The sequence below is a fragment of the Cavia porcellus genome, unplaced genomic scaffold (genome assembly GCF_034190915.1).
Source record: "Cavia porcellus strain 051 isolate PalLab524CR breed Dunkin Hartley unplaced genomic scaffold, mCavPor4.1 scaffold_9, whole genome shotgun sequence".
Classification (NCBI taxonomy): Eukaryota; Metazoa; Chordata; class Mammalia; order Rodentia; family Caviidae; genus Cavia; species Cavia porcellus.
This window is the reverse complement of record NW_026947492.1, coordinates 65,089,936-65,162,024: the sequence shown is the minus strand read 5'-3', so window position 1 is coordinate 65,162,024 and position 72,089 is coordinate 65,089,936. Positions and strand designations below refer to the sequence as shown.

The window sequence follows — 72,089 nt, the reverse complement described above, 5'->3', positions numbered from 1 at the left end:
TTATAGTTGCAGTGTCTATTTACTGAGAAAGGCCTTGTCTAAGAAATCAGATTTCCTCAGGTGAGGTTCAAATTTTCAGTCTTTTTTCCTCGGCCTCCTTGAGTGGTGCTTACAGCCACACCTGGGTGGAACTCTTAGATACAGACATGTTTGTGTACAAATTATGCTAAATCTTAAAAAAATTCTTCTGATACCTTCTTTCATAGAAACAAGATTTATTCATTTCTTATAAGGAAAGATCTGTCTTCGTACTTATTGCTTTATCACATATTTACCTGTTTGTGTTCAGAAGGTTCTTTCTTCCGAGGTTCATTTTACTTAGGCACTTTTTGCAAATTCTGTAATGTCTCCAGCATGATCCATCTTAATATACATCTCTAACTCCTGCCACATACAAGTATAGTCAAGTTGTGGCATAATTCAATGAATTTTTACTCACGCTTCACCTGCTACTTTGCCTCCATCTTCTTTCAAAAAATCAATTGTGATATGCCATGTATGTGTGGCCGCATCTTCACATATAGTTTCAATAACAAAACACAAACATTTATATGTCACTATCTTTCATTCCCAGTGCTGAGTCAGGATGTCATTCACCATGAAAGCACAGAGAAACATGCATAGGTGAACACACATCTGTACGCTTCACATCTGCACCAGTTTTCTGCATTGTTTCTGCAATGCAAGGAAATGGCTGAGAGGTACTTGAGGAAACGTCAAAGCATTGCCTTGGAAGACCGGAAATGGTAGAGAGCACTCTCAGTGGATTCCACGGAAAATACAAGGAAAAGATGAACATGAAAGAAATCTGGTATGCTCCCCTAGGTTTCCACTGTTAAACGAAGTGAGGGCAGTATAAACTGATGCCGATGGACTTGAATCAAAAAGCCTATCAGAAGCTAGGATAATCCTCAGTCAATTCTTGATCAAATAATTTCTGCTAGTTTGGTTCCAATCTCTTCTTCTGTTTTGCTGACCTGAACTAAAGGTATCAGTTCTCTGAGATTCCATCTTAGGTCCTTTTCATTCTTCTGCTCTGCACATTGCCTTGTAATTCCTTCCACTTGAATAATGTAGCATCCACTTTCATTATGCCAGATCTGATAACAGTATTTCTAGTTTTATCTCTTGATTCTAGGCACAGAGAGGTGATGTCACTCATTCAAATTCCCCTTCATGTCTCATATTCTTAATAATCTGTCACTGATGGCTTTATTTAACTCTAGCATGGGTAAAATATATCATGCCAATATATCATGCCTAGCTTTTTGTAAAGTTTCAATACATCTTCAAACATAGATAAGTGTTCATCAATCTTTGGTAGTCACTTGCTTATTTTGAAAGAGGCATTATTCTAATTTGTGTACCCCAAATACACAGACATGACTGCATTTTGAATTAGTCACCAATGTGACATATGAAGACATCAACTGCGCAAAATCGATTAGACCTGTTTATTTTATTGTATGTTATTTTATTTTACTTTACTTTCTCTCTCCTAAGAATTGAACCCAGGACTTTCACACTGATTTGCTTCCCCAGATCTGTATAGCCTTTTTTAAAAATATTATTTTCTAGAAGGGTCTCTCTAAGTCACTAACTTTTAAAGACCCTGACTCAGCCTCCTATGGAACTAGCCATTGTTCCAAACTTATCTCTTATTTTGAAAAAGGAGAAAATTTTATTTGAAAAGATTGCATAAAAGTTGAGTATATTGAATGTCCATGATGTCTTCTTTTAAATTATATGTTAGAATCATCATTTTTATCAAAATGCTTTGTAAACCATAGTAGTATGAGTTAGTGTCCCATCTTCAGGGAATTGATAGATTACAATGAGATTACAATGAATTCTACTCCAGCCATTAATTTTGATGACATACAGAACATTTCAAAATGACTTTCCATAAACACTAATTTAAATCTAATTTTATGATGAAAAGTTAGCTCCCTTAGATATAGAGATTTTTTATGATCTTAAGTGTTTTTTCCCTCCTGGTAACTACACAAAATATTAATATAATTTAATGTACTCATAGAAACAGATAACATATTTTGTTCATTCACTCTCCCTCCACCCCTTCCTTCTGTGTTTATTGACTCTTTTCATTTTCTCTGGTAGTCTCCCTTCTGTTTCTTTCACATAAACTCTCATTTTTGCTATGATTCCATATGTAAAGAAAACATACGCCACTTGATTTTGAGTTCCATCTACTTGTCTGCAAATGCCATGGTTTTACTCTTTTGGTCAAATGCTACAGCACTGCAATTCTATAGCCATTATTTTAAAATATTTTGACATGTTTTCCCTTTATCTGTTTGTGGAGATTCTTGTGTAGATTATGCCACAGTAAACATGACTACTATATTGCCCTTTAGTGCTTTTGTTACTATATTAAGCTTTAGTGCTTAATAACATAGACCCTATGTTATTAAGGAGACGGACCTAGAGTTTTCTCTTCTTATTTGGATCTCTGCCCAGTTTTGGGCTCAGGGATATACTAGATACCCTAAATGAATTTTGGTGTATTCCATCTCTTTCAATTAATTTGGAAACCTTGAAGACTATTGATGACACAACATCATTATCTTTTTATTCTAAAGAGAATAAGAGAAAACAAAACAGAATACAAGACTTGAAAACAACATAATAGGAAACAAACAGTGACTATCATAATGTCTCTTATTCTCTTCAAAATAGCTGTCCATACCATCAGACTTAATAAAATCAAATAACACAAAACAGCATAAAACCAGTCAAAAGAAAACAATGAAAGCATGTTTTTGAAAGAATAAAATAAAACACAATAAATTAAATAAAAACAAAACAGTGAAAGTGATACGGGATTTCAAAATTGCATAATAGGAAGTCAACAATGGTTAATGCTTCTCCTTATCTTCAAAATTTCTGCCTATATCTTCAGACATAATAAAATCTAACAAAACAGATGAAAATAAAACTAATCAAAACAAGACACTGAATAAAACAAAACAATAAAATAGAACAAAACAAAACAATGAGAACAATATTGGATTTCAAAAACAAAGCAGATAGAAACACCCCATATTTGTAAAACAACTTAATCCTTGTATTGTTTGTTTGATTTTGCAAGCCAAAAATTGGTAATCTGAGTACCTACCAAGAGGTAAACAATATGATGGAACATCCTTACACATGTAGTAAAATTTAACTGTAAGTCTCTCAGGTCCTGTGATTTTATTCAATTTATTTTTTATGTTAGTGGATTCTTTATTGTGGTGTCAATTTCTTTGTTGTTGGGTTGTTAAGTATGCAATGAATTCTTGGGTTATTTTTGGTAATTCTATGCTGTAAGAATCTGTCCATTTCTTCAAAATCTTCCAATTTGTTGGAATATAATTTTTAAAAGTAGTTCCTGTCTTCTGCATTTTGACAGTGTGCATTATGATTTCAACTTTTGAATATCTCTTTGCATTGACGTGAGCCTTTTCTCTCTTTCTCTGGATAGGTCTGCTAAGGGTTTAACTATTTGATGAATCCTTTCAGAGAACCAGCGCTTCAACTTCTTGCATTTATTGTAGTATTTTTGGTCTCAATTTCATTGCTCTCTGCTTTCATCTTTTTAACTCCCCTCTTTAATTTCATTTTGGGAATGGTTTGTTCTTGTCTCTCAAGTACCTTAAGATTTCTCTTCAAATTATTTATTTGGGCTTCCTCTGTTTTTCAAATGTGAGAAGTGTTTGTGATGAATTTTCTTCTTAGAACTGTTTGCATAGTACCTAAGGGGTTTGCTTGAATTCTACAGTCATTAAGTTCCAAAACTTTTAAAATTTCTTGAGTTGATTTCTTCTGTGATTGATTGGTTGTTTCGAAGTTTGTTGTTAATTTTCCACAGTTTTTTTTCTTTCCACCAATTTCTTATTACTGATTCTGCTTTCACTGCACAATCTGATAGTATGTGTATGGTAATTTCTATTCATTTGTAAATACTTAATCAGGGTTCCTGGACTTGTGTGTAATCTATTTTGGGAAAAGCAGCATGTCTGTTGAAAGGAATGTATATTCTGTTATAGAAGGGTGAAATACTCAATAACTCTTTACTTAGCTCATATATTCAAGGACGTTACTTATTTTCTCCTCTTGAGAAAAACGTTGATGCTGCTGCTTTTGAGTAGAGTGCTTTGTAAATGTATTAGTCCACTGATCTAAGGCCAAGTTTAATAGTTGTGACTTTGCTGAATTTCTGTGTCCATTGCTGAAGATGTGTTGGCTAAAATCTGCATTTATTATTGTTTTGAAACCTATGTCTCCCCCTAGATCTCTTAATGTTAACAATATATATTTCGCTGCTCTATAACTGGCCAGATGTATATTTTAAATTTTTAAGGCCTCTTTTTAATGAACTACTTTAACTTTATTTCTCTCTTTTATAGTTTTCAATTTAAAATCTATTGTATCTGGTAAATCAGTGACTATACTTGCTTTTTTCTCTTCTGTTTGATTCTTTTTCTTTTTTCTGATTTGGATTCCATTTGGGTGGAATATCTTCTTTTTATTCTTTCATTTCCTGTCTATAAGTCTCTTTAAAAGTGAGGTGAACCAGGCAAGGTAGTGCACACTTGTAGTCCCTGCCTTTGACAGGCTGAAGCAGGTGAATTACCAAGAGTTGGAGGCTAGCCTGAGCTACATAAAATTCGAGGATTAGCCCGGATACATAGAAATAACCTGTGTCAAGAAAGAAACATAGAAAGAAGGAAAGAAAGAAAGAGGGAAAGAAAGAAAGAAAGAAAGAGAGAGAGAGAGAGAGAGAGAGAGAGAGAGAGAGAGAGAGAAAGAAAGAAAGAAAGAAAGAAAGAAAGAAAGAGGTAAATATTTGTAATCAACATATAATTGGCTCTCTTTCCTCCCTTTCAGTTATCCTCAGTCTTTTAACTGGGAAATTTAATTCATTTTCATTTCAGTAACTATAGAAAGACTGTTTTATTTTTCCTTCTATTGTTTTTTGAAAATCTCTTTTCCCTTCCTCCCCCCAACACTTCACATTTGAGCAATTTCTTCCTAATTCTCACTGTCCAGCCTCTCCTTATTTACACATTCATTTCTTTTGATGCCTTCAGAATTACTTTTTATCTTTGATCTTGGAAGGTGTATTTCAAAATATCTTGAGATAGACTTGGTTGAGTTACACATAAATCTGACCTGTGACATTTGATCTTACTGCACCTCAAATTTTGTGACCTTCTCTGGTAATGGGAAGTTTCTGGAATTATTTCTTTGAGCCAGTTTTCATCCTTGCTAGCATTTTTGTGACCTTTTATGTTTACAGTCTATTTACTCTTACCATATTGTCCCTAAGTTCCATAAGCTCCATCCTGTCTTATTTTACTTTTTTTTCTTCTGCCACTGTGTTCTGCAAAAAGCTTGTGTTGTCATTTCACTAATTCATCCCTGTTTGACTTATTTTGTCACTGATGATTTGAATTGTGTTTTTAGTTTTGCTGAGTATGTTTCATCTCAAAGACTTATGTTTAATTTTTTTTAAAAAATACTCTCTTATATATGTTAAATTTTCAGTTAAAGAATTGAAATATTTCCTTGTTTCTTCTTTTAATTCTGAATTTACACAGAGCAGTTGTTTTAAATTCTGTATCTAAGAATTAACTTATATTAATTATTACCTATCAGTTCCTAGCACTCTGCTTTTAGTACTAGGTGAAATCATGGTACTAAAAGGCCTTGATTGCTATTAGCAATTTAATAATTTTCTAAGAATTCAAAGATTAAAAAGTATTCTATATTTTAGCATCTATTAAATATTTATCTTACTTGGATTGTGCCCGTATTTCTAAGACGTTCCATGCAGGCCATGCAGTTTCTCTGTACCAACCAGTGCTTGATTATTCAATACTTGGTAGCTCCCATTTGAGGCTTGCTGGGAGTCTGTTGTGTGTTATTATACCTCATACTAGAGAGAAATCTACACTACACTTTTGCAATGTTGCTATACTGCTCAAAATGAAGTGGCAATATGTGAAGGGAGTATAGTTCATTCTCATAAGCATCTAGTTGGAGCAACAGTTACCTCAGATTATGTGGCCACATTTCATAGACTGGAGTGAGGCATTTCATGGATTCTGCTGGGCTCTGAAATTACTCACTGTGCATGGAACATTTCCAACCTCTTATGTCACAGATTTGGCCACCAATGCAACTAAGTATTTTTATATCTAGAGCTCACATGCTGAAATCAGTACAATATTGGGTTAAGAGCAAGGACTGCATCAAATAGGTTGTCTTTTTCTGAGATAGACTTGCCCAAGATCAAGGAACCAGCCACAGAAATGTTATTTACTTTTGTTTGTCTGTTTGTTTTGGATTGAGACTTGAGTATAAGGCCTTTGCACTGAACTTCATCCCCAGGTCCCCTTTTTTATTTAGTATTTTGGCATACTGCCTCACCAAGTCATCACATGCCCCCACTGAACTCAATCTTACAATTCTGCTTCTGCCTACTCATTTATGCCAAATAGTCAGCTTTCTCTCCGGAATAAATGAGCTGTACTATAGACAAAAGTCATGTATTTTTCCCTTGGCACCAATCCTTTTCCAGAGAGTCTGTTCCCAGGAATGATTAGAGATGAAAGGAGGAAATTTAAATAACCTTTTGGAAATATGCTTACCTCCAATGAGTCTCTTTACTAGATAAATCAAAACAAAACTTCTTTGATTTTGGAGGCTATCTTTGATCTTGGTGTCACTATGATAACACCAAGAACAATAGAATACACATAACTGAATAATATTTACCAAATAGAGAGCATCTTAACTACTAAAGTAGTAAAGCCTCGTGATAAATCTAGGATATAAAAACATTAATCCAAACTAATATTTTATTCAATGATTGATTTATTTAGGTATTATACATTCAGAGATGTATGAATAGCACTTTTATAACAAGCAAAGCAACAAATTCTGACACTTGTTTCTTAATTGTTAGAAAAATAAATGTGAAAATTCACTGTATATTCTAAGAGTTCTACAAATATTAGAAGCTGTAAACATTTTATCTTTTTCTTTTCCTTCTATTTCTTTAACTGAGGCAGTGAAAATAAGTACATTCAGTTTTTTCCACTAACACTACAAAGCACAGAGTAAATCGTGAATGAGTAAATGTCATTTCAGAGGTATTAGAAAAGAGCAAAATGATAGATAATTAATAGAAAAGAGGGAGACAGATATTTTGTGAAAGGGAAGGTTACAAATAGATGTAAAGATAGGGGATAGAAGTCAGGCAGAGGACAAGGAAAGGTAAAAAGAATTAAGGTGTGTTACTTACGTGCACCCACATCTTATGAGGAACACAGTCATTTTATATTGTAAACATGTAGTATTAAAAATTTGAAAATGAGACAGAAATGTACTTTGAAAAGAGATTATACAAATTAAAAGTTCTGCATTATCTGTTTTTGGCAATTACATACTTCTAAGACATTATTATTCAGGAAGCTTTAATACTTTTACTACAATCTGGTTTTAGATGATTTAGATGATGACCTATTCAAACAATTGGTTATACTGATGACCTTTCCAATGTATTTTCTGGAACTTTTAAGAAACACAAAGTCTCAGCATTATTTGAGAATGTAATTATTTGATAAAAATGAATCAAATAAAACAAAACAAAAAATCCTACATCCACACAGAAACAAAACCCAGGGTGACAAAACTGTAGGTTTAAATGTTTAGAAATTGATTCAGATGAAACATGACAGTTTATCATATCTGTTTTTATTCAAAACATATTTTTATGACAAAGTAAAATGTTACCTTTGGTTTTTTTTTAATTTTATTTAAAGAAAGACTAAACAAAACAGAAAATAGGTAAATAATATATACATTCAGAGAAAAACATAAACAGAAATCACTAGTTGATGTTTACATATTGTCGTTTTACAAATAGTTGTTCAAGATACAAAAATGGAACTAGAGGGGCTGAGGATTTAGCTCAGTTGCATAAGCACCTGCCTTGCAAGCAGGCGGTCATGAGTTCGATCCCCTGTACTGTTAAAAATGAAAAAGCCAAAAAAAAAAAAAAAAAAAAAAAAAAAATGGAACTAGTAAAGTGGGAATTCAAAAAGCAAGACCCCAAACAGTTCTATTCAACTGTCCAACAAAATATTAGTAGCATAGTGTCAGTCCTATACATACATAGTTATCTATATATTCATTAATGTTTAGATTATACAAACTAAATCAGATTAAAATCATTCTGAACAAAAAATAATAGTATTGCTGGAATTCACTTCATGACACTCCATGATCAGTACTGGGTACTCTAATGTCTTTTTTTTTTTTTAATTTAACTTAAAGAAAGACTAAAAAAACAGAAAACAGGTAGAAATAATACAAAATTTCAAAGAAAAAATAGAAATCACTAGTTGATGATGCAGATTGTCTTCTTACGAATAGTTATGCAAGATACTAAAGTGGAGCTTATAAAGTGGGGATCCAAACAGTGAGATTGCAACCAGTTCTGTTCAACTATCCAACAAAAACTTAGAAATATGGTTATCAATCCTCTACACTTAAACATACATGCAGTTATCCATATCTTCAATTATGCTGAGATTGAATAAACCCAAGCAGGTTAATATCACTCTGAACAAAGAATAATACTATATCTGGGTTTCACATTATGACACTCCAGGATAAGCACTGGGTATTTTAGTGTCTCTTTTTCTTCAAAGTATCTGTTCATTGCATCATGTGTTATATGATCAGTTCTCATAAACTCTTTATAGATTCTACACATACACAAGTCTTAACATGTATTTATATACTTTCTATATTAGAGGGAGAAAGAAACAAAGCAAGGCAAAACAAAACATATTCCTATAAACACAGGAAACGAATTAAACATAGAAGACCATTGTACAAATCATTCTACCATGGTTCCTGTGTTGTTTCTTGTTATCTCCAATAGAATTGGCTGTAACATCAGACATAGTATAACTGAATATGTCAATACATAACAGTATTAATAAAAGCACAACTTTGTACAAATATTGTATATAGTATAAAACTTCAAAAACCTGCAGTTACCAAACCAGAATGTGTATTATAGAGTGTTATCATCTTGAGTGTAGTTGTCTATATTCTCAGACTTGATACTATCAATCATATCAGTTTTTAATAAAAAATCTTCTCTGCCTCATTTCTGTTATGCTCTTTTTTTTGCCGTCAGTTGTCTGCTTATCTTCTTCATTCTGTTTTCTGCTTCATTTATTGAGGCCTCTCTGCCACTGTTCCTGGAAGCCTAGTACTTTACTCTCTAGAATTCTCTGGGGTATTCTCTGTAAAGTTGGATTTGTGGCAGCAAGTTTCCCAAGTTCCTCTTTGTCTTGAAAGCATCTGGCTTCTCCATTAATTTCTAGAGGCAGTTTAGCATGGTATATCAATCTGGAGGTTATTTTCTTTCAGGGATTAGAATATTTTGCTCCAGGCTCTTCTTGACTTGATAGTTTGTTTTTGGAAGTCTGCTGTTATTCTGATGGGCCTTCCTCTGTAGATTATCTGTTTCTTGTCTCTAAAAGTTTTAATATTTTGCTCTTTTATTGAATTTCTGGGATCTTGATTATTATATGCCTAGGTGTAGCTCTGTTTTGGTTGTAGGTGGCTGGAGTTCTATATGACTCATATATCAGAATATCATTTCCTTTTCCTACATTTGCGAAGTTTTCCTTAATTATTTCTGTGAATAAACTTTGTAGTTCCTTTTTTGTATCCCAGCTGCTTAATTTACATTCTTTATTCTCAAGTTATAGATCCTTTTGTCATCTTCTAGACTTTGTATTGTTACTGATTGTTTCCTTGTTATTTTTTAAAAGTTTTCCCTTTCATACTCCCAAATTGCAAAATTGTCCTCTAGTTTGGATAATCTATCCTTGGTTTCTTTCAAGCTGAATTATCATCTTTCCATAGAGATTTAATTTCCTGGTGATCTATTTGAATCTGCTTTATGTGTTCTATATTTTTTTATATTCTTCACCAAATGGTTCTCTCCTTTGTTCGAGTTCCTCCCTTCTTCCATCTGTGTCTGCTTGAGGGGGTGCTTAGTATCTCTTTTATTAATCTTCTTATATCTTATTTTTTTGGCTAAATATTTCACTTTTGAACTCATCTATGAGGTCCCAAATATATCTCTTTATGTCCACTGGCGCGTGTGTCTGATGTTGCATGTTTTCTGTTCTCATTCTCCTTTGTATTTACCTGTCCTGGGTCAGTGTTCTCAGGGTTGGGGCCTGGAGACTTTTTGTTCCTGCTTTCTCTTCCCATCTTTTTTGCTTCTTGCAGGAGGCCCCAGTTTCTTTCTTTGTTGGTTACAATTCTTCTGAAGCACACTGGCTAGATGACCCTTCACACTGCAATGTGCTAGTGAGTTGCAGACAGGGACAGGGTATGCTGGCCCCTCCCCTCTAGATCAATCAAGCTGCTCTGGCGTGTATTACTTTGTGCTGCCTCCCCTCCGGACCAGCCAAACCTCCAAGGCCCAACTGGGCCAGTGTGGTTAGTGTGTGCCACCACTGTAGGGACTTGACCTCACATAACCTATTGGGTCTCAGCTGGATCATGTGGCTCAGGTCTAGCTCAGTCCACCAATCCTGTTTGGGAAGGGAGAAACTGACTGAAGTCACTGCTGCCCCTTTTACTTACCAGTCCTGCCCAGTCCCAGAATGTCATCTGCCAGAGCCCCACTATTTATGGATTGGCTCCACTCCCATCACTCACCACAGGTCGATGTAGGCACCCTGCCATCTCAGCCCTCTCTTCTGCTTGCCAACCCCCAAACTCAATGTAACTGTACCTCCAGTGAGTCGAAGTGGCGGGACCTCAGACAGTTTGGCAAGTTGTGGTGGAACCTCAGCAAGTCACAGCGGGACCCGGGGCATTCACAGCGGGACCCTGGCCATTTGTGGCAGGACCCTGGCCAGTCACGGCAGGGCCCTGTAAGTCACAGGGGGAACCCGGCAAGTTGTGGCAGGACCTCAGCAAGTCACAGCAGGACTTCGGCCTGTCACTGTGGGACCTCAGATTGTCAGTAATTCACCTTAATTTCTTCTTGGGATGAGAGAATTGATCTCCATTTTTAGGCTCCCCACTCTCTATTATGTTGAATTGTAAGTTGACTATCTCGGGGAGCTTCTTTTACCAGTTCTTATCTATCTGCCATCTTTGCTTCTCCTCCCAAAATTTTATTTGTTAAGCAAGTTAAAATACATACATTCATAGACACTATAATTATACAACCAAAAAATGCTTAAGAGTCCATGATAAATATTTCAAAATATCAAGAAGTAAATAAATATGGAAATATAGCAATATTTGAATATTCACATAAAACTTCTCAGGTCGTGAATAAATATTGAGAATAAAAGAAGTAGAAAATAGAAATGATTTGCAGCACACTACTTTACTACATACTTGTGCCTTTAGACACCTACAGAATCATTTTCAAATGTGACTGTCCTCCCCAGTGCGCACAGAACTCCATGATTCTCCTTTGGCTCTCCATTTATGTCTACATCACAACACAGTTCTGCTCATTTTGGAGTGAATAAAAAGATGAAAAACTCCCTGGCAGACCTGCTTAGTTACACAGTGTAGATGATTGGGTTAAATAATGGAGGAACCATTAAATATATATGAGACATGAAAATGTGGGGAGAGGAATGCTTGGCAAAACAATTGGCAATTGATAACCCTGTCATAGGTACACACAGAATGAGCACAGCACAGATGTGGGAGGCACAAGTGTTGAGTGCCCTTAGTTTCCCCCCCATGCACTGAAATTCTCTTTTTTAATTTTTTTTTCTTTCTGTATGTTGTGTTCATTTTTTAAAATTTTATTTAAGGAGAAACAGAAGAAAAAAAACAGAAAATGTGTACAAGTTATGCAGAATTTCAGAAAAAATAAACAATAGGAAATCACTAGTTAATAGATTACATATTGTTATCTTAGAAACAGTTGTTCTAGTTACAAAATTAAAGCATATAAAGTGGACTTTCAAACAGTGAGACTGGAAACAGTTTAGTTCCATGATCTAACAAAACTCAGTAATATTGTTATCTATCTTATACACTTAAATATATATGCAGTTATATTCTTTAGAGCACTTTCTTTTCCTTTCTTTTGTATAATGACAATTACACATTTTGGGTTTTATTACTCCCACAGTTCTTATTACTTTTTTTTTGAAGAGAGTAAAACTAAATGTGACATAACAGAGTAGAGTCAGTCAAATTAAATGGGTGGACAATAATAGATAATGTAAAAACAAAATACTAGGTGATCAACAATGGTTACCATAATGCCTCTTGTTATCTTAAAAAGAATTGCCTATATCATCAGTTATAATGAAATTGAACAAAACAGTAAAGAATAAAACCAAAACATTGGAGACATTACAGGACTTTAAAAGAAGATAATAGTCAACTGGAATGGGCGTCATAAAGAATCTTATTGTCTTTACAGTTGTTGCCTATACTTTCGAACTTGCTACTATCAAGCAAAGCAGAATAGAGGAAAATCAGTCAAAGCCAGATGGTGAGGGCTATACAGGATTTCAAATCAAGTTAATAGGAAATCAAAGTGGGTTACTATAATGTATCCTGCTATTTTTTAAATTTTTCCCTTAATTAAAAAGATAAATATAAAAAATTAAATAATTTTTAAAAAGGAGATTGAGATAAAAGAGGGCATAACAACAAAACAGTGCAGGTCAAAGCATAACCATTTAAGCAAAATAGTGTTTCACCACAAGATATCCTGACCTAAAAGTAGTTACCATAGTGTCTCTTTCCTTGAAACCTTTGAGTATAACTTCGTATACTGTAGCACCAAACATATCAAGACAATGTAAAACTATTCAAGTATTACAGGGTATTTAGAACCAACTATCAGAAAATGAACAATTGTTTCTGTATAATCTCCTTGTCTATAAAAGTTTTTGCTTATACTATCACATATAATTAAATCCAATAAGATACAACCTGTTAAGACCGATAGAGACAGAAGAATAAAAGCTTGATGGGACTTCAAAGCAAGATGATACTAAATTCTTAACACAGAATGCAGGATGGAAGAATAAGATACTAAAGTGCCCAGGGAGTCCAGGCTCTATAGCAGAATAGTGGCAACAATCTCATGTATAGCATTAAATTTAGTGTTAGAACAGGCAAAGTGAATTACATCCTGGCGTAGACAGTAGGAATGAGAAAGGAAAAGGGAATGGCAGAAAGTGAAGGAAGTTAGACTAATCAAACCTGAGAATGGGGCAATAGTGCTCCCGAGCAGGGCTGTAGGCCCAATCTTGATGATCAGCTTTTATTTCCTACCACTTTTATTCTCAAAATTTATTCACTACCTGAGAAGTTTTAAGCGACTATCCAAATGTATATTTGCTACATATTGGTAGCATATCACAGTGGTGGCAGATAACTGCTACATATCAAGTCCAAAGCTATGGCCAAGAGCACATATGATTCAGTGAAGGAGAAAGGATGAATCAAAACATTTGGACCACACAGGTATCGAACTGCATCTCCCTAGAAATAGAACAGTGCACCCTAAAAAGCATTATCACTGGGGGCAGAGGCATGCCAATGTCAGTGAGAGAGAGCATGGCCAGGAAGTACTACAGGGGCCCATGCAGCATGGAGTCATTCCGGGTGACATGCAGGATGGTACAGTTGTCTGTTACTCCAACAAGGCAGAGGAAACAGAAGGGGTTGGAAATCTGGTAGTGAAATTCTTCATAACCTAGGATACCAGTGAGATAGAATGTGGAAGACAGGGTGCTGCTGGCGTTTGAGGTTGCCATAGAGATGAGTGCTCAGCCACAGTCCAGTTACACTGTCACACTCCAGAGGAGGGATTTGATAAATCCGTTATCTGCATTATGAAAAGAGGAGACAGATAGATAACTGTCAGGAAGTATGGATAATTATTCCAAATGAGAAGGGGACAAGTAATGGAAGGAGTAGGAAGGAAAGGAGGGAACCTGGATTTGAAAACATTAGTGGGAAAAAATATGGATATAGAACTTCTGTAGATGGAGAGAGAATGAAGAATTGATGGTAACAGGGAAGAGGGATGTACAGGGATAACAATAACAAAATCTCTTATGTATGTCTACAGACTACTTGGGATAAATTCAATCATTTTATACTAAAAAAATGTTAACTACTAAAAAGAAAAATACAAAATAATTTTCAGTGCTCACCTCTAGATGCTTAATCCATCCAAAAATTATGTTTTCTTTTTTCTTCATTTCATGGCTGGTTATTGTCAAATGTCCATCTATACTGACCATAATCTGCAAGAATACTCTAACATACCAAACTGTTCAAACTCCCCGGTAAATGTGGTTGATTTTGGAAAGATTACACATACATGGTAACACACACACACACACACACACACACACACACACATATATTCTAGACTAAAAATTTTAAAATTTTATTTAAAGAGAAAAAAAGAAACAGAAAACTGGTAAAAGTAATACAGAATTTCAAAAAAATAAACAGTAAGAAATCACTAGTTAATAGATTACATATTGTTAGCTTAGAAATAATTTTAGAAATTATTATCTTAGAAATAAAGTTATAGCACACAAAGTGGACAAACAGTGAGACTGCAAACAGTTCTTTTCAATGATCCAACAAAAACTCAGTAATATGGTTACCTATCTTATGCACTTAAATATACATGCAGTTATATCCTTTAGAGCACTTGCTTTCCCTCTCTTTTTTACAGTAACTATTATACATTTTTAGTTTTATTACTCCCATAGGACTTAATACTTTTTTTTGAAGAGGGTAAAACCAAATGTGACATAACAAAACACAGTCAGTCAAATAAAAAAGATGGACTTAGTACATGATATAAAAACAGAATGCAAGGTGGTCAACAATGGTTACCATAATGCCTCTTGCTATCTTAAAAAGAATTGCCTATATCATCAGTTATAATAAAATTGAACAAAGCAGTACAGAACAAAACAAATAAAACTGAAATTTTGGAGACATTACAGGACTTCAAAAGAAGATAATAGTCAAACCAGAATGGGCATCATAGTGAATCTTATTGCCTTCAAAGTAGTTGCCTATACCCTCAAACTTGATACTATCAAGCAAAACAGAATAGAGTAAAATCAGTCAAAACAAGATGGTAAGAGCAATACAGGGCTTCAAATCAAGTTAATAGGAAATCAAAGTGCTTACTATAATATATCCTAATTTTTTATATATTTTCCCATAATTAAAAAAATAAATCATAAAAAGGAGATTGAGATAAAAGAGGACATATCAACACAACAGCACATGTCAAAACATAACAATTTAAGCAACATAGTGTTTCACCACAAGATATCCCGACGTAACAGTAGTTACCATAATGTCTCTTATGTGAATTTGTTATCTTCCTCAGATTCATATTTTCTTTCAATAAATATAGCACCATGTTAGGCACATTTACAGAATTCAGGGAAGAACTGATGGAATCACTCTTGTTCTTACTCATCTGTCCCCTGTTATGTAATTGGTGCCACAGGCCCCACTTTTTCTGATCAACTGTATTATCAGTGTTTCAATCTGTCACCCAATGCACTCATTATAGCTTAAGATAGACTGTACTGAAGTAATAAATAAAAATAGTACACAAAATTTCAAAGAATCTATAAACAAAATATGTTATTTAGACAACATTCTAGCATCTCTGGCTGTGATTTTAAAAATTATAAAATTTTGCTCTGTATTTCAAACCTGCTGACTTGTTTAGAGACTAGTTTTGCCCACCGTACCAAAAGAATAAGTAAAATAAAAAGCAAAATGCTTAACAGGATTTATAGAAAATAGAATAGAAATTTATAATTAAAAAAGCAAAATCAAAAAAATTAGATCCAACACTGGCTTATCAGTATCTGACTTTGATGTTACATGAGTCATATACAATCAAACGAGAAAAATATTTTCCCCACACAATCTATGATCAAAAGAAACATCTCTGAAGTAAAAAGTTGATCAGTCCCTTAAAATCCAGCTTGTGCATTGTTTGGCAAGCATCCATGCTTACTTACATGTTGAGGATAACATGCAATGCATGGGACAGTTATTCCAACAAGTAAATAAACTGCAGTGTTCCTGCATTGTAAAACCTCCTTAGGCCCTTTGAAATTCTCTCTAATTCTCTAAATCTCATGGAACTTAGCTCCATTTAATGGAGATACTTATTAATGCCAGTTTTCTGGGAAATAAATGACTATCAACAAGAAGCTAGATAGGTAAACTCTGCTTTTATTATACTTATATTATCATTAGATTATATCTACATGTCTTGTGACATGATGCAGGCAACTGTTTCCCTCATTCTTCCTCACAACTACATCAAAGCGCAAAACTAATCATGGCATTTCACTTCTCATCTCTTAGTAGTTTTGTAGGGCACATTTCATGGGGTTAAATTTACTCAGGTTTATTAGACACAGTATTCTTGACTGGTAGGGACTTGTTTGTTTGCATTTTGGCTCTGCAATGTGAAAATCTGATTCAAAAATATTGTCTCTCTATACAGAAATCTTTATTTTCTGTTAGTTGATTCTAAATACCCTGTAATACTGTCATTCTCTTGAACAGTTTTACATTATCTTGATATGTATTGTGCTACATTATATGAAGTTATACTCAAATTTCAAGGAAACAGACACTATGTGTCTCTTTTATGTCGGGATTATCTTGTGATGAAACACTATTTTGCTTAAATGGTTATGTTTTGCACTGTTTTGTTGTTATGCCCTCTTTTATCTCAATCTCCTTTTTATTATTTACTTTTTCATTTTTATCCCTTAATTAAGGATAATAATTAAGGATAATTAAGGAAAAATAAATTAAAAAATATCAGGATATACTATAGTAACCCACTTTGATTTCCTATTAACTTGATTTGAAACCCTGTATTGCTCTCACCATTTGTTTTGACTAATTTTCCTCTATTCTGTTTTGCTTGATAGTAGCAAGTTCGAAAGTGTAAGCAAAACTATGAAGACAGTAATGACACCCATTCTGGTTGACTATTATCTTCATTATGACACCCATTCTGGTTGACTATTATCTTCTTTTAAAGTCCTCTAATGTCTCCAATGTTTTTGGTTTAGTTGAATTTATTCTTTACTGTTTTGTTCAATTTTATTATAACTGATGATATAAGCAATTCTTTTTAAGATAGCAAGAGGCATTACGGTAACCATTGTTGATCATCTTGTATTTTGTTTTTATGTTATATATTATGTCCATCTTTTTGATTTGACTGACGCTGTTCTGCTATGTCACATTTGGTTTTACTCTCTTCAAAAAAAAAGTATTAAAAAATTTGGAGTAATAAAACCCAAAATATGTAATTTTAATTCTACAAAAGAGGGAAAGAAAGTGCTCTAAAGGATATAACTGCATGCATATTTAAGGGTATAAGATAGGTAACCATATTATTGAGTTTTATTGGATCATTCTGGAACAGAACTGTTTAGTCTCACTGTTTGAATGTCCACTCTATATGCTTTGATTTTGTAACTTGAACAACTGTTTCTAAGATGACAATATGTAATCTATTAACTAGTGATTTCCTACTATATATTTTTTCTGAAATTCTGTAGAACTTTTACCCTTTTTCTGTTTTTTTTTGTTCTCTCTCTCTCTCTCTCTCTCTGTCTGTCTGTCTCTCTCTCTCTGTTTCTCTCTCTCACTTTCTCTCTCTCATACTGTGGCTCAAACTCATGACTCCATGCTTACCAGCTGAGCTAAATCCCTAACCCATCCACAAATTTATAATTACCTATAAAGTTTGTATTTCCAGGATAATTACAAAACTTTTAGCTGTTTTGTGGCTTTTTTTCTTATGCTAATTTCAAAATCATCTCTTTATCCCTAAACATGGTGAATTTGTGGACATCTCCTGAAATAGATCAAATCCAGTTGAGTTTATTGAGCTTTGGACGTACTGTGCCTGGATGTTTTCATCTTTAAGTTTTTGAAATTTTCTGTTATTGCTTTTTTTAGATAAGTTTGCTACTTCCTTGAGATTTATAAGTCTCTCTTGAATTTTAATAACACAAATTATTTCCCATTTAATGCTTTTCTTAATGGCTTAAGAAATTCTCCCTTCTTAGTTGTTGATTTTCTTTCTCTTCCAACAGTGTGTTTTCAAATAATCTGCCTTGATCTCACTAATTCTTTCATTTATTTTGTCTAGTTTGCTAGTAGTCTCCTTTACTCACAAGCTGAATTTCTCTTGGTGCATTTTTCACATAAGAATTGGCATTTGGTCATATTACTGAGTTTTTGTTTTGATCATTGAACATAACTGTTTGCAGTCTCACTGTTTGAATGTCCACTTTGTATGCTTAATTTTGTAACTTTAACAACTATTTCTAAGATGACAATATGTAATCTATCAACTATTGATTTCTCACTTTTTTTTGAAATTTTGTATTACTTGTACCCTTATACTGTTTTATTTTGTTTTTTAAATAATTTTTTAAATTGGCATTTGATTTTTCTAATTGCTTCTAAAAGTCTGTTAAATTTTCAATCTCTGTTTTCCTGATACTTACTGAGTTTTTAAAAAAGTGATATCTGAGTGTTTGAATCGTCCACTTGAGAGTTGCTATAAGATCAGCATTTGTCACTGCATTTTGTTCTTTAAGTGAGCTCATTGTTCCCTGCAAGTTCTTGATGTTTGTTGGCATACTATAGCATTCATTAATTAACAGTACATATACTTTTATTTCAATCATCACAGACTGTGAATATTTCCACGCTTTTACCACAAGGGGGCACCCAAAGCCCAGGTTTGCATTGGATTGCATGTTCAGTTGCGCTTTCAGCACTAGAAGGTAACCCAAGCCTGGAGTTGCCTAAAATATTTAGTGTCTCGTAGCAAGTTATCAGGGCCCTTGAGGAAAAAGGGATACTGTACCTGACACCGATATAGGCCAAAACTCCATCCTCTAGTATATTGCCCTGGGTACAAGTACAATAGGGTTCTGCTCTTTAGGCCTTACTGTGCTGGCCTTTCCAGCAGAAGACTCCATGACAATGACTTGACAGCTACTTCATTTTTTGTTCTGAGTAGAAAATGCACCTTTTGTGAGCACTTTATGGGTTTAATCATACAAAAGAGTGGTCATTTCCATACATACTATGATGAGTGTTTAATTAGCTCTGAAGGTATTCACAGCTAAGCCCACACCCACTAGTAACAGTACAAATACAGTCAAAAAGGTAATAGCCTTTATTTAAAAGCCTGTTAATTTTAGTTTCTTTACAATAAAAATCTATAAAAATGCATAAACTGCATCTTTCAAACAGTTAATAGTATATTGAATAGCTATTACATTGTAAAGGATTAATCCTGATGTATAAAATAAAATTTGTATGCTACAACTTCTTAGAAAAAAGCTTGTTTTAATCAGAAAGTTAGGAGTATTTATGTACCAATTTTGAAAATCACAGGCTTTTTGAAATTCAGTGGCACATAATTATGCAAAAACACAAGATTCCTATTGTATCATGTTGATTTTAGTTGAAAATCTCAGTTATTCAACGTGTTAAATCATGGGTTAATGTCAGAATATGCTTGACTTAGTTACTTCCTTATTGCTGGGGAAAAATACAAGATACACAAAAGTTGAAACAGGAGAAGTTTATTTCAGATCATGATTTATAAGGTTTCCTTCCATTTTTTCTGCCTCCAAACAGTATGGCATGCCAATGGGGGAAAGGCAGAAGACATGCCAGAGGAGAAACCGTCATTGAAAAGCAGATAAAAGCAGAAAGCATTGAGTTTGCGTTTTCAGTTTGAATTTTATTTCATTCATTCTACACCCTATTGGATAACGCAACTCACACCCTACATGATTTTTCCCATTATGCACACCCACAACAATGTGAAATCAGAGTAGTGAATTTATTTAATTACTATAATCACACACCCTAGATTCAGCCACCTCCTAAAAGTCCCAGCCGTGATTATATGAGTCTTCAAAAGAAAATCTATATAAAAGCCATAACGATGTTACTATCCTATTAACTGGAAATCCTTTATTGGTAAGTGCGTGATGATGCATGTATATCTATAATAATATTCAAAATTGATCATTCTTAATGCATATCAAATAGAACGGACAAACATTGTAGTGTTCTGTTTCCTTGGGATATTATTCAGAAAGAAAAATAACTATAACACGAATACAAAACATAACAGATAAAACTAGACAAAAGATGTACAAAATACATACTGTCTAACTCTATATAAAGTTTAAAAAGAAACAAAGTGAAAAATGTAAGAATGTATGATTAATTTGTGTTATAGTTGACAGACTGTGTCAATTTGAGATATTTGAATGCTTAACTGAGAAATTCAGCAGGGATCCAAGGTTATTGCTTTGTAAATATCCTTATGCTGTGCTAAGGAGGAATAGGAGATTTTCTGAGTGCCACATCTGCCCTAGAAGGTGGAGGGTACCCTGCATACACTATAAGGGAGGATAAGAGACTTGTTTTCTCTCTCTCTTTTTTTTTTTTTTTTTTTTTTTTTTTTTTTTTTTTTTTTTTAGCAACTGCCTTGGAGTGTTGCCCCTGTGCCATTGCCACCCTGCATTGGAGCCAGTTGAGTATGGGCTCCAAAAATTATAAGACCTCCAAAAATTATAAGAAATAAACCTTTCCTTCCTTCATGTTGGGCATCCAGTATTTTGTCTCAACAATGAGAAAAGTAACCAAGACAGGTTGTAAAATATCTAGAAAAGAGTGAATAATAAAATAATTATGTCACATGTTAACCATGAAATTTGACTTTGTGGCATGTGGTATATTCATGAAGGAAAGTTTCCAAGCTTTTTAGATGGCAATTGAAGATTTATTTCTTCATGTGGATGACATTTTATGATTGTTTCTTTTATAATAATTCAGGGGGTTGTTCATGAATTGTACACCAAGCAAAAGAAAAAAATATACTTGCCCATATTGATTTTTTCTCATCACCTAACTCAAAGATATAAAGGTAAGTACTTATTTAGAGGCAAACTGAATAATCAACTTCACATATATCCTCTTCTAGAAATTCTATTTTTACTAATTGATCTGTATTCAATCAATTTAAATTCAAAAAACAGTTGTTACCTTAGTATGCTATGTAAAATTATCTTTAATTAGTTTTAAATGACTTTACTGTAATGTTACAATTTTAGTGCTCTAAGTTTTTCATTTAAAATTGTTTTTTATCTCTTTTTTTAATTTAAAGAAAAAAAGAAAGGACATAAAAAACAAAGCAGTAAAAGGGTACAAGTAATACAGAATTTCAAGAAAAAACTATACAATAAGAAATCACTAATTAATAGGTTACATATTGTCTTCTAAAGAACAGTTGTCCAGATTATAAAATTAAAGCATATAAAGTGGACATTCATACAGTGAGATTGGAAACGGTTCTGTTCAATGATCTAACAAAGCTAAGTAATATGGTTTTCCATCCTACACACTCAAACATACCTGCGGTTATATCCCTTAGTCCACCTTCCTTTCCTCTTTTTTACAATAACAATTACACTTTTTGGGTTTTATTACCCCCACAGTTCTTATTACTTTATTTTTTTTTGAGGAGAATAAAACCAAACGTGACTAAGCAAAACAGTCAGTTAGAACAGAAGGATGGGCATAGTACATGATGCAAAAATAGAATACCAGGTGATCAAAGTGGTTACCATTGTGGCTCTTGCAATTTTTAAATTGAGTTGCCTATATCATCAGGTATAATAGAATTAATCAAAACAGTACAGAACAAGACGAATAAAACCTACACTGGCGACCTTGCGGGACTTCAAAAAAAGATAATAGTCAAACCATAATGGGCATCATAGTATATACATCAATTTAAAGTTTGCGATGATTGTTTACAAACACATTTAAGAAGATGAATGAAGCCAAGAGTTTTAAACAAGGCCACATATTTCTTTTTTCTTGATACAATAAGCTATCTTCTCATTTTTATGTACAAAATCTTGAAATGGCTTAATATATTTCTGAATAAATTTTGGGGTTTTTGTTTGTATTAATTTTAAGAACATGGTTCTTCATGAATTGTTATTATGTATTATTGATACCACAAATAATGAAATATATAAGTTTCTAAAGCAGAATTCGAATATGGTATGTATTATTAACTTGTATTATTATATTAGCAATATTATTTGTCCTGATTTTCTATCAGTTAACATGCTTTCATCCTTCTGGTCTTTGTACTTTTATTTCTTAATAGAGTTCATGTTGCATAAATGTTATTAAAACCAAAACATATCATGTTACCAGTTTAATTTTGTTACTAAGATTATTTTTCAAAAATAAAATTATTTTCTACAACTGTCATTTAAATTATATAGCTTTTTCTACGTATGAGAGAAATAGAGAAAGAAAGAATCCAGATATCTGTCCCTAACTGAGTCTTGCTAAAAATCACTTTATGAGATATAAAAATTGATGTTTGCTGAAGAAAATTTAAACAGTCTCCTCCTGATGGACCATCCCTACAAAATTAAGAATTTGTATTTCTCTTTATATTCTAATAAAGAAAAACATATAAATAATCATATTGCAAGAATTCATGCTTTCTGTGCAACTTTTCATAAAATATTTACTACAGATATCTTCTCTCCTTTCAATATATACTTGCTGTTAAAATTATTATTAATAAATTTAGCAACTTCTAACTAAATTTTCACTTTCAGTCAGTATCTCTCCTTCTTAATTTCACTTACATTATTTGCACAATAAAGAGTGATAATGTGCATAAATCACAAAAATAGATAACTTATGAAAAAAGCACACACTGCAAACAACAAATAGTTAAAACCTCTACCATCAAAATGATAAAGAAAATTGTTTCATATCAATATGAAAGATAAAATAACATTTTTTCTCAAGGCAGATAATTTTGATAGCCATTTCATAAAAGCAAAACTACAAATGACAATGCACAGCATGAACAGACTCTTAAACACATTATAATATAGATTACAGCAAAAAATTTCTGCTTATAAGCTTGGCAAGAATAAAAATTTTTTGGTATTATTAAGGATAAGCATACATAGACAAAAAGACTCATCTACTGTTAGAAAGAATGTAATTTGTGATTATAATAAATTACAATTTCTATTAGCCTTTATAATATTTTTAACCTTTAGCCAAACAGTTCTACTCTTGACATTTTATGGTATTAAAGTACTGAAGCAAAATTAGCAAAAATACACAAGTATCATGCAACAATGTTTTTAAATTTTTTTTTCCCAGTGTATATTTAAGGTATTTACTTACATTCATCCTGGATACCTACACATCATTTGTTCTTCCCCTTTCCCTCTCTTTCTCCTCCTTTCCTCCAGCTCTTGTATTTGTTCCTTTTGAAAAAGATGTATCCCAGTGCTGAGGAAGGTGGCTGATCAATAATCAGCAAAATAGCCTCTCTGAGAGAAACAGTTCAGATACTGGAATAAAACCTCCTGGAGTAGACCGGACAGAAGGAGATAAATCCTCTCAACCGAGGAAGAAACTAAAGGGGGGGGGAAAAAAGAAAGAGAGGAAAAAAAAAAAATAAAATGTGAACAGAAGGCTGTAGCCAGAGCGCTCTCACTGGGGCTGGTCCCATTGTGTACGAATGCTGCTGGAATCCAAAGATGAGCTGTGGAGGTGAAGTTGGGGGTTGGCTGGAGGAGTCCGTGGTAGAAGGGAGCAGCAGAGCAGAGAACAGCACAGCTGGAGAATCTGCACAGGCTCATAGTGAGTGCTCATAGTCAGCCATCCTGCGGGAGCGGACAATTGGCCTGGTGACATTTTGGAGTCAAGCAGGATAAACCAGGAACCAGAAATACAGCAGTTTCAGTCAGCCACTCCTATCACAGAGCAGATTAATGAGAATTGCTTGGACTGAGTCCCACCCCTGTGTGCAGTCTAATAGTCAAAGAGGAGGTCTCCCTGAAGCTATCCCTAACCAGCCCGGTCCATGTAGTCCAGCTCAGAAGGGAGAATCAAGCCTGCCCTGCCCTTGCTTACACTTCAGTGGCCCTCAGCTGACTGGGGAGGGCAGCAAGCCCTAGCCAGCACACTTCAGAGCAATGGTCACCAATACTGGAAGTGGCAGAGGGGGTTCACTGAAAGGGGCAGACACTGGAATGAAGGGAAAACGTAGACAACCAATGGCAGAAAGATAACATGGCAGAGATGAGGCAAAGAAGGCTGTCCATGGTCACTAATATAGATGGCCTCTATACATTAATAAAAAGAAACAGGGGCAGTATGGATTGGGAGATAGGGTCCATCAAGATGCTCCATATAAGAAATATAATTAACCTGAAACAGTGTTTATAGGCTGAAAGTCAAAGATGAGAAAATAATGCTCTATGTGACAGGGAACCAGAAAAAAGTTAGGGGTAGCTCACCTATCAGTTGCAGATTGGTTGGAAAGATATAACACTTTTATACAATGGAGAACTACTCAGCTATAAGGAAAGAAAGCTTTGAAGCTCTTGTAGGTAAATGACACAATCTGAGACCAAGCTCAGGGGTAAAAACATTCAGAACCACTTAGGTAAATAGCAGGCTGCCTCCCTGATCTAAAAACTAGAGGTCGTGGTATACAAAATGTACAGTGTACCCTGTGAAAGTGAAAGGGGAGAAATTGTCTAAATAGGGAAGGCAGAGGACATTGTTAGTCTTGTATCATGATTTGAAACTCATATTGCTTTAATCTGTCTGTTTAGTTTGGTTATATTCTGTTCCAGTTTGTTTACTTGTATTAGATTTGAGGGCATAGACAGCTATTCCACAGATAGCAAGATATACTATGGTAACCATTTTTAATTTCCTGTTAACTTAATCTGAAAACCTGTACTGCTTTAACTGCCTTGCTCTGACTGATTTTTAAAAATCTGTTTTGTTCAATCACTGTCTTGTCTTGACTGATTTTATTAGAATCTGTTTTGTTTGCTAGTATCAAGTCTGAGACTATAGGCAACTACTCTGAACAGAGTAAGATTCACTATGTACCCACTGTGGTTTTACTATTACCTTCTCCTTAAGTCCTATAATGTCTCCAATGTTTTATTTTTGTTGATTTTGTTCCATACTGCTATGTTCAATTTTATTGTACCTGATGATATGGGCAATTCTATTGAAGATAACAAGAGACATCATAGTAACCATTGTAGATCACCTTGTATTGTGGTTTTTAAATCATGTACTAACGTCCATCCTTGTGTTTTGAATGACCCCACTTGTTCTTTGTTGTTGTTGTTGTCATTTTTCTCATTTGGTTTTATTATTTTCAAAATAAAAATAAAAAGAAAAAAGATTCATCCCTCTGTTTTGCATTATCTTATATTTTGCTCTTTAGTATAATCATATATTATTTCTATTAAAAGAGAAAGCAGAAAGTTTAAGCTTCCATTTTAATAGTAAAATATTACAGACATTCCAAATGCTCATCAGTGTTGAGTTGAATGAATGAAGTCCTCAGTGTGCATCCATGTGATGGAAATAATTTATAGACTTTGAAAATGGTGAACAAATTTTATGTCATCAACAAACATACTTTACAGTACTTTCATATATAAAAGAGTGTGATACACTTTGACAATAATTTTTATGAAAAGTAATTAAATTCATATTAAAGCAATTCAAAAAAGCAACATCATACTCTTCACAGTGGTTGTATTTGAAAGTTGTGGTCCAAATTCAGTCCCAACCTTTTTTGGTACCATCATAAACCTATACACACCCAGACACCCACACACATACACATCCCCACACACACACATATATTTGCACACACACATTTACCATTACAATCAGAACCATATTCCACTCTTTAGAAATTAAATTGCTTCTTTGTTTTCTCATCTGACTCAACAAATTTTAAAAATGTCCTATATCCCCTGGCATAACATGAGTGAAATAGTATGTGTTTATGCAGCAAGTAAATGTCACAATTGCACTGACAGAAATTTTTTAAATATGTCACAAATTGCATAAGTAATGAGTATATAAATAAATTAGATATGTGATGTAGGGGGAGAAGATAGTTATATGAGGAAGCAATGAGAGGATAATGTGACACTTGTTAGAAAAGCTAGGAAGTGGGGTTCAGAAACATACCAGTGAAATGGATAGATAATGTCACGGGAGGACCCACCTAAATAAATTCTGGAAGCTGAGCAAGAAATCATCTGCCAGAAAAGTATAACTGCTAATATTCCTGTAATGACAATCAGTATGACATGAATCAGCAAACAGCTTATTTGCCGCAGTTCATGGTGGCTGCAAACAGCAAGAGGAACTAGCAAAGGGCAAGACACACCTTCTTCCTCCATTACATCACATCCTGGCTCCACCCCTATGTGTGTGTAGCACTGACACCATCAATCCAAGCACTAGACAATGAACCATCACAAATGCACAGTGCAAACTCATGAGGCCTGAGGGTCACAGACATGAACCATGACACTATTCATTATGTTACTATTTATACGATTCTATATTTTCTAAAAATAATGTTAGTTTCAGTCACTTTGTCTCTGGATATGATCTGTGTGGCTCATTTCAGTGGTATTTCACGGAAATTTGAGAAGAGACATTTTGGTACTTTGAAAAGCTACTCCTGCTAAAATTCTATTTCATTGGTTAATTCCAAGATTATCATACCTCATATATTTATTTACTAGCATTATACTCTAAGAAAGGCTTAATCTCTATTTCTTGGCATATTTTCTCATATCTGTATGATCTTACAGAGTCTCATTTTATGATGGACTATAAAGAATTACCAGAATTATTTCTAATCATAAAAATTTATTTAACTTTTGTTTGAAAGAGCATCTCTGAAGAGTGCCCTAGATGCTTCCAGCATGATCAGATCATATGTTGAAGACTTCCTTTCTTTCCAGAAGAACATATCTGCAAATTAGTTTAAAGTTTCCAAGGCACGTCACAGAACAACTGTTTTCCAAGGAAGCCGGTCTTTCTGAGTGAGCAAAGTTTTTTACTTCTCACTTTCCAAATGAAATCCAGGTTACTAAAGTTCATTTTAGATTCAAATTTCTTCATAAAATTAACTTCTCCAAAAGTGTGCAAAATAGGTTTCATTTTCTGCAATCATTTCTCCCAAATACTGAAGCCTAGGATACACAGGAAGTAATTTCTTTCGGACCAGCCTGAGTAGGTGTCAAAAGTAAGAGATTTTTAAAGTAAGGTCAGTAGCGTGTGTACATCTTAAACACAGACGCTGAAAAATCTATTTCTCTTTGTTTTATCAGAAGATAGAAAATTTATTTCATTCCAGAAATATTTATCATCCTGTGTTTTGCAGAGTAGAAACTGTCTCTCTTCTTGTTCTCTGGAAACCCCTCTTCCTCCTGTGCCATCTTTCCTCCTTCTCCTATCTTTTCATTTTTCATTTGTGTTTTCTTCTTATTATCTACCTTTTCCTCCCATTCATCTTCCTGTTTCATCTTCTTGTTCTTCACCTTCTTGTTTTTTCTTTGTCCTCATCCTGTTCTTCTCCTCCTCCTCTTTTGTCCATCTTCTCCTTAATATATCCTCTTTTACCTTTTTCTTCTGCTTTTTGCAATATTTGAAATTAGATTCAGGGGATCCATAATAGTTGTGACAGGGTCATCATAATTTCCTAAGCTTCCTAAGCTAAACTTGAACCTGCAACCATCCTGCCTCAGCCTTGAATATTACTGGGAGCAAAGGCATGTGCCACATTGTCTGCCTATTTCTGAAAATTTCAATTTAAACTATTTTTTTATGTTCTAGAATATCAACTGTAATAGAAAATAGGTGGAGAACTCAAAAATGTTAAGTTATTCTTCCAGAAGTAAAATTTTTAATGAAAGGAAACAAAATTTTGAAGATAGTGCTTTTTTTGAAAATCAGCACGCATGGAGAAAACTCAATTTATTTTTCTCATATGTAAAAAACTCCCCTGCATCAATCACATTGCTTGTGGAAATCAGCCCTGCTAAGAAATTACAATGGCTACCAAAATATCTCTTACAAACTTTTGAGAAATAAAATCCTTTAAAGTATGAATACTATCAAATGACATTACATAGATTAACTTCATCCCCTTCCAAAAGAAAGCGTATTATTGGGTGAGTAGAGGGAGATTATGGGAAAAGAATGATTAAAGTATGCTATATTCATGTACAAACCTGACAAAGGGAAGCACATTGATCTGAATAATCAACATGCACTAATAAGAATGTGGGAAGAAAGAATGATGCAAGTCAAAAATCAAAAGGGTGCCATCCTTAAGACACTTGTCAAGAAAGCGAAATGTTTATGTTGGAATTTCACAGTTAGCATATCTTTCAAAAATGAAATCAAAATGAAAACTCTTGCAAGCAAATAAAATTTGAGATACTTCAATATCAGCATATCTTCTGAGGGAAAAATGAAATGCCTATCTAAAACTCTTGGAAAAATATTCTGAGCATAATAAAAATAAAGTTGATTTTTCTAACCTAAATAAGTACTTCTTCATACTACTTCAAACTGTATAAGAGAATTTTGTTAAACATACTAAGAAATAATTTATAATTCACACGAATAAAATACAAGGGAAGAACAGTCGAACAAATGTTCTCTATGTTGCTAAACACTAAATTTAAGAACAATCATGAGTCACCCATTAGATTACCAAAGGCTACATATGTTAGTAATTATGAGGATGATTAGGAAATCAGGCACATAATTTTAGTTATTGTGGATGCTGGTGCAAAACTTTTGCAAGTTAATTTTGAGGTTTATAGAATTCCACAAATTACAAATTATCCATAGAATTTTTTATTTTCTCATTCAAATACTTTTATGTCCAGTAACTCAATATGTAATTTTCTTGATGCAAATGTGTGAGGTGATATACACTCTCAGTTACCCTAATTTCCTAGCAGATGCACATTTTTTTTTCACATTTCTACTTGCAGACCTCAGGTTGAAAGTGTTCCTGACAATTTTAAGAGTATTCTACTGGAACATTGTAGCCTCTAAACTAGATCATTTATGAGGATGTTGCTAGTGGAAAATGGTGAAAATATTTTGAAGCTTCACATTCCATTTTTTTTGTACTTCTATACCCCCATCTCTTCAGAATAATTGCCAGTGGTAATGGTAATAATAGGCAAACCTGTTTCAAAAATTTTCTCAAGTAACTTAAAACTGTAGAATACCACCCCCAATCTAGTCCTCTCTTTTATGTTTATGTACAGCACATGAAGTCTTTTTTTAAAATGAGCATTTGTAATCAATGGCATAAAAACTCTGTCACCTGCACTCATGGAAATTATTGCTATGTATTACAAAAGTGATTTTTAGAGAGTGATGCAGATCACACATATAAACCCAGCTCCTTGGGAGGCTGAGGCAGAAGGATCATGAGTTCCAGGCCATGCTATGTAGATTCGTGAGACCAGATCTAAAAAGAAATTTTAAAAGTGTTACTGACATAGATCAGTGTGAAGCCCTGGGTTCAATTCTCAGGACCACAAAAAAACAAAAACAAAAACAAAAACAGTTTTTTTGGCCACTAGGAGGCCCTTTTTCTTACCCACCCAGTATGGGTCAAGAGAGACAGACAGGTACATAACTGCCTTCTGTGCATTGCCACCAAAAGGCCACACCCTGCAAGTGACCGGTGTGGGCAAAGAGAAACAGCAGATCCACCTTCACCTTAAGGGAGCTGTCACCATAAGGCTCCTTCTTGCAGGCAGCCAGCAGGAGCAGGGACACACAGCCAGGTAAGCCCTACACATCTGTAGGCCATCAGCAAAGGCCCTTGGTTCCTTTGGGCAGTCATCACCCACTAGGAAAATCAAACCAACAAACCTCTTTGTGTCTGCCACCCATCATGGAAGTTCCAGTGTAGACACACAGGCTGAGTGAAGCAGCACCACCTCCATTCACCCCTGATCATCAGCAAAGCCCAAGTGTAGCTGGAGAAGTTTTGGAGGTCTCGGGAAGCCTCCTCCACACTCCCTGTAAATCTGGAATTAGAAGAACCCAATACACTGCCTCGTGGCAGCCAAAACAGGTAGTGTCTGGGGCTCCACAACCAGCTTATTGAGAGGAACCCAGGAGAATGTCAAGACAAAGGAGCAAAAAGCAAACTCAGACCTCTGGCCAGCACAGAATAAGTCTAGCAGATACAGTCATGGAAGAAAACAGAAGTCACACACCTAAAACCTCTGAGAGGATAGCAACTGAAGTAAGGAAACAACTTTATGAGACTGTAAAACCAGTCAAATCAGAAATAATGTCTCAGGTAAAAAAGAAATCACAAACATACTGAAAGTATTGTTCAGCAGGTCAAAAGAAGACATAGAAAAAAAGAGAAGCATAGGAAAAAAGAAGAGCATAGGAAACCTTAATGAATGTAAAAAAGAATTACAATGCATGAAGCAGATTCAAAGAGAGATCCAGGAAAATAAAAATTCAATCAAAATTTAACAAAACTGCTTGAAAGAGACTAAAGATAGACTCTCAAACCTTGAAGATAAGATTGCAGCTAGTGATTATGAAAGGAATGGTCTCCTGAAAATAACATGGAATCAGGAAACAAAAACTCAATGTCTGCGAGATGATGTGAAGCAACATAAATTAAGAGTGATAGGGTTCAGTGAATAAGCAGGGGTCAACACAAATTAAATAAAGAGATATTTACAGAAGTCATAAAAGAAAACTTCCCGCATATGGGAAATGGATCTAGCATGCAGGTAAGTCAGTCACATAAGACTCCAACTAGCCATAACAACTGAGTGTAAATCTACACTCATTTAATAATCAAGATCTCAGAAATTCAGTACAAGAACAGAATATTAAAATCTGTTAGGGAAAAGGCACAGAGCACCTAGAAGGAAAAACAATCAAAATCACAGCAGACTTATGAACACAAACCATCTAGTCAAGAAGAGTCTGGAGTGAAGTGTTTCAAACCCTGAAAGAAAACAGCTTCCAACCCAGATTGAGCTATCCAAAAAAAAAACCAATCTTTCAAAATTAATGGAAAAATAATATATTTCCATGATAAAGAACAACTGAAAGAATTCATGACTACCAAACTGAACTTACAGAGAGCGCTAAAGGAAATTCTAGAGAGACATAAATATGACCATGGTTCCAGGAACAGCAGCAGAGGAGGATTACCAAACAAGACAGGCCCTTGAATGAAGGGGAAAAGAAGAGGGTCAACAACAGGAGGATAGCATGATATAGATGAGTCAATGTATGCTGCTGATAACCATTAATTTAGATGGCCTCAGTGCAGCAATAAAAAGAAGCACAGGGAGAGTGGATCAAGAAACAAAATCCATTGATGTACTGTATACAAGAAACACATTTAACTGGAAAGGAAATTCATAGACTGAAAATCAAAGGAGAAAAAACAATTGTTCCATCTGACAGGAGACAAAAAAAAAAAAAAAAGAAGAATTTGCCCATCAACTACAAAATGGATAAGAAAGATATGGTATTTTCATGGAGTGGGAAGCTACCCAACTCTAAAGTAGAATAATACTAAGACTCCTGTTGGTAATGGATGCAACAGAAGATCCTGTTAATTGGCAAAATAGTTTGAACTCATGCACATGAACCCTAACATAAGAAACAGAAGGAGTTAATGGCATCCAAAAGCAAAATAGTTAATGTAAAAATGAAGGGAAGGTAACACGTGGCAGGGAAAGGTAGAAACCATTGTGAATTTCTTATTGTCTTGTCTTGAACTCTTGGATTGTTTACACAATTGTGTTAGGTTTGCCTTTGTTCTGTTTTGTTTTTGTTGGATTTTATGCTGTCAGATGGAAATCTTTTGAGTACAATAAGATATATTATGGTAATCATGGTTTCCTATTGTATTTCTTGAAGACTTACAATGCTTTCATTCATTGTTTGATTGTTTTGTTAGATTTTATTGTGTGTGAGGGCAGGATCAGCTATTTTGAAGAAAACAAGACCTTATGGTAGCCATTGCTGATTTACTGACATTTTATGTAAAAGTCCTACCATGCTTTTGTTCTGTTTTGATTGGTTCTATCCTATTGTGTTTAATTTGATTTTATTATGTGTGATGGTTTATACAACTTTTTTGAGGAAAATGAGATTTTATAGTAACCACTGTTAATTTCCTGTTATTTAGTGTTGAAGTCTAGTAATACTTTCATTATTTGAATGGTTTTATACTATTTTGTTATGTTTGATATTATTGTGTGCGAAGGTATGCTCAACTATCTTGAAGAAAAGAGACAGCATGATAGCTACTGTTGATGTTCTTTTGTCTTGTTGAGGAGTGCTGTGTCACTTATATTCTGCTCTGATTTGATTTGTTTTATTGTCTTTGTTTTATTGTATTTAAAATAAAAAATTGAAAAAGACAAGCTTTTCATTTGTGAAATTAATTGACCTATGTCAAGGAAAAGAGTATTATTATTAGTGTTACTAATATTATTATTTGAATTTTTAAACAATTTTGTAAAAATATTGCTTTGACATCATTTCATATACATATATACATAACAAAGCTACTGAGCTTGTTGCCTTGAAAACATATCCTAAACTACTCATTATGTCCCTTTACATAGAATTTTGCTTAATTCTGATGAGAATTAAACCTCATGCTACATTGGTTGTAATCCTCAGAAAAAATGGTATCTAAAAATAAATTTCCTGTCCAAAATACCTCAGCAAACTCTAATAAATATTTATATTTACATTCACTAAAGAAAGATTTTACATTTATTCTGTAGTCATCCTCAGTAGCAATTTGAATCTGATTGTGCTTGTTTCATAAAGACAGTGAAAATATCCATCAGCATGAGATATATGTTCCAATATTTCAGAATAAGACTGGATTTTAATCTGATGAATTCATGCATGAAACCAGTGCAAATCATATTTTCTATAACCTTTAAAATTAATATACGATCTTAGAGTTTTAGGAATACTCACCTAGCTGTAAGTTCTCATGCCATTATTCTTAGACAAACAATTAATATCTTTGTTAATAAAATAGCCTGACTCATATGAAAGCATATCTTTTACAAGCAGTGAAGGTATTCTGCCCACATCCATGTGAGTGATTTCCTTATAAAGATAAACCCTCCACTGAAACATTGTATATAAAGAAAAACTGACAGCTATGCATTGTGAGTGACCATTTTTCCTATTCATATTTTCACTATCTCCCACATTGATCTTACCATCAAAACATATTAAACATAACCTGTGGAAGCTTAACCTACATTTACTTGTTGAAATGTTCTATCTTTTACATGATATTCTGTTTTTACTTTCTTGACTACTCATCATTCTTTAACAGTCAGATTACTTAACTGAAAAAGAAATTTTTCCTTTTTATTACCCCTATTCCCCTGCCCTATTATTTCATGCCCTATCTGCTATAATTCTCGACTTTCATTCTCTAAGCACTCAGGTATAAAATCAGAAAACATAAGATATGTAAAAAACTTATTGTTGCATTACTATAATCTTGCATAAGATTTGTGATACTAGGGTTTTCTCTTAACATTGAAATTTTAAGAAGTAAATGCAGGAGATATTCAAAATATCATAATGCATAAAATTCAAAATCTTTGTGATGACTTCTGGATGACCCTGTAAATATTTACATTTTTAAACTTATTTTAACAGATACCATAAAATATTTTTCTGGATAGGACCATATTTAAGAATCGTTTTCTTTACTTTTTAAATTACCGAGCATTTCAAAACTAGCAAAAGGAATAAATTATGGACCCTGCAGAATAACAAGGCTGGAGTGCATTTCGATGGAATGACAGAAGTGCATGATATGAATCCCTCTAGAGAATGATTTTAGAGGAGCAATTGAAGTAGGGATTAAAAAGTAAAATGGAAAAAATATGCTCACTGTTATTTTTTGTTTGTATTCCATACTTGTTTCTACAAGAGGATACACAAGCTAATTCACTAAAGGCTGTAATGGACAATAAACTTCATAATGGAAAAGTTCACATACTAATTTCTACAAAAAGAAAAATTTGGTATGTAAAATAATGTGGGTCACTGTTGTGATTTCTTCTGAAAGATGGTAATATTGCACAATGAAGAAAGGACAGAATAAAATAAACAGCAAATTTTCACCACATTAATACGGATCTGCTTGGTCTTTATACCATAGACAAGTGAGTTGAGGAATGGAGGAACCAGCAAGTAAAAGCTAGAAAAGAGGAAATGGATCCATGAGGATCCGTGGAGAGCCAAACCTGTGAGTCAAAGAGGTGAATAAGACCAGGAGTTAGAACTGGAGGAGGAGACAGATGTGAGCAATGAAGGTGTTTGAGAGCCTTCAACCTAGCCTCCTTCTGGGGCAAATTAAAAACTGTGATAAATATCTGGATGTAAGACAATGTGATGAATGTGAGATCAAACCCTGCTACAGTGAAGGCCACAAACCATAGAATTTGTTGACCCTGACATTTCCTGCAGCTAGTTTCACAATGGCCATGTGCTCACAGTAGGAGTGGGAGATGACTGTTGTGTGATAAAATTGGAACCAATACTTTATCAGCACTAGACATGGGGCCACAAGGATGGAAGCCCTCAGGGTTAGAGCAGCTCCTATTTGGGTGACCAGCTGGGTTGTGAAAATGGTGGCGTGTATCAGTGGATAGCAGATCGCCACATAACGGTCAAAGGCCATGGCAAGCAGAATGCCAGACTGTGCTCTGAAAGGTGTGGATGACCCACATTTGAAGCAAGCACCAATCAAAATTGATGTCTGGCAAATGAAACCAGAAGACTCCAAGCATCTTGGGCATAATGCTGGTAGCAAGCACAATGTCTGTAGCACCTAGCATAGCTAGGAAAATGTACATGGGCTGGTGGAGACTGCGCTCTGACCTGATGATAACCAGAAGCAAAGCATTTCCAACCATAGCAATAAGCTACATGGCACAAAAAGGGATTCCGATCCAGCCCTGCACAGACTCTAGGCCTGGGATCCCAATTAGTGTCAAGACAGAAGGCATGAAGACTGTGAGGCTGGAGAGTGACATGTTGCTCTTGTTCCCCCCGATGTCAACAGAAGAAGATCCACACAGCTTCTGTGAATCTACTTTGTGTTTTTATCCAAATCCACCATACTGAGTCTGTTTGATATTGGTGGACCTCTAACATCATCTCAGTCACGTCATTCATACTATCAAAGGAGAAAGACAACTCCATAGGGACACATTACTGCTTTCAGAGAGGAATCCACGCGTGTTCTCCCGCAAGATGTTTTATACATGAGAGAACGACTACCTTTGATTCAGCAACATTGCCTGAATCGATACCATCCTGCTGATCGTCTGTGAATTTATTTCAAATCTGTAGATGAAAAAAAAAATGGACTTCTTTATATTTTTTAGAAATTCAAAGTGTCATAAGATACCAATTTGTTTCTTCATATCCTGAGGTCGCCAGTTCTTCTAATGGTATTCTTATGCCAGTCATCTTTTAGTTTAGATCAGCAAATTTTCAAGTATGGCTCATATATTAGTGTAAATCAGACTCTATGTATGATAGCATAGTAGAGATATAAATAGTTGAAACTCAAGAACATAATATAAACAAAATGTGGTGGTGGTCTCTTGGAATCCCTGATGTCGGTTAGGCTGGGGTCAAAGAATCTCAAGATTTTAGCTCAAATTTTAAAAATAGGGAGGGATGGAGCTGTATGTCAGTGAAGGTCTTGAGTTGAATACTTAATACAATAAAAAAGAGAAAGAAATAAAAAAAGAAAAGAGAAATAATTAATAGAATAAAATAAAATATATGTATCTATATCATTTGTATCTATGTGGAATTGACAATAAGACACATAGAATGTTTGAAGAAATCTTTTCAATATTTTCTAAAGGAAATTCTCGACAAAAGATAATTTAATTTTTTCCATGTTTCTGGTTTTCTTCTTGCAATTATTGGTACATGTTTTCAGTACACAATAATTATATCTACCTTGGTGAACTGATACATGAAAATAAGACACTCATGAAATTTTTGATGTGTCTGAGCCACTGCTCTTTGCCACTTTAGATTTCAGCTTTACTTTGATTACATTTACAATAACTGACATCCTTAAAATTAGTTGTCTTCTTAGACAATTAATTTATTAGTGTGTTAGTGGTACATTAGTGGTAGTGCAGTAGAGAATCCTTGAAAGGACTAAAGGAACAAAGTCATAGACAATTGTAATACATTTGCTGAGGAAACACATTCTTAATGAAATATAAATGTTGGGGGAAATCCAGACAAATGATTTATTCAGAAAAAGCTAATTTCTTTGCTTTAAGTTTCCCACAGCTATGACAGCCATGAGATGTGGACAATACAGATTCATTAGTATTTAATGAAATATTGTTCTATGAGCTCAGTTATAAAAACTTAACTAAAAATAAAGGAATAAAGAGATTTATATAGTGAACCAAATATAATACCACCTAAGGAAAACAGATTTTTGAATACCAGAAATTATTCAGAAGAGGAATTCAGAATAACTTAAGAAAGTTTAATCACTTCTTAATTTCTCTGATGACTGAATTTTCTCAGAACTCTTTCTCTGATGCAAATATGAAAGTTATTTAATCAAAAATCTCACTTGCTAAAAATTATATGTTTTAAAAGAATGAAAAATTTAACTGTATATTAGAGAACTACCAGTGATTTTGAAAAGTCAAACTAGGTTGCTTTGTTCATTCCTAGACTTTCTAATGAATTTTCTGTATCTCAGCAGGCTCAGGAATCAGCTAAAGTTTTATTTTATGTAAACAGTACAAGAGTATTTCCATCAGCAGTAGGGATCAATCATACTAAACCTTCAGTAAAAGACTAGATTCTGCAGCATCATATGATGGAAAAGCCCCATCGTGTGACTCAGGTTAAGGAACATCTGATCAGTTAGCTAAGTACTATGGCTTTTACAGGTTTGCTCTGAAATGCTTAGTCCTATGACATTGCCATCCATAGCTCGCTGGCTTTCTAATAAGGGTAAATATTTATCTCTGAAAAATAATCAGAGTTAGAAGGGAAATTTGTTAGGAACAATCATCTCCTGACTTATTTCAGGTTAACCAGTTGACTACTGCGCACTGCCCTACAGGTACAGATGTAAAAGTGGGAGGTGAGGTAGCAGGTAAATATCTAGTAACCTGATACTGTGGATGGTATTAGAAAAACTAATAAAGACAAATTATGGAGGGAAAACTTCGGAACATTGACCCTTCCTCTCTAGATAGTGTCTGAGAGCTGGCTCAGTTCTTACCAGGTGTCTGGAGAGTACTGCCAGTTCTTCTGTCACTGTCACTCATCTCTCACTGATGCTCTTCCAGAGATTTCAGTCTATTTCTTCACACTTTGTGCTGAATGTTCTCTGTAATGGCGCCCAAGTGGTGTTAAGCAGAGAGTGTGACCATTTCTGAGTCAGCTTCTCACTCTGCTCTCTGTCTTTGTACTATCCGTGCTCTTTGTCAAACGTCTGACTCCGTGCTTGTATGTTCACTTTCCAACAAAACTCATGGCAAGGTCTGCAGCATTCTAGAACATAGTGTGAATTTCTTCAGCTCGTTTTGGAGAACAAAACTGCTAGATGCCATTTCTGATGATCTATGATGAAAGTGTGGAGAAGGAGGAGGAATTATGAACCCAGAATAAGAGATTTCCATGTCCCTAGCCAAAAGCACAAGAGACCTAATAAATTCTTAAGTCAGCTCTCTTGGGCTCATTCATACCAAATAAGCCTCTAACTCTCTCTTTGAAAATTTTCTTTTCTGATATTTAAATTCTGAGAAATTGTGATGTATAATTTTCTTTTTACAAGCTAAGTTGCTTTTCTGCTGCTTTTATATAATTATAAATTCTTGCTTTGTTGGCTTTTCCATTTTTTATTTTGTTTATTTATGTATTTATGTTGTGGTGGTACTAAGACTGAACCATGGGCTTTTGCTCTCAATTATATCTGTAGTGTATGTTCATTTGTTTGTTTTCTTACTGAGACAGGATTTTCCAAAGAAATATAGTTTCTTCAGGTGACAATTAAATTTGCAATCTTCCTGGCTCACCCACTCTGTGCAGGGATTATGGCCCTATCTGTGTTATAAAGCACCCTTATATACAGGTATGTTTGTATACCAGTTCCGCTCTATCTTAAAAAGTCATTGCAGGATTATTTCTGCAAGCAGGGAGGGATCCCAGGTTCCTGAGGCACCTTGGCCTGTGCCCAGCCGCGCCTAGCCATCGGCGTGCAGAGGAGGAGCTGGGTGGAGCCGGAGTGCCAACAAAAGGCCCTTCCTTTGTCTGGAGGACTGTGGATATCTCTGCAAGCAGGGAGGGATCACAGGCTCCTGAGGCACTGCGGCCTGTGGTGAGTACCCTAACCCGGCTGCGATTCAAGAGCTGTGGATCTACCAAGGGGCAGGTGGGCACACAGTGTCCCTGAGGCCCAGCTTGTATGGAACCGCAGAGTTCTGAACAAGCAGAGGAGGGCCATTGGTTCTGCAGGCCCAATGGCCTGGGGTAGAGTGGTGCCAGAGTCTCAGTAGCTGCAAACATAGAAGGGGATTTTCAACAGATCCTGAGGAGGCTTTTAAATAACACTTGAAACACAGAAATACAGGAAAATGACAAAACAAAAGGCCAAATTACAACCTCAAACCTCCAGCCCATCTCAGGAAACCCGAGGAGGAATGTATTTAGAAGAAAATATATCCCATCCTCCTCATACATCAGACACAATAGCTACTGAAGATGACAAGCAACTCCAGGAAGCTTTAAAGAAATTCAAACTTGAAATAATATCCCAGATAAAAGAAGAAATGATAAAAGAAATGAAAGAGATTCTAAATATATCTAAAGAAAACACAGATAAAAAATTGGAGGAACTAAACAAAAAGATAGAATCCCTAGATGAGCAATATAAGAAACAAACAGAATACACAATGCAGATGCACAGAGATATACAGGAAATAAAAAACTCCACTGAAAGTTGTAAAAACTGCCTTAATGAAAGTGAATATAGAATTTCAGACCTTGAAGACAGGATTGCAGCTAGTGAACAAGAAAGGAAAGATCTTTTAAAAATAACAAGGAATCAGGAAACAACAATTCAACAACTGCAAGATGATGCAAAGAAGAATAACATAAGAATGATAGGGATTAATGAAAAAGGAGACACCATAAAGGATATCAAGAGGATATTTAGAGAAGCAATAGCTGAAAATTTCCCAAGCATGAGATCAGAAACTGACATCAGGATCAGTGAAGCATGTAGAACTCCAAATAGTCATAACCAAAATAAAACTACACCCAGACATATAATAATCACCATCCCAGAAATCTAACACAAGAATAGATTATTAAAAGCTGTCAGAGAGAAAAGACAGATCACTTATAAAGGAAAACCTATCAGAATCACAGCAGACTTCTCAGCACAAACAATAAAGTCAAGAAGCGCATGGAGTGAAGTATTCCAGATCCTAAAGCAAAATGATTTCCAACCTAGACTGATATATCCTGCAAAACTATCATTCAAAATTGATGGTGAAATATGATACTTCCATGACAAAGAACAGCTGAAGAACTTCATGAACACCAAACCAACCCTGCAAAAAATATTGAAAGACAGTTTAGATACACAAAGGAAAAAACCACTAAGCAAAGCAAATAATTAAACAGAACAGAAAGATAAAGATGCAACAGCAGAGAGATAAGATTCCTACAATTAACCAACATTTCAAAGTAATAACCATTAATGTAAATGGTCTCAATGCACCAACCAAAAGAAACAGACTAGCAGAATGGATCAAGAAACAAAATCCAACCATATGCTGTTTACAGGAAACCCATCTAACCCAGAAGGATACTCACAGACTGAAAGTCAAAGGATGGAAAACAATTCTTCATGCAGCAGGAATCCAAAAAAAGGCAGGAGTAGCCATTCTGTTTGCAGAAAACATGAACTTTAAACCAACAATGACCATAAAGGATAAAGAAGGTCACTACATACTCGTAAGGGGAAAACTCCAAGAGGAAGAGATAACTATCTTAAATATATACGCACCAAACTCCAGAGCGCCCAGTTATATAAAACAATTATTAACAGAAATGAAAACTCAAATATCAGTAACACAATTGTAACAGGAGACCTTAATACGCCATTGACACCAAGGGACAGATCGACCAGACAGAAAATGAGTAAAGAAATAACAGAACTGAATCATACCTGTGAACAAATGGGTTTGATAGACATATACAGAATGTTCCACCCAACATCAGAATACACATTCTTCTCAGCAGTACATGGATCATTTTCTAAATTAGACCATATATTAGCTCACAGAACATATTTAAACAAGTGCAAAAGAGCTGAAATCATCCCTTGCGTGTTATCGGATCACAGCGCTCTGAAATTAGAAATTAATGATAAAAGATACTGCAAAAATCCCACAAACACATGGAAACTGAATAACACACTCTTGAGTAATCAGTGGGTCACAGAAGAAATTAAAGAAGAAATCAAACAATACCTAAAAGAAAATGAAAATGCAGATACAACTTACCAGAATCTGTGGGATGCAATGAAAGCCGTCCTGAGAGGAAAATTTATTGCACTGAGTCCCCACATCAGGAAAACAGAACGAATACAAATAAATAACTTGATGCTACACCTCAAACAGCTAGAAAAAGAAGAGCAAGTCAAGCCCAAAGCCAAAAGAAGAGAGGAAATTATAAAAATCAGAGCAGAAATCAATGCAATAGAGACTAAGAAAACAATCCAAAGGATCAACAAATCAAAGAGTTGCTTCTTTGAAAGAATAAATAAAATCGATAAGCCCCTAGCCAACCTTATTTAAAAAAGGGAAGAAAAAGCTCAAATTCATGCAATAAGAAATGAAAAAGGAGAAGTCACTACAGACCCAGTAGAAATACAGAAGATATCAACACCTATTTCGAAAACCTCTACTCTCAAAAGTTTGATAACACAGAAGAAATAGACAGATTCTTAGAAGCATATGAAGTGCCAAAGCTAGATCAAGAGGATGTAAAATTGTTGAATAACCCAATCTCGGTTACTGAAATTGAAAATGTAATTAAGTCCTTACCCACCAAGAAGAGCCCAGGCCCAGATGGATTCACTGCAGAATTCTACAAGAAATACAAAGAAGACCTAATGCCGACACTCCTCAAACTATTCAATGAAATTGAAAGGGAAGCAATCCTTCCTAAGTCATTCCTGGAAGCAAATATCACTCTAGTACCAAAACCTGAGAAAGACCCAACTAAAAAAGAGAACTACAGACCGATCTCCCTAATGAACACAGATGCAAAAATCCTCAATAAAATATTGGCAAATAGGATCCAACAAATCATCAAGAAGATTATACACCATGACCAAGTGGGATTCATCCCAGGAATGCAAGGATGGTTCAACATACACAAATCAATAAATGTAATCCACCATATCAATAAAGCCAAAAATAAGAATCACATGATCATTTCTATAGATGCAGAAAAAGCCTTCGATAAGGTCCAACATTTATTCATGATAAAAACTCTACAGAAAATTGGAATAGATGGTCTTTACCTGAATATAATAAAGGCCATTTATGACAAACCAACAGCCAGCATCATACTAAATGGCCAAAAATTGAAAGCCTTTACTTTAAAATCAGGCACAAGACAAGGATGTCCTTTATCACCACTCCTATTTAATATAGTACTGGAAGTACTAGCCAGAGCAATTAGGCAAGAAAGAGAAATAAAAGGGGTAAAGATAGGAAAAAAAGAAGTTAAGTTGCCATTGTTTGCAGATGACATGATACTCTACATAGAAGACCCCCTAAGCTCCATTGAAAGTCTCTTAGATACAATAAATAAATTCAGTAATGTGGCTGGATACAAAATCAATACTCAGAAATCAATAGCATTCCTATACACGAACAACAAAATTACAGAGAGGGAAATAAGTGAAACTGGACTATTCACATTAGCAAGCAAAAAATTGAAATATTTAGGAATTACTCTTACAAAAGAAGTGAAAGACTTATACAGTGAAAATTATAATACACTGAAAAAGGAAATTGAAGATGATCTCAGAAAATGGAAAGACATCCCTTGCTCATGGATAGGAAGAACAAACATTGTGAAGATGGCCATTCTCCCAAAACTCTTATACAGATTCAATGCAATCCCAATAGAAATACCATCAACATACCTTATAGATCTAGAGAAATCACTCCTAAATTTCATCTGGAACCAGAAGAGACCTAGAATCGCAAAAGCAATTCTAAGCAGCAAAGACAAAGCAGCAGGCATCACAATCCCTGACTTGAAATTATACTACAAAGCAACAGTAGTAAAATCAACATGGTATTGGAATCAAAACAGAGCCGAAGATCAATGTAATAGATTAGAAGATACAACCACAACTACAAACACACTCAACCACCTTATCTTTGATAAAGGAGCCAAGCAGGTTCACTGGAAGAACGACAGTCTCTTTAATAAATGGTGCTGGAAAAACTGGCTCTCCATTTGCCGAAAACTAAAGCTAGACCCATGTCTATCACCATGTACTAAATTAAAATCTAAATGGGTCAAAGATCTGAATATTAAAACAGAAACGCTAAATCTATTGGAAGACAAATTGGGTAGAAACCTTGGAGACATAGGAGTAGGTAGAGAATTCATGAACAGGACTCAAACTGCATGGGAAATACTTCCCAGAATCAATAACTGGGACCACTTCTTATTAAAAAGTTTCTGCATGTCAAAAGAAATCTCCAGCATAGTGAAAAGAAAACCCACAAACTGGGAAAAGATTTTAGTGAACTCTCTCTCAGACAAGGGACTCTTGTCTAAAACATATAAAGAATTAAAAAAAAACTCAGACCTCCAAAATTCAAAGATCCAATCCAAAAATGGGCATCTGAGATGAATACGCAATTCTCAGATGAAGAAATGCAAATGGCAAATAAATACATGAAAAAATGCTCATCATCATTGGTCATTAGAGAAATGCAAATTAAAACCACACTGAGATACCATCTCACTCCTGAAAGAATGGCCAGGATCAAGAAAACCAACAACAACAAATGCTGGAGAGGCTGTGGGGAAAAAGGAACTCTCCTGCACTGCTGGTGGGAGTGTAGACTGGTACAGCCTTTGTGGAGGTCTGTCTGGAGGTTTCTCAAAAAGTTGGGATTGTAAATCCCATTTATTCCAGCTATTCCACTTCTAAGCATATTCCCAGAAGAACTGAAAGCATCATACCACAGGGATATATGTGCACCTATGTTTATAGCAGCACAATTTGTAATTGCCAGATCTTGGAAACAACCCAAGTGTCCATCAACTGAGCAATGGATAAAAAAGTTGTGGTATTTCTATACAATGGAGTATTATTCAGCTATAAAGAAGGATCGCATTGAGATATTTATCAATAAATGGGCGCAGCTTGAGACCATACTCATAAGTGAAATAAATCAATCTCGCATGTGTGAATACCGAATAGTTTCCCTAATGTAAGTAATGATTCAATTATATAAAAATATGTGATAATCATGATTCCCCATTATGTGGCCTTGAAGCCTTATAAAATTTTCACTTATTAATTAGAAAGGCTTTATTCTGGGCTTCATGATATGGAAATATTTGAAGCTATAGTATATGAAGTTTTATCCAAATATTTTAAGGAAAAAGACAGACACTATGGTAACTACTATTCTTTAAAAAATTATTTAGCTATTTCTTATGTTTATTTTAATTAAGGGAAAAATTAAATACATTAGGATATATAATGGTAACTCTTTTCGATCTCCTATTAACTTGTTTTGAAGTCCTGTAGTACTCCCAGGATCTTGTTTTGACTGATTAGACTCTGTTCCATTCTGTGTGATAGTAGCAAGTCTGAGGGTATAGGCAACTAATTTGAAGGCAATAAGATTCACAAAGATGCCCATTCTGGTTTGACTATTGTCTCCTTTAGAAGTCCTGTAATGTTCACAATGCCTAAGTTTTATTGGTCTTGTTCTCCACTGTTTTGTCCAACTTTATAATATCTAATGAGATAGACAATTCCTTTTAAGGAAACAAGAGACAATGTTGATAACCATTGTTAATAACCTTGCACTCTGTTCTACATCATGTGCTATGTCTATCCTTGCTTTTGACTTACAGCTTTGTTTTGCCATATTTGACTTTATTCTCTCCCCCCCAAAAAAAGTAATAAGAACTAAGGAGTAATAAAATCCAAAATGTGTAAATTTTGTTGTAAAAAAGAGAGGGAGGGAAAAAAAAAGTGCTCTAACGGATATAACAGCAAGTGTGTTTAGGAGTGTTAAATAGCTGACTATATTAATGTTTTTGGATCATTGAACACAGCTGTTTGCAGTCTCTCTGTTTGAATGTCTACTTTGTATTCTTTGATACTGTGATTTGAGCAGCTATTTCCAAGATGATAATATGTAATCTATTAACAGGTGATTTCTTACTGTTATGTTTTTTTTGTAGTTCTGTATTATGTGTAACCTTACACTGCTTTGTTTTGTTTTGTGTTTTTCTCTTTTTCCTCTTAAATAAAAAAAAATAGAAAAAAAAGTCATTGCAATAATATTCTTCATGGAGACAAGCCTTCCGTTATTTTTCTAAAAAGAAAAATATCTACCTTTATATTTACTGTTTTTCCCTTATTTACCTCTTGGTCTTTTGCAGTGTGTCTCATTCTTCTCAGTTTCATTCTATTCTTGCCCTTTTTTGCAAAGTCAGTAATGTCCCCCAAAGTGATCCCTCATACTACAAAATTTCTAAGACCTACCACATAGAATTCTAACCAATAGGGCTGGGGGTTTATCTCAGTGGCATAAGCTCCAATAAAGATTTATTCATACTTCACTTGCTACTTTGCATCCTTCTCTTTCAATTGTGACAGGTCACTTACATGTGAAAGAATTTTATTATGTAGTTTGGATCACAGCACAAACAATACAATGTCACATTCTTCTAGCTTCTGTGCTTGGAGCTAGGATGTCATTTATCATGAAAGCACCGAGAAACATATATAGGTGAGCACACATTTGTGTACCTCACAACTCTGTATCAGTTTTCTAGACTTCCTGTATGTAAATGGATGAGAAATACTTGATGAAACATCAAAGCATTGCCTCACTTAGTAAGACCAGCAATGGTAGAGAGCTCTCATAATGGATTCCAGGGAGAAAGTAAGGTTGGATGAACATGAAAGGAATCTGCTATGCTCCCCTGAATTTCTCCTGTTAAAGAAAGGGAAGGAAGTGTGAACCAATGCTGACGGACATGACTCAAAGACCTAGGACAATCCTCAGCTTATTCTTCAGTCATAAGCAAATAATTTCAATTAGTTTGGGTTCATTCTTTTTTTCTACTTTGCAGAACTTAATTAAATGTATCGACTCCTTAAGATTCTATCCTTGGTCCTTTTCATTCTGCTATGCACATTTTCTCTTAGATTCTTCCACTTAGAATTTAGCTTCCACTTTCATTGTGCCTACTCTGATAACAATATTTCTAGTCTTCCTTCATGTTTCCAGGCACAAAGGGTGAATATGACTCATTCAAACTTCACTTTATACCTCATATTCTTTAAGAAACTGTTCATAAAAGCTTTATTTAACTCCAGAGTGGGTAAAATACATATTTCCTTTTATCTGTAGAGTTTAAAACACCTTCATATAATATACATCATTCTAGGTGACTCTTTGTTAATCTCCTGCTTATTCTGTGAAGAATCACCATTCTAATTTGTGTACCCCAAGTACATAGACATGATTGCCGTATGAAGTAGTCACTGATCTGGCATAGGAAGTACTGGATAAAGCCTATTAGAACTCTTATTTTATTCATCATTTTTCCGTCCCCTGGGACCTAAACTCAGAACCTCCACATTAACATATATCCTCAGCTCCTTATAACATTTTAAAATTATTATTTTGTAGAAGGGTCTCTCTGAGTTTCTGCCTTACAGAAACAGCTAACTCTAACTTGACCCTACCTCAGCCTCCTATAAAACTGGTCATCACGAGTGACTTACCTCTTACTTTTAAAAAGGAGAAAATTTTATTTGAAAATGTTGTTGAAAAGTTAAATATGCTGAATTCCATGATGTCTTTCTTAAAGCTGTTACACCTTGAGAATCATCATTTTTATTAAAATGTTTTAGGAACACACATTAGTGTGATTTAGTGTGTCATCCTCAGGTACTTGATAAATTAAGTGACATTATAGTGGATTCTATTCCATCCATTAATTTTGCTGAGATACAGCACTTTTACGAGATAACTTCTGATAACCACTAATTTAAATATATCAAGAAATATGTACTTCCTTTGATATTTTTTTTATCTTAAATATTCTGTCCTTTTTCCTGTTATCTACACAGAAGACTGACTGCTGTTTTGATGTTCTCACAGTTATATATAACATATTCTGATCATTTGCTCTCCTGTCACACCCTTTTCTTGATGCTTTTCATGTTCTACAGTAGTCTTCTTGGTACTTTACTCCCATAATCTCTCATTTTACCCATGGTTCCATATGTAAAGGAAACATGTGCTGTTTGATTCTGAGGTCCATCTATTTGCCTGCAGACGACATGGTTTTAAATTCCTGGCTAAATGTGACTCCGTTGAGAACCCATAGTCTTTTCTTTTAATCTTTTTGACAAATATTTGCCCTATCTCTGCTTGCACAGCTTCTTCTATGAATTATGCCACAATAAATACAGCTAGTAGATTTTGCTATAGTATTGTTTTTTCTTTTGTGTAACTGGCTCTTTTTCCGACTTAGGGCTCAGGGTGATACTGGATTCCCTAAATGAATCTGAGCACACTCCATCCTTTCAATTTCTTGGAGAACTTGAGGTTTACTAGTGATAGAACATTCTTGACATTCTTTAGAATTTAGCTGTGAATCCATCTGGCCCCATACTTTCTGTTTGGTTTGGTTTTTGATGAGTCCATTTTTGTGGGACTTTGCCAGGTTTTACATGGTTCCTGTCCATCATGGTGTTGACCCTTGAAACAGCAGCATATCTCTCCTACAGTAACTCCCAATTTTGTCTTCTGGTCCCAAGAAAATAAACTTTCGGTCTCCCTTTTCTGCATACACCAGTGATCCTCCAATCCCTCTCCTAAGACCATCCACTCAGGTAGTCTCCACCTCCTAGGCCAAAAGTCCTCCAGTCCTCTCCCAATATGACGACCTGTCCACTCAGGTCATCTCCACTCCTATCTGAATTCCATAAAAGCATCTCCCTAACTTTGTCTCCTTTGAGGGAATCTTGCATTCTACCACAATCCTCCCAAGCCCATAATTAAGACTGCTCTGTCTGTCTGTCTGTCTGTCTCTCTCTCTCTCTTTCTCTCTCTCTCTCATCTCTAGCTCTCTCTCTTTTTCAACTATGCTAAAAACTCAACAGTTTTCTTTTGTGTTTGTTTTAAGTTATTTACTACTGTGCCAATATCTTTGATATTGCGTTGTCAAGAAAATTTATGACTTCTTGGATTAGATTTGTTAATTTTATGCTTCTAGGAATCTGTCCATGTTTTTAAATTTTGCTAATTTTTTGGAATAAAAATTTTAAAGGAGTTTCCAACTGTCTTCTGGATTTTGACAGTATCTAAGTGCATTGACATGAGCTTTTTCTCTTTCTCTGGGTCAGTCTGGCTAAGGGCTTATCTATTTCATATATTATTTCAGGGAACTAGCTCTTTAATTTGTTGAATGTTTTATAGAAATTTTAGTCTCAATGTCATTGATTTATGCTTTATCATTTTAAATTCCCTTTTTAATTTGAGAATTTTATCATTGTTTCTCAAGTATCTTAAGATTTCTTATCAGATTATATTTGGGCTCCCTCTGTTTTTCAAATGTGAACAGTGATTGTGATGAATTTTCTTCTTAAAACTGTTTTCATAGCATCCTGGAGGTTAGTGTGAGTTGTACAATCACTGTCATTAACTTCCAGAAATTTTTAATTTCTTCTTTGATTTGAATCTGTGACACATTTGATTGTTTAGGAATATGCTGTTAATTTTCCATGATTTTTCCCTTTCCAAGATTTGTTACTGATTTCTGCTTTCATTTCACAATCTGATGGCATGCATGTGCCAATTTCAATTCTTTTATAATGACTTAAGCAGGTTTGTGAACTAGTAATCTATTTTGGAAAACATAGCATGTGCTGCTTAAAATAATGTATACACTGTTGTAGAAGAGTGAAGTACTCTGTAACTTTATTGAGTCTATGTATTCAAGGATGTTACTTATTTGTTGCTTATGAGAAAAACCTTTATTCAGCAGTTTTTGGATGGAGTGCTTGGTAAATGGATTAGGCACAGTTTAGGGCAAATTTTAACTCTGTTCTTACTTTTCTGAAATTCTATGTGGACAAACTACCCATTGCTCAAAAAATTAAATTCTATATTTGTTATTATTTTGGAGTTCATTTCACATTTTAAACCTTGTAATATTTATTTTATGTATCTGTCTTTTTTAATACTGAGTTGTATATTTCAGAATTTTAATGCTTATTGTCAAGTGACTACTGTATCATTACTTCCCTCTTTTTATAGGTTTTGATTTTAAGTTTATTTTGTCTGATAAACTTAGGGCTACACTTATTCAATAAACCCAAAAACATTGAGATACATTATCTCAAATACATAGAGACACACTATCTCAAAAAAAAAAAAAAAAAAAAAAAAACCCACAAAGAAATGTAAAGTGAATTTTTGTAAGCAATATATAATTGGATTTATTTTCATTTAATGAGTTATCCTGAGCCTTTTAACTGGGAAATTTAATTCATTTGCATTTCAATAATTGCTAAGATGTGAGATCTTACTTTACCCATGCTGATACATATTTTTCGACCTTTACTACTAATGCTTTTTCTAAACTTCTTACCATCTTTTTTGGTAAGTGGATTATTTTCTCTAATATGTTTCCTATTCTTTTATTATTGCTTTTGGATCTATTACAGACCTCATCTTTGTTAGACTTGCAAAAATAACTTCTGGTTATAACAATCTACTTTGAAATGTTAGTAGATTAACATGATTCTAAGCACATGAACTACAAAAAAGAATGTGAAACCATGTACTAATCAGAAAGCACTAAGTGAACAATTTCAACTGTGATAACCCATTTGCAGGTTTTATATTGGCTTACATTATTAGTGATATTAATTATTACAATTAATTAATTTTAGTCTCACCTGCCACGCTTCCAGTACTAGAACATTCTGAATTATCTGCATAGTTCTTAGGACTGAGATATTTTACCTTTTCATGATTTCTTCATATTCCTCTTTCAGTTTGAAGAACCAAGTGTGGCATTTCTGTAATATTTGGCTAGATATTATATATTTGATCAATTTTGGCATCTGGAATATTTTCTTATCTTATCTAAGTTTCTAAAGGATCGTATTTACTGAGCCCAGTATTGTTGGATTACAGATTTTTCCACCAAGGGTTAGCCAAACTAAAATTTTTTTCACAGATAAGTTTTCTGTCATGCAAATTGAAAGACACTCCTCTATTGGTTCACCTCCTTTTTAAGTTCATTTTTTATTATGACTTGTTTGCCAGCCATAATGATTACATGCGTCATATACAATTTGTACCTGTATGTACTGCATCTACGTTTTTCACATTACCCTCACCCTCTTTAAATCCTTTTGTCCATCTACTTTTAAAAGCTCTGTTTTCATCTTTTCCTTCCATTTTTTAAATCCCTGTTTCTTCCTTCTTTCCTCCCTTTCTCCCTTCTCATTGGAGCACATTTGTCCTAAGTCCCAATATCCAGCCCACACTTTACTTCTCAGTAACACTTTCATTTGTCTTGACTCCTTGAGAGAATGTTTGTCTTTCAAATTTGGAAGCTTGATTACAAGATGACTTGAGATACACTTGCTTGATCTACAATGCAAATCTAACTGGAGACATTTGATCTTAGTACTTACTTTGAATTTTGTGACTTTCTCTGGTAATGAGAATTTACCTGGGATGAATTATTTGAATAAACTTTCTTTCTTGTCTGCATTCTAAAGAACTTGAATGCTTGTAATTTATTTGCCCTTATAAAGTTGTCCCCAAAATATATAAGCTCGCTTTTTATTGTATTTTATTTTTTCTCCCACAATTGTGTTTTTACAAAGAATCTATGTTCTTGTTCACCAATTTCTTCTTGTTTGATTTACTGTTATTATTTCAGCATTTTTTAAGTTTTTTCAGCGTGCTTCAGCTCAAAGACTTCTGTTTAATTTTTAAAAGAAATTTCTTCCCTACATTAAATATCTCAATTAAGATTCTGAAATATTTCCCATTGTTTTTTTAAAGCTCTGAATTTAGTCACAGTTGTTTTAAATTCTGTGTCTATCCTGATTATTACCTATCAACTCCTGGTGCCATATTTTGAGTACTAATTGAGTTCCTTGTTTCCAGAAAAGTCTTGATGGTTCCTGGCAATTTGCTAATCATCCAGGAATTGAAGGATTAAGAATTTATTCTAGAACTAAGTATTTATTAAATACTTACCTAGCCCACATGTCTAGAAGTTCTAAGGAGGCTACACATTCTCTTTGCACCCTGGGTGTACATGGACTATTCAGCACTGGGTAGTTCCCATATGGAGGTTTTCTGGGAGTTTGTTGTAAATTGTTATCACTCCTCGTGCTACAGAAAACCCTAAACCCACGCTTACACAAACTCGGTGTTGGTGTTGTTATATTACTCTACATCAAGTGGGAATGTGCCTAGAGAGAGTAGTTCATTCTTACAAGCCTTTCATTCTGTCCATACTTAGTAGACTGGGGTCATGCCTTGATAGGGTTTTCCTTTGCTCTGGGATTACACACTGTGGATGGAACAGCTCCAAACTCTTGGATCACAGATTTGGACAACAGGAGTGCAAAGCTTTATTACACCCACAGCCTACAACATGGTGAAATCAGTAAACGCTGAGTTAAGAGCAAATCGGTTGTCTGTTTCTGAGGTAGTCTTGCCCAAGACCATGAAATCAGCCACAGAGGTGCTCTTTACTTTTGTTTCTTTGTTTCTTTTGAATTGAATATTGATTATAGAGCCTTCACAGTGAGCTTCATCTCCAGATTTTCTTTTTTTTTTATTATATATTTTGAGATACAGTGTCACCTAGTCACCACTTTTCTCTGGCGGGGATCAACTGAGTAATTCTGCCATAACTAACTGATGTAACTCAGCATACTCAGCTTGCTCTCTGGAATAGATGAGCTATAGTCAGACTGAGGTAGTGTATTTTTTTCCTAGGACTGGAGCTTTTCCAAAGGGTCTGCTCCCTTTGATGGGAGGTCAGAGACAGAAATGGAAGTTTCTTTTTGGTAGTATACATACCTCTTATATGTCTATTTTCTAGACAGATGTAAAAGAACATTATATGATAATGGAGAATAATTTTTATCTCAGTCTCACTACTACAACAGGAATGATGAAATATCATACCTGTATAGATTTTAGACAAATAGATAACACCTTAATCAGGTAGTAACATCTTGTAATAGCTCTAGGATTTAAAACTATAAATCCAAACTAATTCTCATGTATTTATGGTTCATTTATTTCAGAATCATTTATACATTCAGTAGCACTTCTACAACAAGCAAAGAGCAAATTCCTTCAGGTCTTGGTTAATCATTAGAAAAACTTAATATGAAAACTCATGGATTCTTGTTAATACATCTGCAAATGTTAGAAGTGTAAAGCATTTTTATGTATTCTTTTCTTTCTATTTAATTCATTGAGCCACTGTAAGTGAATTTAGTTTTTTTTTTTCCATTAGCATCAAAACGATTGCAATACAAGGCATGTATGCTACATAATTTCCATAAGAGAAATAATTTCTGTAAGAGAAATGTGAAATGAAACATAGGTTATAGAAAATAGGGAGATAGACCTTTTGTGAAAGAGAAGGTGACCAAGTGACCAAGAGAAAGGAACAGTGGAGAGGGAGAAGTAAAAGAAAGATAAAAAAAAAAAAAATGCAATGTGTTCTATCTACCAAATCCCTAGAAGGAATGTGTGCACTTTAGATTGTAAACATGTACTGATGGACAGAAAACAATTAAAGTAAAAAAAAGATAAGATAGATTTGTACTTTCAAAAAACATTTATAGGCTGAGGTTTTAGCACAGCAATGTAAGGTCTTGTCTGGCTAGCATAAGGTTATGAGTTCAGCATCCAGTACAAGACTCACATATGAGCTATGTGTTTCCTGTTTATATATTTGTTAGTAATATATGTCAGTAAACTACAGTTTTCCTATTAATATATAATATAGGTGGAGATACATTTAATCAGTTGTTTACAGCTAATACATTTACACTGATATCTGGATGTTTAAAACATATAGCCTTGGTGTTTTTATAAGAATGCAATTAATCCTAAAGTATGAATTAAATAGAATAAAACCAAAAAAATGAGTTTGCTTATTATATCCATGGAGAAACTTTCCTTAGGCAGGAAGAGAATCTGAATACCAAATTTGAAAAGGTAATGGTGATGCAAGATGAGGCTTCATCATATTTGTTTTTAGACAAAATATCGATTTATAAAAAATAAAGGTTACTTAAAAACAAAAATACATATACAAAAACAATAATTGTACAATAAAAAGCATAAGATCCCATGTTAAATATTACAATATGTCAAGAAGCAAAAATAGGGCCTGGAATTTAGTTCAGGGGCTCAAGTTCTTTTGTGGTAAGTGCAAGGTCATGAGTTCAGTCCCCAACACAAAAAAAAAAAAAAAAGAAAAAAAAAAAAAAAAAGAAAGAAAGAAAGAAGCAACAGGTATATGAAAATATAGCAAATATACATTTTAATATTCAAACAAATCTTTACAGACACTGAAAAAGGTTTAAACATAAAAGTGGAAGAAAATAAATGAAAACAATTTCCCACATATTCATCCATAATGTACTCAAGCCTACAGTGATATTAGGAAACACACATGAAAACAAGTTACTTTGTCTCAGTTGACACAAAATTCAAAGAAGCTCCTCTGGCTCTGTTTCTGTCTGTTAAGGAATCTTTTCTAACTACTCTTCCATTTACGGCAGAGATTTGATCATAGGTTATCATCAGTAGTAGTGATATAATTATTATTTCTTCAGGACATTCCTATATTCCAACAGAACTAATTGTGGGGTGTAGTAATAGCTGGAGGACCGCTTGGCGGATCTTCTTAGTTTTCACACTATAGATGATTGGGTTGAGCACTGGTGGAACTATTAAGTAGATATGAGCCATGAAAATGTGGACAAGGGGGGAGGAATGCTTGGCAAAACGATGGACAATAGACAACCCTATCATAGGCACATACAGAATGAGCACGGCACAGATGTGGGAGGCACAAGTGTTGAGTGCCTTCATTCTCCCCTCACGGGATGAAATTCTTAACACAGAATGAAGGATGAAAGCATAAGATACTAAAATGCCCAGAGCATCCAGGCCCCAAAGCAGAATAATCAAAACCAAACCATATATAACGTTAAATTTAGTGTCAGCACAGGCAAGGTGGATTATGTCCTGGTGCAAACAATAGGCATGAGAAAGGACATGGGAATGGCAGAATGTAAAGAAAGCTAAGCGAACCATAACTGGAATTAGTGAAATAGCGCTCCTGAGCAGGGCTGCAATCCCAACCTTGATGATCAGCTTTGGGGTGAGAATGGTAGCATATCGCAGTGGGTGACAGATAGCTACATATCGGTCCAGGGCCATGGCCAAGAGCACAGATGACTCAGTGAGGGAGAAAGTGTGAATCACAAACATTTGGACCACACAGATATTGAACTGAATCTCCCTAGAAATAGACCAGAGCACCCTGAAAAGTGTTATCATCGGAGGCAGGGACATGCCCATGTCAGTGAGAGAAAGCATGGCCAGGAAGTAGTACATGGGCTCATGCAGCCTGGGGTCTGTCCGGATGACATGCAGGATGGTGCAGTTGCCTGTTATTCCAACAAGGTAGAGGAGACAGAAGGGGATGGAAATCCAGTGGTGAAATTCTTCATAGCCAGGGATACCTGTGAGATAGAATGTGGAGGACAGGGTGCTGCTGGCATTTGAGGTTGTCATGGAGATGAGTATTCAACCACAGCCCAATTCCACTGTCACACACCAGAGAGGAGTTTTGATAAATCCAAAACCTGCAGCATGAAAAGAACGGGATAAAATGATAACTGTTAAGAAGTAGGGAGAAGCTTTGCAAGTGGGAATGGTGACAATTTAGGGAGAAAAGAGGACAGGAAGGAAAAAAAATTAAAGAAAAGAGTTGTTTTAAAAAATGGAAAAGAGATTTGTACATAGGAAGGGACAGAAGAGTTGGTGGTATCAAGGGTAAGGGAAGGAGAGACAAAGAATTAAAACATCATGGGGGTCTGCGGTTTTAGCTCAGCGGCATAAGTGCCTGCCTTGCAAGCAGGCAGTCATGAGTCCAATCTCCAGTACTGATAAAAAAAAAAAAAAAAAAAAAAAAAAAGAATTAAAACGTCCTATGTAGACATACAAACTTCCAACGGTAAATGTAATCTTCACAAACTAAAAACACAATATGAAAAAAAGAAAAAAAAATCTTTGGTGTTTTCCTTTAGATTCTTAATCCATATCAACATTTCTGCTTTCTTCAGTATTTATTTCATGGCTGGTAGTTGTCAGTTATCCATCTATACCAACCAGGACCTGCACTCCTGCCTCCCATATGCAAATTCATTCAACATCCCCTCTAAAGACAGATGACCATTCAAAGATTACCAGCACCAGCAGAGGGACACACACACACACACACACACACACACACACACACACACACATTCTAGATTAAACTTTAATTTTTAATTTTACTATAAATGTTCCTACCCACAGGTACTGCATTGATATTGGCCCTTTTTAATGGCTCCTCTAGCGATTTGAATTAGTTCACTTGTTGACCACAGCTTGATATTTTCTTTTAGGAATTAGAATACCACAAAAATCATATTTACAGAATTCAGGAAAAAGCAGACCACATGTCTCATTTTCATACTCATTTGCCTCCTATTGTATAATTTATGTCACAGGCATGGATTTTTTCTGACAATCAACTCTATTATAACTTTGCTTTAATACTGTAATTTCAAAAGCTAATTAAAATTTAAGATAGACTTTGCTGATGTAATAAATTTAAAAAGAGAATCTTTAAACAAAATATATAATTTAAAGAACATTGAAGCAACTCTAGTGGTTTTATAAATTAAGAAATGTCCTCCTGTTACATTCCATATCTGAAGACCTGTTTAGAGAATAGCTCTGTCCACCAAAAGAAAAAAGGAAATCAAAATGATAGACACATGGAAATACAGAATAGGAAAGTATAAATAAAGAAAAAACAATACAAAAATGAGAGTCAGAATTAGCCTATCAGCATCTAACACTGATACTGCATGATCTGTATAGAGATCAAACATGAAAAAGTTTTACCCCACTCATTCCATGGTGAAGAGAACATCTCTGAAGCAAGAAAGTTGAGCAGTTCCTTAACATTCAGCTTATGCAGCATTTGCCAAGCATGCATGCTCACTTCAATGTTTACAGGATAATTTACAACCCATGGAAGTCACTCCAACAAGTAAATAAACTGGCGTGTTTCTGTGCTGTGAATACTTCGTAAGCCTTTTTCACGCTGTCATGAAATCTACCTACCTGTTGTATGACCTGATGCACACACAGCCCTGCTAGCTCCCTCAGTCAAAACTCAGTGCTCTGATGCTAAGATTACATACCTCATTCCTTTATTTTTACTTCTTATAACTTTCAGCATTTTAATTTCTAGTTCTTTTCCATGTTTTTAATGCTTATGTTCAATTTTCTCAAATGTCATCATAACTTGAAAATTTATCTCTTCCCTTCTCTCTGCTTAGATCTTGCCCTTTCTCTAATCCTGGGATCTTTGTCTCTCACTGGCAAGTAGGGGGGGATATTTAACTCCAAGGATGTTACCTTACCGGAAGGCTCCGCTTTGATTCAAGTCTAGCTATTTTAGAGCTTAATAGAGGCTTTAAGAAGAGGATTGGCCATCAAATTTCTTGTTAGCATTCTTTTTTATGCTGCAATTATATCCACTTAATTATATAGTATTATGGTTTCAATGTTTAGTAACTTTTTTTTAAATCAGAAATCAAATTCAGGACTTTAAGCTTTCCAAGCAGGCACTGTGCCACTGAGCTATACCCTAGCCATCAGTAGCTCTTTAACTGTACACAAATGATATTTTAGTCTACAGTAAAGTTGCCTTCTTGATGAGTTGAACATAGTAACAATTTGAAAGACTCATGCTGAAAATTAAAGTATTTTACAGTGAACAAGTTAGTGAAACTAGCATATTTAACACATCAATTTTTTTGTGATACAACATTTTAAAATGTCAATTAAAAGTAAAAGAAAGCAGAAAAGTTATGAACTATAAGAAAAGCACTTAAAATAATCATTATATGTACGGTGTGAAAATGATGGTGATTGGTGATGATGATGATGGTGAGCGTGGCAGCTAACAATGACAATGAAGATTGCCTCAGTTTTTAATATGAGTGAAAGGGCAGCAGAAATGCCCAGGATCTGGGGAGAAAGGCAGAAAAACAAGAGGAGTGGGTGATTCACAGAAGTGTACCTAAGTTGTTGTGTGACAAGAATAGCCATTTCCTTCTCAGTTTCATTCAGTGAAATCACAGCAGAGACAAGAGACATGAATTGGTTAGGAATCCTTTCCTTTCCTCCGGGATTACTCTGGTAATTGTGATAGTCCCACCTCTGTGCTTCCTATTCTACTCAGTAGAATTCTGAAAGAAGTAAGTTCAGGATAGAGAGTGCACTTTTCCATAAACAGTCAGATCCTTGCAACTTCAGGGAGCTAGGAATCTGACCTGCCACATTAGTTTTTTGATCTCCCTGTGTGTATATATATATATATATATATATATATATATATATATATAGAGAGAGAGAGAGAGAGAGAGAGAGAGAGAGAAGAGAGAGAGACAGAGAGAGAGAGAGAGAATGAGAAAGAGACAGAGAGACTGAGAAGGAAGCACATATATATAATCTAATCATGAATTACTAATCTTCTTTATTCTAAGATGAAAAGAGAGTAGAAGCAATGATCAGAACTCACAATAATTAATATATTAGTGTTTTTATCTTCACAGTAGTTGCTCCAATTACAAAATATAGGCATGAAAAAAGTGATCCAATGATAAAAAACAAACCATTTTGTTGAACTAATAGATATTAGTAGTATAATTATCTATCTTATATATTGTTCTATAAATATTACAGTGTAAAAATGCTAGATGTGACTATTCAACTCTTATTTCTCCCAATAATATCATATCAAATATATCTACCTTCATATATCTACCTTATCTCTTCCAGCATGCTCTAGAACAGGATGAGGTTTTTGCACAATTTGTGCATAAACTAGAAAGTCTACTTGGCATTCAAAGTGAGGTTGAGATTTCTGGACAGTCATATTAAAAGCACAAATACTTGGAATTGGAAAGGGTTTTGTTTTTTGTTGAAATTCAAATCTCATTTTGAAACTACTGCTTTTGTGAGACTGAAAATGGTCCTCTATTTTATGTAACACATTGTGGATAAAGATCACTTGCCCTAGAGTCAACCACTTTTCAAGTCCTGTGTGAGAAGTCTAACTCGAGATTGGAATTTACAAGATTGAAGGTTAACAACGAAGATATTTGGATGAAAATTATGTCTTGAATTTAGATGAGTGCCGCTCCTTTCCAGAGCTAGTCTTTGGGTTGTTTTTACATTTGTTAGTGGCTGCCTTCCTGTCTTTTGCTTCTTGTGTTTTCTTATGTCTTCCCTCATAAGTGTTCCCCCAAGTCTTACATACATGATAGAATGGTTCCTCTTGTCATTAATGAATGTTCTAGTCCTCAATACAGGCAGAATGAGTTAATATATCTTCCTTGAGTCCTTAGAGATATAATTCCCTCAGATAAATGCAAGACACTGACTGTAACCCTGTCCCTGTCAAATTTTCAGTAACAGCCTTTCCCAAGGTCCTCTGTCCCCCAAGTCAAGACTGTAGTGCCACATTACACTTAGGAATATACAGGAAGGAATGCTTTGGGAATTGTCAAATATTTATTGCCTCCTGCCCTGAATGGACGAAGTCATGCAATATGAGATGAGGTATTGGTTTGTATCCACATTATCTGAGGGCAGCATAAAACTTTTAATGTGGTGGAGCCTATGAATGAGGGTCTTGTTAAGAACTTTAACTTTGAAGGAGCATATATACTATAAACAAAGAGAAGTTTTACTTAATAATACTTCAAAAAAAAATTACTTACCTTTCCTCCAATTCATAAAATTCACAATAACATCAAAGTTAGCACATGAATCTTTTGATTCCTTCATGTGGCATTTTTCTCACTGTCATACAGATCTCAAAAAAGTAAATTAAGTAAAGATAATCCAATTAAACATGGAAGATTTTTCAATGAATTAAATCCATATAAATTTTTCTGTAATATTTACCTCTAAACCCCTGTTGAATAGTTATGTCATACAAGAGGTCAGTATGTGGAATACCAATTCATAAAAATCCTTTAAGCAGTTTGATAGTTTAAACTATAATATCACCTCCATTTAGCACAGAGACCAGTTATTCAAAATGTCAGGTGTCTGAGTTTACAAATCTTCAAGTGTGATTGTGTTTAATGCTTTCTACCAGTAAGTAGCTACATAGATAATTAGTTACCTGAAAAGAGAGAAAAAATTCCTGTAAAAACTGTGTTATCTTCAAAAATAATCTGGAAAGAGGAATGACAATTCCTTATCATAAGTAAAATTTTCAAATCTCAATCTTTCTGCTTTGCTTTCTAAAAATAGCACAAAAATGATTTCATCATGTTTCTGCCCTGACTTTGAATACATTGTGAATTTCTTTGAATTTTAATTATTCTAATCAAAATTCAAATGACATTAACATCATCTAAATTTGCTATGATCAAGACCCCAAATTTCCTGGAATGTTGTTAGTAGTCCACGCTGGTGTGCATTTTTACACATCAGGTGTGTATATTTGCGAGCTGTCCAGTAGCAGGTGATATACAGCAATTGCACTTTTCTCTGCTCCCCACATCATCCTAAGGTTACAAATTCAATCCTGAATGTCGCAAAGGATGAAGAGAAGGTGATGGCCAAATGTCTACACTTTAGCATTGTATGAAGAACATGACCTAGGCCACAAGGAATGACACAGTACAACCTGAAAACCAGGATGATATCAGGGATAAAAAAGTGTGCTTGAGTTTATTTTGTGTCTACCCTGCTTTGTGTCTGAATGCAATGGATTGTGTCAACATTCATTCTGGCTTTCTGGGTTAACTTGGTCAGTAGAAGATACTGAGAGAAAATAAGAATCCAGAGGATCCTGTGTTTGGAGTGCTTATTCCTTAACTCCAATCCAATCCCTCACTTTCTGTCTTCCTGGTAGCTTTAAATCTAGGGAGAGAGGAGAAGGCATCAGGTACTTTTCTCTAGGCATTACTGTTTTGGAGTCCTGATAAGAGTTTCCATTGACACTTTAATAGTAGTATGACAGTTAAGCTTTCACCTGAACACTGCACATATATATTGTCTTTATTCCTAAATCTTACTGATTCCAATGACCTTTTTAACTATTTCTTCAAATGTACATTTGTGGATGGCATTATGTTTTGTATTGCTTTTGGTCTTCATTTCATTTACTTCTGCATTGATCTTTATTATGTATTTCCTTTCGGTAAATTGGAATTTCATTTTTTTTTTATTCTTTGTGATGCACTGAGAGGTTGCTTATTAGAGGTGTACCTTTATGTCGGCAATGATTGGCATAAACTTTCCTCTTTGTACTGCTTTTGCAGTATGACCAGGTTTTCGTTCATTGTGCTTTCATTATCACTTGTTTAAAGCATTTTTTTAGTTTTCTTCTTAATTTCTTCTTTAATTCATAGGTTTTTCACAAGTAATTTACTTCATATTTATGTACTTGGATAGTTTTCATATTTTGGTTATTGATTTTTTTGTTTCACTGAATTATGGTCAGAAAAAAAAGTAGTATAATTTCAATTTTTTTATACTGGTGAGGATTTGATTGCAACCTTCCAGTGGTCCCTGCTGAGACCATTCATGCTGCTGTCTGGAAGAATGTGCATTCTGCAGCTGCTAGATGGTAGATCTGAAATAGGATATGTTAGTCAAATTGGAGCTTAATTCTGTTGTTTTAGATTTTCTGTCAGATGATGTTTATCTCTGAGGGCTGTTAAAGTCTGCAACTCTTGCTCTTGGAGTTTATATCTCCCTTTAGGTCAATCAGTAGTGCCCTTTAGGTATTTAGGGTATGTAGCTTTACAGTCATTTCTTTATGTAATTGAATCACCTATCATACATGTGGGCCTCCTTTGTCACTTTCATTCTGTTTTTGCTTTAAACTCAAGTTTTTTTTTTTTTTTTTCTGATCAAAATAGGACTGATACCCTTTCCTTTGGATTCCATTTGCAAGTAATGCCTAATTCAATTTTTTCCCTTCAGTCTATGTCTGTCATGAAAAGTAAAGTAAGTTTCTTGTAAGAAATGCTATGTTAGGTCTTGGGAATTTTATCATTCACTTACTGTTTCTTAATTGAAACATTTAATCCACTTATATTCAACACATCTCTTTTTGGTAAGGTCTTACTACCATCACTTGGATACTTACTTTTTAATATTATCACGATGGCTTTATTTCTCTTCTCAGACTTTCTAATAAAATGTATAACTTTAAGTTCCATGTATTATCTTCTTCCTTAAGATTTTTGTTTGGTGTGTTATGGAATTTTGACTCTGGTTACCATGAAGCTTTCAAGCAATTTTTGATTATAGCAATCTATTTAAAATGAGAGCAATTTAGGATTGATCATAAAGACACAAAAAGGAACAAATAATTGAAGAAAAACAAAATATTAATAAATGTCTTCCACTCGCCTTCCATTTCTCCACATAGTTGAAATCATGGTGTCCCAATATACAATGTTTTTAATAATATATTTATTTAGCCAGCATTATTTTTCTCATATTTTATGTTCATACTGAAAAATAGCTAGTTCATATCCCATGTTAACTTAAAAGCATTCCAAGTCTATGTGTTTATACTTTCCATTGAATTGTATTCCAGGTGGTAGTTTCATTTTACTAATGAAGCTCTCTTTCTTTTGAATACCTGTTAGCATTTCTGTAAGGTAGGCTTCATAGAGTTATATTTGCTCGGGTTTACTGGACACAGGATTCATTATTGGTAGGGTTTTATTTGGAAATGATGTTTCTTTGTATTTTGTCCTCAGTGATATGAGAATGTCATCCAGAAATATTTTATGGCCTATAAAGTTCCTAGTGAGAACAGTGTTTTCAGAAAACTTATGATACAGTTAGGCATTACTGGTTTCTTATTTTTCTTTTGTAACCCTGAGAATTATCTCTTGATCCCTAAATGTGGTGAATGTGTTTATACGTCTTGAAGTAGATTACACCCATTTTGAGTTTACCTGGGCTTTGATGGACTGTGCCTGGTTATTTTGTGTTTCTCTAAGCTTGGGCAATTTTCTTTCATCACTTTTTTAAAAATAAGCTTTCTACTCCTTTGAAATTTTAAGTCCCTCTTGAATTTAATTATGTAAATAATTTCTCGTGTAATGATTTCTTCAAATTCCTTTAAGATTTCTCCTTTCTTAATCATCCTTTAATCATTCTCCATTCTTAATCATTCTAATAGTTCTTTCATCTTTTTCTCTAGTCTGTTAATATCTACCTTTATTCACAAATTTAATTTTTCTAAGTGCAATTTTCACTTCACAATTGGCATTTGATTTCTCAAATTGCTTCTAAATGTCTATTAATTTTCAATTCTCCGTATTTTCTTAATGCTTATTGCCAGTCTGTAAATTGTTATTTGACTTCTCAGAGAGTTTGAATTCTCTATCTGAGAGTCACCCTAAGATCAGATTTTGTCACTTCATTACGTTCTTTAAGTGAGGTTGTAGTTTCCTGCATGTTCATGATGCTTGTTAGCATCCAATATCATTCATTAATTGAAAGAATATAGTTCTATTCCGATGGTCACAGCCTGTGAATATTTGCACTATGGTACCACAAGAGGACATCAGAATACAGATTTACATTGAATTCTATGTTGCTATGTTTCTCAACACTACAGGGTTACCTAACTCCAGAGTTTCTGAAATCTTCGGTGAGTTGTTGCAAATGACCTGGACCTGTTTACAGAAGTGTACTGTGCTTCATACTGATGTATGCCAAAGCTCCATGCTCAAGTGTATTGCCCTGTGGTTAAGTACCACAAGATTTTGCTCTTAGGTCTTGTTATAGAAGACTTGCTTGCAATGGATTGTCAACTACTCCCTTTTTCTTACCCTAAGGAGAAATTGCACTTTTTGAGCACTCAGTGGGTATAGGAATGAAACAGATTGGTCAGTTCCATGTATTCTACAGTGAGTATTTGATTGTGTCATGGAGGGTTCTCACATCTTAGCATACAGCCCACTAAAAACAGTACAGATTTTTTCAAGAGTATAGTAGCCTTTGTTTAAAGGTCTGATAATTTGGTTATAATACAATAAAAATATTTTTCTTTAAAAATTTATAAATTTTATATTTCAAACAGCTAACAGTATATTCAATATGTATTACTTTGTAAAGGATTGATCCTTATTTATAAATAAAATTTGTATGTTATTACATCTCAGAAAAATGCAATATTATAATCCAAAAGAGTTACTGCTATAATGTACCAAATGACTAAAATCACATGACATCGTAACACTCAGTATATAAATTAAGAAGCAACACATTATTCCTATGTTATGATGTTGATTTCAGTTGAAAAATGCTTTTCCTAAATGTTTTAAATCATCAGTTAATGTCTTAGAATATGTTTGTCTTAGTTACTTCCTCATTGCTTGGAAAGAATACCAGGCATACACAAATTGAAGCAGGAACAATTTATTTTATATCACCGTTTACAGATGTTTCCTTCCACTTTACCCTGGCTCCAGATAGTGTGAGATACCATGGGTTGAGTGTCAGAAGACTTGGGAGAGGAGAAGCAGTGTTTGACAGGCAGGTTGAAGCAGCCAGCACTGATCTTGCATGCTTTCTCTTTCCATTTTATTCTATCCGAGCTACAATTCTGTTGAATGGCCCCACCCATACTCAGGGTGAGCCTTCACATTATCCCCACACAAACAGTGGTCAAGCAATTAGTGAAGTTAGTTATCATACCCTCTCAATACACATACACACATCCTAGATTCTACTACCTCCTAACAGCCCCAGCTGTGACTACATGAGTCTTCTGGAGGAAATCTATAGAAAAGCCATGGCAATGGTAGTATCCTATTAACTGGAAATTCTGATTGTTTAGTGCATGATGATACACATATTACCATAATAATATTCATAACTGACTTTTCACAATGCACATCAAATAGAATAGCCATATTGGATTTTTGAAACATATTGGATTTTTGTTTTTCCTTATTATTCAGAAATAATAATGAATATAATGCCACTATAAAAAATAACTTAGATAAAATTAAGCAAAAGATGTACAAAATACGTATTGTTTGACTCCACTTACATTAAGTTAAATAATAAGCAAAAATACAAAATGTAAGAATGCATGGCTAAGCTATAAAATATGTTTTATAAAAGGGGAAGAATAAAATAATTATATCACATGTTATCATGAAATTTAGGTTAAGGGAGTGTGGTATATTCATGAGTAAATGTTTCCAGGTCTTTAGATGGTGATTTAAGATTTGTTTCTCTATCTGGAAGCCGCATTTATCATTGCTTGCTTTACAATAATTCAGGGATTTTTTTTTTGTTTTTTTCAATGATTAATTATACACCAAACAACACAAAAATTTACTTGCAATATTGATTTTTTTATCATCACCCAACTCAAAGATACAAAGGTAACTACTATTCAGAAGCAAATTAAGGATATAACCTCTCGTAGGTTATCTTCTGGACTTTCTGTTCATACTAATTAACCTGTATCCTATCTATCCTTCATACCACAAAAGAGTGGTCAGCTAAGTGTGCCATGTAATGTTTTTTTTTAATAGAGTTTTGAATGGCCTTATTGTAATGCTACAGCTTCATAATGATATAAATAATTATTTATTTTTTTAATCTCTTATGCCAATTTAAAGTGAATTTCTTATTGTCTTGTCTTGAACTCGTGCATTGTTTACACAATTTTGTTAAGTTTGCCTTTGTTCTGTCCTGTTTTTGTTGGATTTTATGCTGTCAGATGGTAACTCTTTTGAGTATAATAGGATATATTATGGTAATCATGGTTTCCTATGTATTTCTTGAAGACTTACAATGCTTTCATTCATTGTTTGATTGTTTTGTTAGATTTTATTGTGTGTGATGGCAGGATATATGCTAAAAGGTTAGTATCTGAAGTATGTAAGAAATTCACACAACTCAGTTGGAAATAAGACCATTTATATTGTAAATCTTGATCTGTTACAACATAGAGAAATCTTGAACATTCATGTTAATGAACTAAACCACACCTTAAAGGATAAAAATTCCACGGTTCTACTTTTAAGTTATAACTGGGATAACTAAATCATTATGAGAGAAAATAGAAATAAAGAAGTTTAGAAAAGGTGAAAATAGTGAATTATGTTTTAATGCTTACTGTTTCTGTTTCAGGTAATGAAAAATGCATTCACTGAATTTTACACTTAAAGATGAAAAAAGTGACATGTTTTGTGTATGCTTAGAATAATATTATTTTTGAAAAACTGGGGAACATAACAAAAATCAATATTTAATTCTCTAACAATGAAAAAACTTAAATATATGAAAACAATTTCATTTAAAATGGCACTAAACTTTCATAGTATAAATGTAAATAAGAGCAGATATTTTAAACCAAAACTTCCAAAAAACTATAGTAATTTAATATAATGACCATTATTAAACATATTTAAAAGATCTACAAAAAGTGGAAAGCATCCATAGTTATGGAAGAGAATTATGATTAAGACGGCAATGTATTCTATATTGATACACAATTTCAACGCATTCCTACTGAAATTTTAATGCTACCGTCTTGCAAAAATATGCAATCACAATTCTTGTGACAGTGCAAATGGTACATAACCAGACTAACATTCTGGGAACCATAAAAACAAAATTGAAAGACGCGTCTCCATTTTAAAGCTTACTAATCAATGATATATTATGATGCTGGCATAAGAACGGTTATACAGCTCACTGGAAACTAACTGAGAGTTCGGGGTGTCAGAAGCTCTGAGGACGCAAAGAAATTTAGGTGGAAAGAAGACCTTTTTAAAGAAATGACAGTAACCTAAGTAGACATCCATTCTCGGAGAATAAGAATTGCAATATTAACTGTCACCATGGACACAAATACAAACAAACTCAAACTGGAGCACATTATATACTTAAATGTAAAAGGTAAGTTTGTGCCACTCAGTAGGAATAAATCTGTGTGATGCTGTAGTAGATGAAGATGATAGATACAATAGAGCATAAACAATACTATAAAATACTGAAAATGAGATACATGTAAATGTAAACTTTTGGAAATTACTCATCATCCCTGCATGACGACAACACAGAAAAAATTAGATATTTGAAGATTATTTGTCAATATAGTAAAGCCTATATGTGACAAACCCACAAATGATATCATCAGGAATAAAGTTGAATGTGTTTCCTCCAAAATCAGGAATGAAGAATAAATGTCCATTCTACCATTTCTATGCAATACAGCATTTGAAACTTTAGATAGAACCACTAGAAAATACAAACAAATAAAAGGGACACAAAGAAGAGACTAAGAATTACAATTATTTTTATAGGGAAATAATATCTTATAATTAGAAAAACTAACAATTCCACCAAAAGACTTTTAGGGTTGATAAAAAATTCAACAAAGTAGCAAAATACATATTAACCACCAAGACATTCAATTGCTGTCCTTCTTATTAATAATGACCTAGCCTAGGAAGAAATCAGGACAACAATTCTAGTCATGATAGTTTAAAAACCATCAAAGATCTACCTAACAAAATAGATGAAGCATCTCTCTAATGAAAATTTCAAAAAACTGAGGAAATACATCAAATAGATACTAGCTAATGGAAAAATCTCCTATATGACGTTGATAAGTAAGGAGAATGAATATGGTAAAATGCTTTCCAAGTCAAAGCAAGCAACATACTCAATACAGTCCTCATAAAAATACCACTGGAATTCTTTATAAAGCTGGAAAAACAACTTCTAACTGATCTGAAAACACAAGCAATCAAGAATAGACAAAACATTCCTAAGTAACGAGCAAATCTGAAAGGATCACTGTAACCAATTTGAAATTATACTGAAAGTCAAAGTATGGAGTCTGGCACCAAAATAGATATGTAGACCAATGGCATAAAATAGAAGACAAAGAAACAAACTCACAACTAAGATGACTTGATTCTGGGTGCCTGAGAGACCATGATATTAACTGAAGTAAGGCAGACATGCAAGCTGAAATGTCATATGGATTCTCTTATGTGAGAAACTAAATATATAAATAAAGAACAAAATAAAAGGTGACTTAGAAGGAAATCAAAGGATAAACTTTTCACACACACACGCACACACACAATGGAGAGAGTGGTGGAAGGGTATCAAAGGGAAGCGCATAAAAATTAAGATGTGTTATATACACATGCCACTCACTATGAAGCATGAAGCAACTATGCATTGCAAACATGTACTAATAAAAAATAATTATTTAAAAAGGAGAATGATGTGCTAGAGAGAAGAGCTTCTTCAACAAATGGTGCTGGAAAAACTGCGTACATACTAATGGAAGATAGAGACTAGATCTCAGTCTCTTACCTCATACAAAAAAAAAAAACTGAAAATAAATCAAATACCTTGGTACAAGATGGGAAATCTGAAACTTCTAAAAGAAAATGGGAAAGAATTGAAGGCATTTGCAAAGCTGAAAACGTCTTCAATCAGGCTGCCCTTAACACCAGAAATAACAGCAAAAACCAAAAAGTAGGAAAACATTAAACTAAAAATATTCCTACCCAGAAAGAGAAAATCAAGAATGAAGAGAAAACCTACAGAATGGGAGAAAATATTTTCCACTATTCTTTTGACAGAGAATTATATATAAAATGTATAATAAAAAGCTCAAATATTTTGCACTCAGAACTCAGGTAGCACAACTAACATTTAAAAAGTGAATTGAAAACATACTTCTCAAAAGAAGTACAAAAAGTCAGTAAGTATATTAAAATATTCAATAACGTTATCCATTAGGGAAATGCAAAACAAAGCTACAGCGTGTTTCTATTTTGTACTAGCGAGAATGACTACCATCAAGAATACATATAAATTAACTAACTGAATAAATAAATACTGGCAAAGATGTGCTCAAGAGAATATAAACTAGAACAGCAACTATAAAAACCCAAATATGTTCCTCAAAAACTAAAAATGGAACCAATTAAATTCAATTTTTGTATATAACCAAAGAAATTAAAATCATACCATAGGGATATTGCATGCCCATTTTTATGTGGGCAGAATATATAATAACCCAGACGTGGGACCGATCTATGAAATATACACACTAATAGATGGTTAGCTTTTTGAGAAATTTAGAAACATAACTTCAATGATATATAGACAAAGCAAGCCTCCTTTTATAGTCATTGATTTAGCAGATAGAATATAAGGAAGATACATGACTGCTTCTTCTGATTATTCCACAAAAGGTTTTTTTTTTTTCCTTCAGAAATTCACTGAGGAAAAAAAAAAGTAAACACTATATAAAATTTAATGAGCTGTGAAGCTCAAGGAGCCTGCAAGAAGTAACTAGTAGAAAATGTAAGGTTGATGAAACAGTATTTAATGATAGTTTGTGTCTCCATTTAATACCAGGAAGATAATCAGGTATGGGACACACAGTGAGTCAGAGAGAGACAGAGACTGAAAGAGAGAGAGACAGAGAGAGAGAGAAAAAGAGAGAGAGATTAACAAGGGAGATAGGGAGATAAAAGGGAGAAGCAAAAGGGCAGAAATTTAATCCTTATTTTATCACATTACATATGAATTTTAATAGTTAATGGGTCCTTAGAGAATTAAGAATTTATTGATAATCAAAATATAAACATTCTGCCATGCTTTTATGTGTCCTGTCGTAAAAATATAAGAATATCTTAAACTAGTATTAACTATAAAGAGCATAAATATTAGACTGATATTGTGTAAAATGGATCTGATCCCAAAGGAAAAAATATTAGTAAATGTAAAATAAAATTAAATAATATTTTAATGGAAAAAGTTATCTGCTTTGATTAAAATCACTAAAATTTCATATAAAAGTGATAGTTTTATTTGCAATTTTATTTATAGAATTTTACCTATTCTGTGGAATATATATATGCACACAAAGTAGTTAAGATAGACTTACAAGTAAATGCTAGTGGTTCATTGAAAAGAAAGGTTTGTGCCTATAGTATTTCCTCAGTTTTCCATGCCTATATCTTTTAATATGGGTAACTACTTTGAAGATAGCAATATGCAATGCAATAACCATTGAGACCCTCATACAATCAGATTTTGAAATTTTGTACTTTTTCTTTTTTTGGAACTGGGAATAGAACTGTACCATTTTGTTGCATTTTTTAAAATAAAAAAATAATAACCCCAAAATTATCATACTACCATTCTGCATAACTAGAATTGCAAGGTATGTTATTGAGGGACGCCTTTCTTTTGAACCCTTGTGAATGAAGACCTTGCTTACTCCCTCTCGGATCTGTTTGGTTTTCACTCCATAGACGATAGGGTTGAGCAAGGGTGGAACTAGGAGGTAAAGGTTGGACAGGAGAATGTGCACATAAGGAGCAACACTGAAGCCAAATCTGTGTATGAAGGATGTGAAAAATGGGAGGATGTAGAACTGAAGAAAGACGTGGGCTGTGCATGTGTTCAGTGTTTTAAAGCACTCCTTCTTCTGGGGCAATTTAAAGACCGCCTGAAAGACAAAGGCATAGGACAAGAAAATGAAGCAGCACAGTTTGTAATAGCCGGATCTTGGAAACAACCCAAGTGTTCATCAACTGAGGAATGGATAAAAATTGTGGTACTTTTATACAATGGAGTATATAAACTATAAAGTACATCAACTATAAAGAAGGATCACATTGAGATATTTATAAATAAATGAATGCAGCTTGAGACCATACTCATAAGTGAAATAAATCAAACTTACATGTGTGAATACCGAATAGTTTCCCCATTTTAAGAAACGATTCAAATATATAAAAGTATATGGTAATGATGATTCCCCATTATGTGGCTTTGAAACCTTATAAAGTTTTCACTCACTAATTGGAATGGCTTTATTCTGAGCTGTTTGATATTATTGCCTGTGATGATATGAACAGCTATTTTGAAGAAAACAAGACATCATAATAGCTAGTGCTGATTTAATATCATCTTATTTTGAAGTCCCTCCAAACTGTTGTTCTTCTGTCTCCATGGTTTTCTCAGGTTGTATCTTACTGGATTTTATTATATGTGATAATTCAAACAAAAATTTTTATCGGCAAAGAGAAAATATAGAAACCATTGTTCTTTTTTCCATTGGTTGGTACTAAATACCCAATAATACTTTCATCCTCTTGAATGGTTTCACACTGCCTTGATATGTTTGAAGCCATAGTATATGAAGTTATATTCAAATATTTCAAGGAAAAAGACACTATGGTAACTACTATTAAGTCGAGTTATCTTGTGGTGAAGCACTAGGTTGCTGAAATTGTTAGGCTTTGACCTGTATTGTTATGTTGTTATATCCTGTTTTATCTCAATCTCTCTCTTTTTTAAAAAAATATTTATTTTTTAAATTATTTTTTTAATTAAGGGAAAAATAAAAAAACAGAATATATTATAATAACGTTTTGATTTCCTTTTAACTTTATTTGAAGCCCTGTATTGCTCTCATCATCTTGTTTTGACTGATTTTACTCTGTTCTGTTCTGTTTGATAGTATCAAGTTTGAGGGTATAGGCAACTACTTTGAAGGCAATAAGATTCACTATGACACTCATTCTGGTTGGACTATTATCTTCTTTTGAAGTCCTGTAATGTTTCCAATGTTTAGAATTTATTTTTCTTGTTCTGCACTGTTTTGTTCAATTTTATTGTACCGAATGATATAGGCAATTCTTTTTAAGGTAGCAAGAGGCATTATGGTAATCATTGTTGATTACCTTGTATTATGTTTTTACATCATGTGCTGTGTCCATCCTTTGTTTTGACTGACTGCTTTGTTTTGTCATATTTGATTTTATTCTCTTCCAATAAAAAAGTAATAAAAACAATGGGAGTAATAAAACCCAAAATGTGTAAATGTTGTTGTAAAAAAGAGAGGGAAAAAAAGTGCTCTAAAGGATACAACTGCAAGTACGATTAAGTGTGTTAAGATAGATGACCATATTATTAAGTTTTTGTTGGATCATTGAACACAACTCTTTGCAGTCTCACTGTTTGAATGTCCACTTTGTATGCTTTAATCCTGTAACTTGAACAACTATTTCTAAGATGACAATATGTAAACTATTAACTAGTGATTTCATACTGGTTTTTTTTGTTTGTTTTTGAAATTCTGTATTACTTGTACCCTTATATTTTTTTCCTTATATAAAAAAATTAAAAATAAAAAAATAAAATAAAATGATGATTACATCAAATCCAAAGAATGAGAAGCCCACAAAGAGTCCACAGGCTTTATTGGCTCTGATGTGTTCGGCAGCCAGCTTCACCACAGCCATGTGCTTGCAGTAGGAATGAGCTATGAGTGTGTTCTGGAAATGCTTCAGGCACAGTTTAATTAGAAGTGGACACATGATGATGATAACAGATGTCCTGATGGTCACTGCGATGATGATGCTGATTAGCACCTTCCTAGTGAAAATAGCAGAATGCCTCAAGGGCTCACCGATAGCAACATATTGATCAAAGGCCATGGCCAGGAGAATGCCAGACTCCATGCACTGGAAAGTGTGAGTAAAATACATCTGGATAAGGCAGGAGTCCAAGTGAATCTCCCTTAATTGAATCCAGAAGATGGCCAGCATTTTGGGTGTAATGTATATGCTCAGGACCAGGTCATTACCTGCCAATATAGCAAAGAAGACGTACATGGGCTCGTGGAGACTCAGAGTGGATGATGGGGATGAGGAACCCATTTCTCCTCAGGAGAAAAGAGATGAAGAACGGGATCCCAATCCAGTGATGCACTGTTTCAAGGCCTGGAATTCCAATAAGTGTGAAGATGTATGGCTTGAAGCAGGTGCCATTGGCAAATGACATGATGGGGACACGAGGCAGAATCCCCCAAACTTCGGGTCTAATAAGAAACAATAAAGTTTATTGATACCCTTAGTAATGCAGTGTAATCCTAGAAAATGCCATAATTTGTATCATTTCTCTAAGTCCTAAACTAGATTTTAGTCTGATTTTATGAAGGAAAAATGACTTTTTTATATGTCAAGAATTTTGAAAAGTAAATAACACTCTTTTTTTTTGTTGTTGTTTTTGGTTCTTTTCCTTTTTATCGGTACCGGGGATCGAACCCAGGACTGCCTGCTTGCAAGGCAGGCGCTTATGCCGCTGAGCTAAATCCTCAGCCTCCATAAATAACACTCTTAAGTAAAACTTTTCATATTTCTTAAATAAGTGGTAAATACATAGGCAAAATAAAAGTTCACCAAT

At 34.2% G+C, this 72,089-nt stretch overlaps 1 protein-coding gene and 3 pseudogenes across 1 annotated transcript; all 4 read right to left on the bottom strand.

Annotated features, from left to right (window-relative positions):
* Positions 1–11,562: 11,562 nt before the first annotated feature.
* On the bottom strand, positions 11,563–13,859 carry LOC106026603 (olfactory receptor 51G1-like; annotated as a pseudogene).
* A 20,314-nt stretch (positions 13,860–34,173) lies between these two features.
* LOC106026604 (olfactory receptor 52A1-like) lies at positions 34,174–35,168 on the bottom strand (annotated as a pseudogene).
* Positions 35,169–53,339: 18,171 nt separating this feature from the next.
* Positions 53,340–54,299, bottom strand: LOC100714459 (olfactory receptor 51G1-like). The gene has a single exon (XM_003465381.2). It carries the CDS (start codon positions 54,297–54,299, stop codon positions 53,340–53,342), a length of 960 nt encoding a protein of 319 aa, XP_003465429.1.
* Positions 54,300–54,311: 12 nt separating this feature from the next.
* On the bottom strand, positions 54,312–71,687 carry LOC100714738 (olfactory receptor 52A5-like; annotated as a pseudogene).
* Positions 71,688–72,089: the final 402 nt, after the last annotated feature.

Coding starts and splice junctions, on each gene's coding strand:
- LOC100714459 (XM_003465381.2), bottom strand. CDS start 54,299: ATGACAACCTCAAATGCCAGCAGCACCCTGTCCTCCACATTCTATCTC.